We start from the raw sequence: 72,089 nt of genomic DNA on the forward strand, positions 1-72,089 counted from the left end.
CTACTGATGTTGACTGATTGCTTATATGCAAAATATACAATTTGCTTTATTGTACTGTTTGATTTCCACTTTGGGTTAAAGGTTTTTCCTTACCTCTTGGGATTTGAAGCTGATGTAGTCTATTAAAGGACTGAAATAGAAAAGTAATTGTATGTGATGCAGTTATTCTGTGACTGTATTCCACAACCCATGCATCCGTTTTCAGAGTAATAATTCGAATCTTCAGCTTAAAGAGAAACACATCATTTCTGTTTCCTGGCAGAATAACAATTTATTTAAATTTAGACAAAAAGAAATACATATTTGTGCTTTGTGTAGTTTAATGAACAGCTTTTGTTAATATACACTTTATACACTGTATATATATATATATCATCTTAATAGTATTATCACCACTTATTGAATACTAATAAATATCAAAGACCCATTCCTCCCCCCGCACCAATTTGTACCCATAAGATATTCTAAAGGTGTAAAAAATCCCTTTTTTTATCTTTTTCAAATTTTCAAAAACATTCAGAGATGCGCATTGCAAAATTCAAGTCAGTATATCTCATTCAGCCAGGATCGACATCAAGTCTCATCATCTCATACAAAGGTGATGAACCCACAGGTACCAGCAGTGTTTTGTCTCTGTTGTAATGCAGATGAATCAAACAAAGACAGAAATGTGAGGGCAATCACAAACGACACCAGTCTGAATCCACGCAGCTTAACCTTATCTTTCTGCTTAATCACTCTCCTTCTGAGATCCTGAAAACACACCTGAGCATAAAGTTTTTTTTTTAGCAATGGTTTTAAGAAGCAGGGATGCCTCTTTACACATTTCCTCATTGTAATGTAGATCTGACAGGCAGTTTTGGTTCAGAAAAAAAAAAATGTAACAACTGGGGTTTGCAGAGAGCGTTCTACAAATTTGCATGTATGTCCTCGTGTCGCAGCACTTTAAAGGTGATCCAGTAGAAGATGTTGAATATGAGGAAGCTCAAGGGAAACACGGCTCTGGATATGGTGTCAATGCGCTTGGCCCGGTCCACAAAACGCTTGTGAAGTACCTCGCCGTCGTAGCAGGTAACCGGAGGGGGAGGGGGAGGCGGTGGGGGGCTGAACACAGTCTCCACAGCATTGCCATCCTTGTTCTGCAGGCAGTGACCCAGTCCATAACCCCGGAAGTAAAAACCACGGCTGTCCCGCACCAGTTCCTCCTCCTGTGGAGTCAAGCATAGGGAAAACAGATTGGCCTCTCACTGTGAACTAAAATTAGCTTACAGCTTTTCACACTTCCTCTCAGTGACTGATGCCTAAATGTTTTTGTGATGAGCAGCACAAAAGGGCAGCAGAGTTCAACAGATTGAGAATATCCGCAACAAAAAAAACCGTAGCAAGAAAATATTCACTTCAGGGAGAAATAATCTTAAATATAGTAGATCATATTTCATTGTTGACCCCAGATTGTGACTCTCATGTGTTAGCATAAAAGTGATTTCATTGTAAGCCTTTGTTTTCTCTGAAAAAGAAAATCTTGGAAATGTTTGACACATGGTCGTCCCACAGCACAAAAAGTTATTAAACAAATCCTCCAAAACTTTTCTAACAATCTGGATAAAAATATTCCATTTTGTACATCGCACAAAAATAGAAGCACACTTGACCCATCCTAGTGTTAGGAGCAGTGGGCTGCCATTATGCATGGCGCCAGTGAAAATAGCTGGAAGTAAATTCTTTGCAAGAATAAAAACAGATAAAGACTTTAAAGTGTAAGGCTCATATATGCATTAAGCAAGTAAGTCTATGTAAATATAGGCACAATTTAAAAATTGGGTCAAACAAAAAGGTTTCTTATGCAACAAGTGGTTTGGAGAGTTGTGAAATATGTGTGTCGTTCAAGGACATAATGTTTATACGCGAGAGGCACAAACTGACACTATCTTGAATGAACTCTCTTCTCAACAGACGCTTTTCGAAGTTTATGTGACACAGAGAGGGGCATCGGAGGGCATAATCATTAGAAGGAAGAAAGAAAATTATTATTACGGGAGTTAATCAGAAAATTCACCCCCATCTCTCCTTTCAGGCTCCTTTCAAAGTTGCAGAATGATAGGCCTTTCAAAATGCCTATTAATAAAAAGTCATGACCTCAACCCCTCCAAAAAAAACTTGCACTTGGCATTAAGCTTTGATGAATGGCAGGGCATTTCTTTCTTTTTTTGAAGAGAGAATATTAATAGACATGCAGCTTAACTCTGACAGCCTTCTGACACTTTGAGAGATTCACTTTAGCAGGGGAAAGTGAAGATGTGGGATCTAAATTGGATTATTAGTAGTCAGTGTGAAGTGCCCCAAAAACTCTGATCCCTGTGTCCTCCCTTTTTGGTGTCTCTCTCACTGACCCCGGCGGTTCTCTGGTTCTCGGCTGAACTTCACATCTCGGTGCCGGACAGACTTGGCAGTGAGACACTACCAGCACCTGTCAAAAGTCCAATGCTACTTATGTATTTCACACGTGTCTCCACCTGTCTGGTTCTACACAAAGTATTCATTTTGTCCTTTAAAAACTTCCCAGACTTCTGATCCTTGCCAACTGCCCTTTGCCCCGCACCTTTACTGTTTCTCTCAAGACTAAGTTGTTTACTTCCTATCCTGTGAACTCCTCCTTCTTCTAGTTGAATGACTGAGTAATTTCAGAGTTTAAAACAATCAGTTGCCCCACTGACAAATAGCACCATACAAAAGGGGGGGAAGAGAGTTGTAGCTCTTATGGCAAAGCTTGATTATCCCTCCTACTCCTTTCTAAACGATGCAGTACATCATGTGCTAAAGTCTAATGGTGCGTTTCTCTAAAGATAATAGGTGCTCATAGTCTGTGCTCCCAGCAGCAGCTACACACTTTGTGATTTGTTGGCATAAGATCAGTTGAGACTGATTATTCTCCACAGAGCACAAAGTATTTAGTTACTGTGGATGTGGCTGTTTACAGAGAGTGATCAGGGACAAGTCAAGGTTTTTTCTATCAATTTATAAATAATGCAAACACTTAATTAAACATTACAAGTAATTGTTATAGTCTTTTAGAGAGAACCTGGCTATCTGTTACCTCTGTTTTTAGCCTTTAAGCTCAGCTAAGTAGAGTGTATTAATGTATTTTATCTTAATGCTGCCAGAAGGTGGGGAAATATATTTCCCAAATGTTATTCTTGGTGAACTTCCTTTTTTTAAGACAAGTCAATGATTTAAAAAAAAGTAATAAAAGCCAACATTCTTGGGGATTGTCCTGAACACAAGCATATTAAAAGTTTGACATGGAACAAGAGGAAGAAATGCATGATTTTATATTTGAGTGGAAAACAGGTTACACATTGGAAAGGAATTTAGGGAAAGAAGTTAGTAGGGTTTGCATTAAGGGGCAGAAGGTTAAAAATTGAGTGCTTAGAGATGAGATCAGCACAAAGTGGGTTTAGATGTGGGAGAACATTTCAGGATTTATTTAGGTCTGAGGGGGAAGTTGAATGACACAATCAATTTGGAAGACTGGGGGCATGAAATAATATTGGGTTCAAAGGTCTTGGGTTGACATGGGGTTTCATTTTTTACCCTGGCACAGGCGCTGCAGTGCTGATTCAGGTTCCTGTAGGTTGAGTCGTCACCTTGGATGTCATTCACTTTCCGCAACGACTCAAAACTCCCATGCTGACCGGCAAACATCTCCATTGGAAAGCAAGGTAGACAAATTAAAGCAAGGGTTATTGCTCCTTATTTCCCCATTAGTTTTGAAACGAGAGTTTTCTCCTGTAAGATAAATCTTTGAATTTAAAATTAGCTTTGGACATGGGCCTTCACACTTTGATGGGAACAAGAATTCCCCTTGCTTCATTTAATTGGAAAAACCTACCTGCGCCATGCCAAAAACAAAATAATTAAAGATGCAAACATTCGAATAACAAACTGAAGCAGGCATTCTCAGCTTTTAATTAAAGAGGGGCTGTGAGTGTGATAATACAGGACATTATCTGCAGCTGTTCATTTGGGGAACTGGCTTTGAAGACAAATAAAGAATCCTCAAGGAGACAGTTCAAGTTATTTCTGTAAAGACTATAAATTGAAGCTCTTTTTCAGATTTTTTATTTCAAAGGCTGGATATTTTGGCTTAGAGCGCACCAGAGATGCCAAACACAAAGCTGAAAGAGCATTGATTAAACCAGGTCAGTCTGGGATTTGTACACTCCATCAGATTCCAAAACTCCCTCTATTACAGCACATCGGCTCGTGTGTCAATACCCCTCAAATGAATAGTTTGTGACCTCAAACCCCTGGGATGAAGTAATTGTCCATCTGATGTTGACCGGGGAAGTATTTTCCCCTACAGAGAGTCCTTTTCTCTGTCCCGCATCGATGCATGAGGGCAGAGTGCCCGGTAAGTCTGCTGGACTCTTCTGCCTCGTCTACAGGGAACTTTGCCATGAGTCTGGGGAGCTGCCCAGCCAGTGAGCTGTTTAATGGGATTTTCAAGTTGTCTCTTCTATTCCTCTTGAGACAAACATGTCTGTGTCAAACAAGGTCTCTCATATCCTGCTAAGTGCTTATATTTGTCAACTTACAAGCTGTTTGCTTTGATGATTGTCAAGATATGAATCCAATCGAGGAAACATATTATGTTTGGTTGACAAATGATTCAGAGATTTAAAAAAAAAAGATGTCTAAAGGGACACAGAAATGTTTCTAGTGAGATTTCTGTTGTGGTTTATAGAACAGTGATAACCTCCCTTCAACAAGGCAACCAAAATATTATTCTTAAATTAGTTTAATTAACATATTGAGCTAACAGGGACCATAAACAACCAAAACCAATAAGCTATACAGCCTATTTGCGCCTGTGGTCCCTGGGCAGGTAGATATTAAAAAACAATACAGTACAAGGTGAAGTGCTTTAATGCATGCCTTATTAGGTTGCTTTCTTTTCATATAAACCCATGGAAACAGATAGTATTATACAAAAGCAGGGGAAGAGTGTCTGACTGAAAACAGGTCTGAAATATTTTAGTGTTGCAGGATGAGTGTTTACCACGCGGTTGATGTGATAAGCGGATGCTTTCTAAATGTAGTGACGGAGAGAAAGAGAAAGGATCACCAAGACTTTTCTCAGGTCAGTGCTCACTATGGAAACGAGCCGAACAGAAATTAGCCAATCTCCCTCATGAAATATGACAGCCAGCTGTAGCGTGTTGATGTTGTCAGTTCCTTAATATACTGCATCCCACAATAACAAGAGGCACAAGTCGATGTTTTAGAGGCTGACAGGGAGTGTTTGTCTGTGTGTGTCTGTTTGTGTGCATACGTGCTCCTCAAGCTTACTTTTATAGAATCTGCCACAGTGTGTGTTTAAGTGTGTGTGTAGGCAGAGTTGGATGTCGTAAGAAAGTAAAAGGAGTTAAACATTGTAGAAATATTGGATGTAACTGAAAGTTAAACAGTCAACATTACAAACCGAAAGTACAATACTTGGGTAAATGCACTTACTGTCCATCACTTTGTGTAAGCATGCATTCGTCTGTGTTTGTGTGTTAGTGCTCCTCATGCTGTCTTTTATAGAATCTGCCACTGCGTGTGCTTGAGCATGCTTAAGCTTGTTTGTGTGATATACACTTACTATTCTTTGCTGCCGCTGCTTTTTCCTCAGCCTGATGAACTCCTTGTGTTGCCTTGACACAAAGTTAACTGCTGCATACTCCAGCAGGGCAGCAAACACAAACAGGAGGCACACCGCCATCCAAATATCAATGGCCTTCACATAGGACACCTGGGAAACACACAAGGTCACAGAGTCATCAACAGCCAATCAATGAGTCTATAACGGATAAACCATAGGATCTTCACAATCTACCCATTCCTCAGCTTAGGCTCGTAATGACATACATCTTTGGGAGGGTCTATATCTCTAATGAGTCAGTGGGATGCGGGCAGTTGACATATAGCCATGAGACAGGTCACGATTCGAGACTTGAGGGGAGCCCCTGCCGCTCATGAGAGTTGATATGCCACAGCAAATCAGCAACGCCCACTGAGCACATATTGTGTGGAAACTTCACTCAATTGAGCAGCAGTAGTCTCTGTTACATGTGAAAGTGGAGAGGGAAAACCCCTCATGACAGATCAGTGGGGTTTAAACTCTGGAATCAATACTTCCACTGAATTTAAGTGTCATATCTGAACTCTCACAAGATATATATTATATGTTTGTTCAGTGTACAGATGTCTTCGCTTTGGGTACAACTCAAGAAAATATGACCACATTTTAACAAAATAATGGAGAATATTGTAACATGCCAATTAACTTCAATTTACAGTTTCTTATTTAACTATAATTGTGTATTTTTATATTTAAATTAATGCCTTTCTTCCATTGTTGCCCTTAAAAATCACTTTATGTTTTCATATTTTAGGCAGTTTTGGTAGACACTACTCCTCGAGCTAAAGTTTGGCATACAACTTAAATGTTCAGGACCTAATTGTCCAGTTTTAAATGTTGCTTGAAAAGTAATCAAATGGAAAACATTGCATTGATTTATGTGAAATTATTCAAATAGTTACATTTCATACATTTAAACAGGAAAGCTTTAAATCTTTAACCTATAATATGTCAAAAGAAACCTTTCTAACACTGCTGTTAATGAAGACAAGAAGGAAGTGCTACTACTCTGGATACCAGCAGTCTAACATGCCTTTTGCTCTGATGTTGAATGCAAGTTAAACTGTTGGCTGGTCCTCTATCGTCAAGGTGATCTATTGTTGAGATTCATTTTTAGCCAATCAGGAAATCAGGAAGCGTTCACCTCCCTGCTGATCTAATATAGCCTGTCTTTCACCTGACCTTCTCCCCGGGGATCTGTGAGTCCTTCACGTCTTTCACATGCCAGCGTCCTCAGCCCACCTGGCACTTGTTTATCTGCTCCCTCATAAATCTCTTGCCTTGTCCAAAATTAGCAATTGCCTCATCATGCACAGTCAGCATTTCATGACTTAACACACTCTCATTGCAGATGATCTTTCTCCAAAGCTCCCTCCAAATGCCTAATTAACCAAACTCGTGTAGCTTTACCAGTTTACCATCCGCAATCCTCAGTAATCCATTGTCTGTCTGTCACTTGTTTCATGGAGGATTTGGATTGGGCTTGTCAGGAATTATCAGATGCAAAAGACAACGTCATTTCTAAATCATCAATCTCTTTTTTGGGGGGGATATGTCAGTGCTATATTTGTGATTGAAACGCAAGCAATAACCAGTTATCTTTTTTTGGTTACTGACCTTTTTCATTGAGCTTTAAAGAATTATATAAATGCCCATTTCTTCTCAGACAAACTTACTTTTACTACGTGTTTTGCTGTGATCTAATCATTTTTTAAAGACTTGCATTGAGCAGGAAATGCCTTGAATATTAGAACATAAGCTTTCAAAACTGTCATTAATTAAGACAAAACTATTTTCACATCCTCAATGCTAATTCATACCCATCATCTCTTGGTTGTTCCTGTCCAGTTCGCTTTGTGAACTATCCAAAAGCAATGTCACCTTTTCTATAAGTAAAAACATATATCTTGATAAACCATCTTCAGACTCACCTTGGGCAGAGAGGCCCTTGAACCGGAGCTCTGCGTGGTCATGGTCAGTACGGTGGTGATTCCCAGGCCCACTCTAGCGGGCGCAGCGTCCATGTTTATCCAGAAAGACACCCATGAGAGGATGACGATGAGGAGAGAGGGGATGTACATCTGGATCAAGTAGTAGCCCATTTGACGCTCCAGGTGGAACTTCACCTCAATGCAGGTGAATTTACCTGCAGATGCGCAACATAGTCCATTCAACTGTTTAAAGACAAGTTTCTTGCAATGTGTCCCTTTTTTTTTATCTAACCCTACAGCAAGTCATGGGTTTAATCAGTTAGTTGATCAATCTCTATTGCATTCCTAACTTCTTTTATATTCCTCTGAATTAAACATAAGCTCTAGCACTTCATTTCAATTTTGTTTTCAGCTTAGGGCTCCTAGTTTCTCAACACTGTTTATGGAGTGTATTATGTACCTGTGTTGTAGTACTTAGTGCAGTAGCCCAAATCCTTCTCCTCTTTTAGCACAAACTGGGGGAGTGTAAGATCATCAGCCACCTGAACGGGGTTTTCAGACAGCCACTCAAAGATCAAGTCATTCATGGTGTAACCAACTGTGAAGAGAGAACAGAGGAGATAATGGGAAGTTATTTAAATGAAAATAGTAAGAAATGTCCTTATTCTTTCACTAAAGCTCAGACTACATTTAACATAGTAGGAATTCTCCTTTTGTTCTTATTTCCATGGATATCGCACATGATTGAAGACCCATACTGGCATAGCTTGTTGATACATTTTTCAACATTACATCGAAGAGGAGAGTATAAGATGCTCTTCATTATTTTGTCTGGACACACTCTTATATATTTATATATAGTATAGTATATTGTTTTTTTAATAATTCATATATATATTGATGATATCTCAGCAAAGGCTTTACAACACATTAAATAAAGCTGTATATTTGTTTGCTGACAATCAACAGGAAATGCAATTTGACACTGTGAATAATATTCACATTTCCTATGGATGTATTGTAAGTAGGAGAAAACAACTGATGTTTTATTGCCTGTATATGTCTATGGTATTACACAGTACCATGTGCACCACTGCATCAGCTGGTAAATATTCTTGCGCCTCATCCTATTCTTTCTATACATAATCACATTTTCCCCACACAACAACTAGCACAACCTTGCCATCCGCTAATGACACCCAGAGAGAAAGAGAGAATGAACTTTTGAAGATTGTGGTGACATAATGTCGCTTTTGCCCATCTGTCCAGCTACCAGCTATCCTCTGCCGTCACGTTTGTCACAGTAAAGGTCACCCACCACAGATCCAGTCATGTTGTTGTGGTTGCTTGAAGGTTAGAGAGTAAAGGGGACATGAGGAGCATATCTGCTTGTGACAGTGGGAGATGTATACTGAGCTGATTAGTGCACGTAAAAACGGTGATGTTCAAACAGGAAAGATAACGGTATTTATGGTTTTTATTTTTGCAAGTTGAATACACAGTTTAGTAAACCACCCAGGATAAGGCGATAATTATTTTGCTTCCACACACTGTTGCTCTTTTCGAGGGTTGCACTCCTCCTTTCTCACAGCTACCTTATTACAGTATATTAAAAATGCATGCCACAACAATGCAGCATTTCTTGTACATCTGAATAATACCGATGTCCACTGGGACCCTTAGGCCTGAAGAACCAAGACATCAATTATTCAAGATTGTATACTCCATCCTGCCAACATGCCTGGGAAACAACCACACATATCACAGGTTCGCCATCATTCACACATCCGGCACAATAAACAGAAGAAATAACAATGCTTTTCTAAGAAAATGAAAAGCTATTTTGTTGGCCTCCAACTATAGCTAAGAGGCGTCAAATTTAATTGGCATTTTAGGTTCAACACAATGAAATTCATGAGGTATAATGTCTGGAATATCTCAGCAGGGTAGACTAATGACTGTTGGTATCATGCCATTTTTCTTTTCATGTTAAAAAGCTGTTCACCTAATGAAAGCCACTTCCTTAATGCAGTCATGGTTGTGCTTCACATAGTAAGGGTTGCTTTTTACTTATGGTGTAACTTACAAAGTGGATGTATGGTTATTGGACGCTAATGGCTCAGGGCAAAGCGAAGTGGTAAAAGCTGCATATAAGCCTTTGATGTGTCGTATAAATAGACTCAACAATACCATTCTGCCTTATTCTATCTTTATAAGCCCGTGGCATCAAAGGCCAGAAAAGAAGATTGGCCTTGGCTCTCTTAAACCCCAAAGATAACTCTCCCTTTTTCTTTTTTTTCAATCACCCGTCTCTCTTTTGCTTCCTCATGTTTCCACAGCTCCAGTAATGCCAGTAAAACCTGTAATGTCGTCTTAACACTGAGCTCTAGCCAAGGTGATCACACCCTTGGGTGGTGTACTGGGGCTTGTCAACACAAGGCCAAGTGTCCTCACCAAGCCTTTAATCAGGAATGATTACGCCTCCTTTAATGGCAGTGTGATGTGATACACCAAACACATGCACACACACAGCCTCTACAGCACTCACACATGGCCGCTTCAGCACACATTTTGTCACAAGTTGTCTCCCTTACTTTCCTAAAGGGTGAAATGTATTTATATTTTTGTTTTTATGCTGGCTGACGTAAGTTGTGCGCTACCTTTATTGGATTTTTTTATCAGTTTGTCCCTGTGTTAATTTGCAGAAATAAATCATGCTGCCTGGAGCACAAAGAGGGGGTAACTAGTTCTATACAAACCAATAACTCTTGTTTCCCGTTGAATCAGATAAGGATGTAGGTAGAGATACCAGTATTCAGCTTGACTTATTTATTTGTGAGAGATGCTTCTGAAAAGGTGCAGTGACTTCACGGTACGAGTGCTCGTTCTGTTTCCTCCTTTTTGCTACAAGTTCTTTTGTCCCTATGACTGGAATTTAGGTCACCTCTAGTCACAGCGGCTGGGTCACATATAATAAAAGGGACACAAAATTGAAGTTTTATTATTTATATCCTGGAAATTGGTTTCATGAGGGCAGATGCTATCTCTGCTAAAGGCAAGGGAAGACTGAAAGCGGAGAATATTATTCTTCCCCCACATTTTATCACTGTAATGACATTGTATAAGGTTTCAAATACCTTTTTGTACATTTCTTCAACAGCGCAGTTTTAATAAATGTGCTCTAAATATGAACAAGCATGGTAAACAGTTGACTTTCTTTTTTTCATATTTTTTGGAGCGCCTGTCAAACATTGCATGCAGTTTGCAAAGTGTGTTGATGAAATATTTTGGGGTTTTCATTCCAGAGATTACCATTTAAGAGCGTTCCGGCTGCATATAGTATGTGAATTTTGTGTACGTGAAAAATGTCCAGATGTTTTTAAGGTACAGTAAACATTAAAGTTAGTGAGTTCACATATAGTGTATGTTATTAAATATATACTGTATATATTTGATTACCTAATTTGCAATAAAATGAAGGAATGAATACATTTAGTTGAAGAAGTGCTGTTGATTTACATTTCGTGTAAACAATTTCAACAGTTGCTTGGACTGCCGTGATCAATGCAGTCATGTGATGCAGAGACTCAACATCTTTGTTAATTTAGTAGGTAGTATGCAGAACATACTGATTGAGTTTGATTGTGCAGTAAGTTAACATGCAATTTCAAACACAGTCCATCTCTTGCTGCCTCAAAGTTTCAATGTGTTTGCTGTAGAATACCAACAATAACCCACACTCTGACAGATAAGCACCCATTGATTCTACATAGTGGGGTAACGCAAAACAAATGATGTGCTCATTTCACAATATAAAGTAGTATGAAATACACCTTGGCGTTAGAAGTCATGCTGTGTTATGTAGGAAATAAACTAGTTAGCCAGACATCTTTGCATCTTAGATTCCTGCAGATAAACCTGCAAAATGTAATCGATTAACTATTCATATTGAATTTTTGGTTTTGGAGAACAAATGAGATGCAATCAGATAACATAGGGAACCTTCACATGATGATACAATTCCCCTCTCTTGACATATAGCAAGATAGCCAGGCAAAGGTATAAAGCAGGAAGTAGGGGAAATACAAAAAGGTATATAAGACAAGAGGAAGAGGAAATAAAGAAGACTCACAGCTTTCAAGCTGCATTGTACAGGTCTGAATGTCCATTGGGAAATTCTTCAAGTCCATAGGGCAGGACAGGGTAAGAGTCAGTCTGAGATAGAAAAAACAGATTGGGAGAGAAAGATGAGCAATAAGGGATGTCAAAAGGCAGGAAAAGGAAATGGTGGATTAACAGTAAATCAGTGCCAGGCTGTTTTTCTTACATTTCAGGAGTAATGCGTTTGTGTATAATTCAAAAGAGTAGAATGGGAAACATATTGAGTTACTCTACCATTCGATTACAAGCAGCACCAAAGTAATGGAAAAGTAATTGGTGTAGGCATCCCTACATTTATTTGTTGTGGTGCTGATGCATTAAGCCTTCAAAAAATCCACAGAGAACAGAGAGAAAGAGCTATTTAGGAGTCTGTTCGGGGGGAAAACTGTGTAATTACCTGCTGTAATGCATCGCCCAGAGGCAAGACAAGAGCTGCGAGCAGTATACACAAAGGCACCCATTTGCTACTGTGTTATGATGACACAATATCCTTCACCAGCTCAAGAACCAACTACAAATACCCAAGTGATTGATTCTCCCAACACTGGATTCATTGTCATGGATTTAATCCACACAAAGATATTTGATCCATAATTACAAAACATAGTTAGTAACCAAATCTAGAGCAGGCAGTAAATCAACTTGTTTTTTTTAATGACTAATTAAAAAGAAATAGTAATTAAACAATGAACATTAATCATGTTAAATTACTGATCGTATCAACAAAATTACCAGTCTAGACCTAAAACAATATGTAACACTTGATTTCACTTTGAAAAGTACAAATACTAGGGAGGCTTAAATGTTTGCCCATGTTTATGTCCACCTGTTGGTTTGGTGATATTTCCACTATGAATTGGAAAGTTGCAATATTGGAATTATTGTGACACAAGCAGTGACTACAAAGGTGTCATTTCCTCCCATGGTTTTTATAAGCCAGTTGTGAAAAAAACCCTTCATTTAACAAACAGACTTCGAGGTCGCACACTTGCCACTTCACATTTACATCTCTTTTATCCATGCTTTCACCCTTTCAGTATTTTGTCGACCTGTGGAAGGTGCAGTGCGGCTTCTGTGATTGGCAATTCAATTGTTGAAATAATTCTGGTCATCAGGTCGTGTATGAGTGGGATTTACACTAGTTTCCTCACTTTATTTGACAGAAATGATCCCAAATTGAGCCCTTTTTATAATAACATATAACCGATTTTATTCCTAAATGAGTCACTAGTTTTATTTTGGTCATATGAATTAAAGTCCAGACATATTTAATGGCAATACTTTAAAACTGGTTTTCATATTTACACAAATGTTAATTGTTTGTAAATGAATTGACAATTTTCCCTGAAGACCATCTGAGTATAACCATCTGTTTTATACCAAAGCAGTTGTTTAAATGGATGAATGATTGATATGCTGTTTTTGACACTTCACACAGCAGCTACATCTTATCTTTAGTTACCTAATGCTGTACAGAACGCTGCCATCTTGGAAAATCCGTAGCAGCTTGTTATCAGTGGTGACCTCGTGGAAATTGGCTCCTTTCTCGTTTGCAAAGAATAAATCAGGTTTCCAGATAGAGTCCAACATGGATGGATCCAGATCAAGGGAGTCGTCTGGGTATTCGCTGTACGCCAGGCGAGGGTCGTTCCAATTTTGCCTTAGAAATACATTGAGCCTGTAGTCCTGTGGAAGAACGTATACCATCAGTGAGGGTTGCAGTACAAACGGACAGCTTAGAAGTGGATCTTTCTGTAACTTTAAAGAAGTGATTTCAGAAGTTCTGTGAATGTTCTGTTACTGGTCAAGATTGGAGTCCTTTCTGTCTGATAATACATTTAAGATGACTGAAGCTCTACACTCAAAGATGAAACTGTGATAGAACTTTGAAAATCCACCTTGGATTGAACAGCACTTTTAAGTCAACATATACTAAATGTATTTTTTCTCAGTTTCATGTGCAAAGATATCCCATACAGTAAAGAAATGCACTGTGGCGTTGCAGCACCATGATGTACGGTGCGTTGTTCACAACAAAAAGTTATTGTAGGAAGATTTGAAACGGCCGAAACGTTTTTTGTTTTTTGAAAACATTTATTTTATTTTCTAATACAGCAAGGGTGTATTTTAAAATGCATGTTTACATATCTCCCAATGAGGGTGACTGGTGTAAGCACTAGTGTTATGGCCGATGATTCGTCTTTAGTTTAACCCTCAGTGGTTCAGAATAAGAAAGGCAGTACTCTCTTTGAAATGCCCTTGTATGAACATATTCGTAACCCATTGAATAATGGTGTACTGTTTGTTTGAGCATTGAATCCATGTGCTGCTGGTGAGCTGGGGGTTGGAAACGCAAGCAATGCGAGGGACGACTGCAGAACACAATCAGCCCTGCCTGCAGCCAGCATACATGAGTAATTAAATTAGAATTCTAATCTCTGCAATTAATTCAGAACTCATCTTTGGGCTTTGCACATCGTTTTCTCTCTTGCTCGTTCCCTTCATTGCTCAGAATGAAAAGCATGCTTCACCAGCGCGTGAATTGACATCATTAGAGTTGTCGTTCTGTGGGTTGTCCTGGCTGGAGGTCTGACCCTCTGGGCCTCCCTCAGACGCCCTTAAACAGTTATCTGCTGTATTGTGCTGACCCAGCAGCTATAACACTGTAAACGCACACTCGAGGACAGCCTTTTCCCCCCTGAACCCCTCGTCCTCTCTCCCATACCCCTTTTCCTCCATTTTATCAATTTTTCATTTTAATTGCAGAGTGGACAGTTCATTATCTGCATGTCAGTGACCCATTGGTCTCTGAAGGTTGCACTGTTATGCTCCAGGAAACACAGGTATGAGGGAATGACTTCAGCACTGGGTGGTTAAGCAAAGAAGTTGGAAAGAAGTAGGTAGAAGTAGGAGTAGGTGCTAAATACAATTTTAAAACTATAAACCAAAATACCATCTCATGTTTAAGAAGAAAACACATTTGTCTGTCCAACATTTTTCTTACCATTGTAGTTTCTGTGATGGACCCAAAGCTGTTGATGAAAATATTACAGGTGACATTCACAGCCGGGCCTGGGGAAACAAAGAACAAGACTCAGTTTATGTTTTCCATCAGAGGGGATTCATAAGGTTATAAAATTATCTTTTTATCTCCTTTTGGCTTTTTACCATTGACATCAGTTTCATTGTTCATTTTCATCCTAAGCAGTCATAGTGGCTGAAAGTGTTGCTGCTGAAGAGTCCGTTCATTAAAGGCACTAGTAGTGTTTTCTCAAGCACTTTTTGAAGGTTAATTACCATTGAGGTTGTAAAGATCCATCTTTCCGCATTCTGGTAAAATCAACAATTTACAGCACTGGCATTACGCTATTGAAATACAATGATTATGCTACTCACTTGCAACACCACATTCTACCAACACCAGGAACTTTCACCAACTAAGATGCTTTTATTGGCAGAACACTGATTTTCTTACTGAGAGGTCCTCCTTCCCAGTAGGACACGGAAGAAGAGATGTTAGTATAATATGCTGTGTGAGGTAGAAGGGACAGGTGCATGCTGGTGCTCTGAGACAAAGGGAAGTAACATTTTCGAGTTTGGCTCATTGGTTTTGCCTGCTCATCAACACAGTCAGCAGTTAGAGCAGCAGCAGCTGTGACAGCTCATGGAGGCAATGAAGATACTTTGTTATCCTTGGCGCACAATTGCTTTTCACACTTTAAATTGTCAAAAATCATACTGCTCCTGAGTCGTAACTCGGCCAAATCTAAACTCAAAGCAAAGACCTGATACTAATCAATAGAGATTCAGTAAACTTCAGAGGATATTGTTATCCATCAGGCTTCTTTTCAACTGTCAATTTGTATTTTTAATCATTGTTTGCATCCTGTTTAATGTGGACAGCTACAGCTAATTAGCAATCTAAGCTCATTAATGATTCTACAAAGCAAAAGTCACCATCACAAATCTGAAATGTTTAATATAAAAATGTCTCCCTTTTGGTTTTTTAATCTTTGAAGGAAGGCACCCTGCAGTTGTGTTGATTTTATCTCAGTGTCAGCCTTTTAAATCCCCTAACATTTGAGCTTCTACAAAAAAGTAGCAATTCCTTTACTGGTATAAAAAACACTACCAGTAAACATGCTCCAAACAGCAATTATATTTCCTTCAGAACATAATTGGGGAGACAGGGTTGCAGTGTGCTTGTGCTGCATAGTATAATATAATATGTCTCTTAATTAAGCCAACTTCAAAACAACAAAGTATGTAATTAACAGTTTGTGGTGACGGCCAGCCGTTAGGTTGAAAACTTCTCCAAACATGTTGAAAATGTGGACAAGCTGATGCAATATTTCTCTCCTGGAAATCTCGAAATCTTAGAAAAATATAAACCTTTCTTGCAAAAAAGTATACAGCACATACACTGGAGAATGGTCAGATGTTGAGATTTTGCAGCCCAGATCCACTGGTGTTTTTTTTTCTAGTGCTTGTGCTGCTTTGGATTGGATTTTCTTCAGAGCTGCTGTGAGGGCATATTCTCTACCTTTGAAGTTGGGTCTGATGCGGGCATCATATCCTGATGTTCTCCCCATGAGCTTGTCCAGGAAGTCAGAAGGCGACAGCTGTGGTCCTGCCCTGCTGGGGGGCTTTATCTCCTCCTTACAGGAGCTCAGTCTAACCCAGGGAGGGAGAGAGAGTGGGAAAAGTGGGAAGACAAAGAAAAGGGAGAAGACTTGAGAAACAGTGGAGGTTTGTGCATATATATGAGAGGTACCAGTGGGGGTGGTGGTAAAAAAATAATGAGAATCCAACAGAGTGAGGAGCCAACAGCTATAACCAAGTCAGTCATCAGCAAAAAACACCCAGCGGTGGGTGAGGAAATGAGTGTGAAAAATGACGATGGATGGCTTGCCTCGGCTGGCAACTAAAATATTACCTATTTCACATCATGTCTGACACTTATTGGTTGTTAAGCCATAACTACAGAGAAGCAAAATAGAAACAGAGGTAAACTTGTCCGTCTCCTGTGCTTCCCACGGCTCGTGGCTTAGCTGGAGTAAGGCCTGACAGATTGATGACTCAATTGTAATGCTATGAATGTCACGCCGGGGAGCGGAAGGAGCTGATACAAGCTCCAGTGAGGCTCAGGCAGCCACTGCAAGGAATAATCAACAGGCCACAGTGAAGAGCAGGTGAGACAGAAAAATCTTGAAAAAAAGACAGGGGAAACGAGAAAAATGCTGGATAAGGTTTATAATGAATGTGATTTCTCACTGGCCCCTGCTGTAGCACAGCTGATTGCACCCCATGCTTTTGATACAATTGTTAACAGTTCACGATCTATCATGATCTGAAACACAGCAGTACAGATGGCTGGTTCAGTCCCCTCCGAGGCACAGCTTTGCTGGTGCCCTGTGTTCTTATGAGTGTGTAGCCACTGATCCACCACATTTTACGGCCTCTTAGATGTATTTAAAGTCATATAAACCACATTGTCAGGGGCTACAGGATCAAGGACTCTATGGAGGTTTTTTGGGACGTGAAGCAGCTTTTATTTAACTCTTTAGAGAAACATTTTACTGATTCGTAACTACTTCTTATTCAGTATCTGGTGTTTACACATTTCTTATTTTTTACAATTTCAACATGTATAGGGATGTTGAGCCTGCTGCACAGCTGACATCAACCATCTTACTATGACAAGCATTTACATACTATACAAATCACATTCCATTGCCATACATACCAATAGTTACCATCCCTGAAGGCATACCTACTGTATGGCCAAAAAACAACAAAAGCACTTTGTTGATTTTCCCAGAGGGGCAGAGCACATAGCTGGTCCTTTCTAACATTATAAAGCTCAACTCTCATCGGTCCCCTGACTCCACTGCACTGCTCACAGCCAAAGTCCACTCTGTAGTTTTACAGGATATTGGCACTCCTTTAATGCCCTTCTCTCTCTTCCACTCACACAGTAACAAACTCAAACAGGTACACAGGGAGGTGGATTGATGCTCAGGCTCTTATGCTTTCAGTAAGCCATTGATAACAAACTGGCTGTCTTGAGGTTAGGTTTTTTTTACGTATCAACAGAAAACAAAAAAACATCTTGTTTGGTCTCAAGTGTGATTTCCTCTGACGTGCAGTCACAAGCTATCAGGGAAAAATGATTGTGACCATAAAGTCTGTAGTTTTGAAGATATATTAATAGAAAAAGAACGCGTCTGTAGCACAGATGAATGTCCAAGCTAAGATTTGTGAATGCATCAGCACAGCCTGCTGATGACTGAGCTGCATTATGACATTTATGGTGTCAAAACCATAAAGGGAGTTCACTTTAGTCAAATCATCATTCTTATAAATGCAGAGCAAGTCCAGCCCATAAGGCAAGGTTCATATCTATTATGTACTACATTCATGAGTCAGTGCTTGAAGTCAAAACTATTAATCAAAGCATACACTGCCAGTGAAATGGAGTCTGTGGAGCCGTCTGTATGAGTAATTCCTTGTTGATGCAAATTCACAGTGATGAAACAACAGAATGATATTCCACAGCTGTGAAAACACAAACCTATGACAGCTCTTGATACTGATACAACACAAGCATATCGTTGCATTTATATAATCAGATATGTTCCTAACATGTAATACATAACATTTCCATTGAGGCTTTTTTCATTTATTGTTTCTAGGTCTATCTCTTCTTGGGTCCAATGACAACATTCTTTACCTTCGCAGCGTTCTGATTTGTTAAATGATAAACAAAACGTTAACTTTTTTAATGTGGGATAAAATACACATATTCAGGAACATTTTGCAATACTATCCCATATATCTTGGGGAAGATTCCAGAGGTGTCACACATATTTTTTCTCATTTTCTGAACTTTAAGAACAACAGAAATATCATGCAGATGCTATTCAGAGTGTGATCATAGTTTGAGTGAACTCATTGTGGAGAGGGCTACAGATGAACTATTCACCCTGCATTATGGGAGGGGCTGTTGATTTCTGCTTTCCCTCAGGTCTTACATCACCTCTTGATCAGCCGTCATGCATTTTTAATTGGACTCCTCGCTATTGTGTAAGGTGTCATCAATGCTTCAACGTCAGCGATCTTGTATCCCTGATTAGGTGGAAGAAGAAACAGCCTCAATCAAAATACTTTTTATCTTCAAGATTTCTGTACCAACCCAATGGTTTGTAATGAAACTAAACATATGACTTCCACTTCTTTGGTCAACAAAATACTTTGGATCTTATCCCCCAAAAATGTTGGGTCTTTTGAGGTTAATATTCTGTATAACCGTCATTTTCAAAATCATATCTTGAGTTTCCAGTGACTTTAAAACTCAAGTGTAACTGCAAGTTGTTCCTCAACCCTTCAGAGCTAAAGTATGTGGTTCTTTGTCTGAGTGATTCAATTATTAAGATGCTCTTTGCTGACATTTAATGAGCCTGACCTTTTACATCCCCCTACTTCCCTTTCATTTTAGCATTTGTGCCAGAATGCTGTCGAGAATACGTAACAACCCTTCCTTTGTTTTGTTCCACTATGGAACACGTTTTGGCTGCTACTCTTGTTCATAAGTAACTTTATTTGGCTTTGAAAGCAGAGATGAGTCGATCCTGAAATACGATGCACACTTTCAAATGCTAAAAAAAAACCGGTTATTTAAATGTTGAATTCAAACAGCTGCTCTGAAATGATTTGTTCTTTCAAATTTCAGGTTGCCGGCCAAAACTGCTGTACTCTGTGGATGGGCCTAAATAGACATTGAAAAACTTGGCACCCTTTCCAGGTGTAGACATACAAGGCAATCAACCACACTTCTACTCTGGATGCAGTTTGGGTGGCAGTTCTTCATCATCCTATGCTTACATACACTGAAACCTGTGCACCCTACAGCTATGAGAGTGAAACACTGTTATGACACACCTGTCAGGACTCTGCTGTCAGCAAATCAACTATGGGAAGCCACTGTACGAGCAACTCATCTGAAAAGCTACCCTGCATTTGATTACTGTTCCACCCCACCTGGCTTTAGGCAAACATTTCAGTCAGCCATTTATTTTAATCAAAGTATGTGTGCACATGAGCAATGGATCAGGCAAACAACATGTTGGCAATTTCTGCAAACATGGATGCATGACCATGGTTGCTTCATTTTCAAATATCTCCTCACAGAAAAAAAAATCTCCCCCCCATCAAAGCCAGTTTTGTCCTTGGCCATTGTGAGAAATATTGTTTATAATTATAAGGTGTTAATTAGGGATGAGCGATTTGGAAAATGACTCTAATTATAAATATTGTGACTGAATTGCAATTGTGAAATGATTCACGATATTGGAAGGAATAATTATTTCTGGGTCATTTATACTTTAATTGAAATATGCAGCACCTTAGTACTTAATTCAAAGAGGTATTTTGACACTTATTTAGCCTTTTAGAAGTTTTAAAGCTCCTTGGATTGAAATCATACACCAATCCATATTTGGCCATTTTGACAATATAACTTTTTATAATACAGGTGAACTGTTAATCCATAACGATTATGTAAAGAGAACAAATCAAGGTCCGTTCACACACACTAAACACTAAACTTGTGTCAGACACGAAACAAAAATGTAAAGAAATACATAAAGACATACATTGTTTAATGAAATAAATATGCTTCCTGCAGTTATTGGGCTGTTGCAGGTTGTTTGAGGTGCACGTTCAATCCCAGTTATGACATAAAGATGCAAAGAGGATAAATGGATCCTGTAAGTCAATTTTACCCACTTATCATTGATGATCCTCCATTTTAAGGTGTGGAAAGTGAAACATCCTGCCAATAAGCTCAGGCAATGAATGTGAAGCAGCATAACTGCTACCCATTTCCTGCGTACTGCATCATTTAGTTACAGGGAATATATAACCATACACAGTTAATGAAAGGAAGCTGAAGCTGTCACTATGTATACATTACACACGGATCAAATGTATGACGACATACATGCGTTGGGGAGAGGGGGAGGCGAGGTCAGTGAGACACCATCATTTCTTTTCATCTAAAATTACCTGATTTCTTTTTAATCGTCTCACAAAGCCTTGGTATGATTCACAAATACGGACGGACATGAATACTAAATGCTTGCCTTTTTAGATAAGGATTCAAGACTTGTTTTTTTTTGTTCGAAACAACAATAAGCATTTTATCTGTAAGTTATCATCTTATTCTGTTTAACCTCATCGAGCCTTTTATTGTGATGAAACCGATGAAAATTAGATGGGATGGGATTCTGCTCATGGAGCTCAGAAATATTCCTTTTAATTGCTTTTTTCATTAAAAAGCTGCTGATCAGAAAAGCACATATCACAGTATGGCTGTTCTGTGGTTTCCAACAAGGAAGCACTCGGGGATATGAGGCCCATTAGACATCCATGCATGAACCTAAAACATTTTAATTTCCATTATCATAATGGGAAACAGAACAAAACTGCTCTTGCCGCCTGTTGAAACGCCTTGCTCTAATTTCCTACTTGTCCAATTGCCCTTGACATCCATTTGAGCCTTAGGTACAGTATCACTCTCCAAAGGCTCTTACTTCGAGGTTGAGTGCAGGGCTTTTGTGTTATGAACACAAGTTTTTATCACGACCCACCAAACCATACGACTGATGTCAGTGACAGGCCTTTTACTAAAATACATTCAACCACGCTTCATGGTAATACATTGACATGTCCATTTCTCTGTCTTCAAATGATCCATGCTATCCTTTACTTCACACTACTGTATCTGATTGCCTATGGCTACTTTTTTCTCCTTTTGATCAATAGGCTCATGTGGAATGGGATTTGAAGCACATTGCAATTTACTCTTGCACATCTATCTTCAATGACATGACCACTGCCACTCCTGCACAGTGACACCTCCAGGTATGGAAGTATGGAGCTTCCTACAGTAGAATCCTTCTCAAAGAGCTTGAATAGCATCTAGAAATCACACATGGTTGTTGATAGAGTAATGAATCACATGTTGACGCTGACAGGGAATGAGGATGAAAACATACCAGGACCCAAAGGGATTCAGTGAGAATGTGAATCTTGAGAGGACCTACATAATGATGCACTGCACTATACTTAATGTATGTCAACAGAAAGTCAGAGTTCAGTGGGACCGAGGTGAAATGATGTTCGGATTAATTATTCAGTACATCCAAAGCAGATTACTCGAAAGGTTTCATGGTTTTATGATGTCATAGGAGAAACCTACAGGGCATGCATGCATATTAAATCTACGTTAGATAAAATATAAGATGGATGCATTAGAAATGACTCTTGAATTTCAGACATTTTTGCATATGACCTCTATCTGTAGTGCGATATCTGTGATTATGCAGGAGGAGATTGAGCAAATGACAGTTAATGCACTGATCACAGTTACCATTTTGTTCTAATGCTCAAAGGGTAGGGCTAAAAATGCATGAAACAGCTGCAGTAATTTCGCTAACGTAACTCAATAAAAACAATTCCCAGATGCAGAGTCAGTGCTGTTTCATATGGCACCAGTACGGTATGTGGAATCGATAGAAAATAAATGACTGCACCACCATGTTCAATGTAATGAGGCAGCATGTCGGCCAGTGTAACGATGTGGCTCATTAATGTGTTTTTAATAGTTCCTGGACAACAATGGAGGTCTATGACACAGAGGAATACTACTTCATTTTGCTACACTGCAACACTGACATGTAGGATCAATGTTTCATTACTTTGGTCTTTTCATGAGCTCTGTTATATTTTCATGGAAGTGAAAATAATACATGCAAAATATTGTGTAGTAAATTGTTTCAGGAACCTTGTCACTATTTTACATACACCTCAGTATATGTGTGGATCAAAGGGTTAGCATCTAAAAGCAGAGAAGAACAAAGATAATTGGTGGTTTGAGCTATCTCAAATAGTAGTAGAGGACTTATTCCCATTAGATATTGTGTTGTTTACTGGGCTTGATTTAGATACCATGCCTGTCTTTGAACTATTTCCATTCTCTTCTCGGTTATCTTTGATCTTTTGTTTTGTAGTAAAGCATAATTAGTTCAGCCATGAGCCAATGCTTATGGTAGACTGTACTGCTTTACTCTCTATATGAAAACACCAGGGTTTAATGATTAAGATTAAACTATGCTTACGCAGAGAAAATCGCAACTCTGTGTCATTGCTCATGCATTCTAATTTGTAATGCAATCTTTAATCTTGTGGGAGTGATGCTTGACATCTCTGGAGTACGCAGCAGAAATGATGTTTTAGGCTTGTGCCACAGTAATGACGAGGGAAAAACGAGCTGCGGCTTCATGACAGATTTATGCTCATGATGGCTCATTTCTACAATGCTGAACTCCAACTACCACCTTGGGCTTTTCCCATGCAACCTAAACTAATCTCCGGCACTACAATACATCCTAGTCTAGTGACTTAAAATGTCTATTTGTGTTAAATATAATATCCTTTTCTTTGTGAATTATTTCTACTATCTCCTGAGTTTCTGTCTGATTTAAAACTAAAGAACACAGTACTACACTTTCTCCAGTCTCTAATTGCTTAATCTGCTGTCAAAACCTCACAGGAGAATACCTTGTTCAACCCACACATCTAGCAATACTCTGAAAGAAAATATGCTTCATTTGAAGAAGAGAAAATATCTGATCCATGATATGTTACTGTATGTTGTATACTTATTTAGTTACAGGGATTGTGGTGATCTGACATATTGTCAATAACACTGCTGGCCGTTTGTATGCTTTTTCCTGCCTATTAGTTTGATTGTACATCAATACTTAAAACTCACATTAGTCAAGCCTTTAGTGGATAAATGTGGTTCTTATTATGCCCTATACGCAACATCTATACATGCACTAGGGAAGAAAAAGGATTTCTTAATATTTATTTTAACTCAAACACTCCCAGAAGAGCAATACACGGAGAAACATTTCGTTTTTCTAGAATCACTCAGCCTTTTTCTTTTACTCGACTCAACTGTGTAAAATGAGAATGGAGGAAGGCTGATTATAGTAGTCAGCTTTCACCATTATAACTTTTTTAATAAGCAATCATAATCACCTTTAAATAACTGCCCCTCTCCTACTGGTCATACAAATGAAACTTTGAGATGGGATGTGTATTTATAGGGATATTAAGAGTTCAGCCTTTACCTCCAGTTAGCTCTCCCCCAAAGCCAAATAAAAAATACAAAGGGTTTCCGACAGACTCAGTTTAAATGGCAATTTCTGTGACAAACCTGAGGAACTGACCTTTCCCCTTAAGGGAGATGAATATATCCCTCTCAGACCTACCCATCTTCCAGAAGTCTCTCCAAGCATCTCTATATTCAGGCCACCTTCTCCCCGTCAAAGATCTGATATCAGCACGAATTGCCTCCTGTCACTCTGAAACAGAGCTAGCAGGAAATCTGATAGAGACTATACTGACTGAAAAGATTGCTTTGATGTCTCTGCTTAGGGGCTCGAGATGGACGGCAGCTTTATCCTGACAGAGTAGTCAGCTCCTCACCGCATAAGATTCTTTTAGTCATGTTGCATGGGCACTATAAAGCCCTACAATATTTGTCCATTTTGTTCTGCTGGATCAAACACAAAGTACAGCACATCTATATTCATGCTAATTCAACCGAACCTATACATGTCTAGATCTCATTTCTTATCATCTTCACGTCCAACACAAATTTTGCTTTCTTTAAGGTATCATTGATTAATGCTGCCATTATGTGCCTTGCAGTGAATTGGGATGTTCACGCAGGGGGAATAAACACCATGATCAAAGCAGGATATTTGTCTCTCTCTTCCTCTCCATGTAGTCAAGTCAGAGTAATGAAATGCAGTGATTACACTTTGCAGAGTGTTTCAATTTTAGTTTATGAAAAAAAGGGTGTCATCAGCTGTGTGCCTCCACATGTTGGAGCTCTGCCTCCCCCGCCCTCCTTCAGATTTAAATGCCACTGGGAAATCTCTCCAGCTGGATTTTTACAGAAGTAGTCAACAGCCTGTGTACAGTGAACATATAATTAGAGGCTGTAGACTGCCTTACTGTGATGATTAATGTCTTCCATTTGCTAAATGCACCTATATGAATATGAATATGGATAGAGGTGTCAGCTCCCATCAGTCGTGGTATAAATCACATACCCTGATAGCATATGTTTGTTTTCCTGTTAACTACAGGTCATTCACAGCTGCCATAATCTATTTTTTCTATCAGTCATTAACTAACTGCCTCAAGTGGTTTATGCAATTGTGTTAACGGTTTTAGCCCTTGTTAGTCTTCCATAGTTTTGAATTTTGTCTAGCTATTCTCTGCTAATGGTTGCTGGTTTTGGAGAAAATAGCGTAGTGACTTTGTAATTTCACAATGGGGACCTTGCCACTATAGCATTTACTGCAATAAAAGAGAAACCTGAAAAGCCAAAGGCCAGTAGGTGAGTCAGTGTGCGCTTGGCCCCAGTAATGGTCCACCTGTGCATTTTTTGAACCAGAGAATAAAAGCTACTGGGGTTTTGCTGTCAATCTGTATAGAGAGGTTTCAGCCCAGCAGAGGTAAAGCTGATTGTCATACAGAAATTGGTCCTCCCACACACACATGCACAAGTACACACACACACACACACACACACACACACACACACACACACACACACACACACACACACACACACACACACACACACACACAGACCCTGCACTCTACATGACCCATATTTTGGACATGACAGTGGGGACAGAGGAAGTTGTAGGCATAGCCGCAAGCCTGTTTCGCTTGATCAAGCTGCTGGCTGGATCCAAAAGCGCCGTGACAAAGACACCATGGAGCTCGATCCACCAGGGACTTTCTGAATCATACCCTTAAGGTATGCAGCCTAACAATGCTTTGTGAAAGGCTCGGTTCTCTTTTCACTCATGCTGCAAATGTAGAATTTGTATATGTCTAAAGGTAGAAGAGGCCTTTTCTTTATAGCTACTAATAGATGTGTAAAAATATTTTCAGTTTTGAGGGCTGATTCAGCTCAGCATATCTGAATCACTAAGGACTGAACACAGAATAAAACAAATCCTATTGAAGACAAAGTATGCAACACTTCAACGTATAGTTACAATGTTAGCTATGAAAAAAAAGAATCCTAAAATAAATTCTGTTATTTTCTGCTGCTGGTATAATTTGGGAAGAATACAATTACTAGTAATATTTGCAGGGTATAACATAAATGTGTTATGGAAATAAGGGACCAAGAGGCAATATTTTCTGTTTTCTAACGTGAGGATCCCTTGCAGGTTTTGGTATTGATCCTGCCTTGGGAAAAAAAACAATAACTGGTAACTGTCCGCTCTTATAAGAGAAAAAAGCATCTTGGTTAAATGATTAAGATGTACCGGTAAATATTTCGAGCTACTTTGATGTTAACAGGTTAGGATGTGTTTGTGTTGTTGCATCGTGGTTACATTCACTACTTGGGCCAAGTTTACACTGTTGTTTTAAAACTACTACTAAGAGGATGGATTTCACAGATGAAAAGGATTGAATTACAACTTTTGTATAAGAATTTTTTTTTTCTTAAGAGACAGATATATTGTGAATTGTATGTAAGCAAATGTCTTCCTTATTTTTAAAGCACAGTGGTAAAATGCAATACATTTGGCCTCGGAAAAAGTCTGTGAATGGTGTTCAGGTTCAGCTGATTTACATTTAAAGATCCTTGTGCACATTATCAAATCTGAAAATGCATTTACAGATTTCTGTCAACATTCACAGATTCTTGTACACATTCACAAATCTTGGTCGCATACAGATTGAGATTCGGTTTCATATCTCCCCTCACACATTTGCAATAATACCCCTGTACTCCATTGTAGAAAAGATAAGCAAACCAAAGTAACAAAGGGATTTGAATATCGTTCTTTCTTGGTGTTATACGCCTTACACTGAAGACACATTTTATTGAGATCAAACATTTTTCAGGAATAGCTGGAGGAATTTAAGCATGACCCTCTCATCAACACTGCCATGACACATTTGTTCAACTTACCACCCATTTATTGAAAAGCAAATATCCCTCGTCCCAAGAGAATGACAGGATTTGTACACACTATTTTCTGGAAACAATGTGGGCGTCTTGTGGGGAAACACAGACAAATGGAGGGAGTCTCGGTGGTCAAGCACCAAAGTGAGAGAAAGAACACATTCAGGACAGGGTCTGTTCACCATGATAAAGAGATGCGACTCCAGCCCTGGTATGGATTGGTAGGAAGCCCTGAGTCTGTGTGTGGCTAGAGATAACCTATTATATTGCCATGCATGACTAATAGTGTGGACGTCACCAGCTACAATAACACGATAAAATCACGTCTTTTGAGAATCATAGCGGATGTCCAAGTTGTGTCCTCCAAAGAGCCGTAATGAAATGTCACTTTGGATATTTCTCAACTGGGATATGAAACTTTTACTCAATGTCAATGTGACTTTGAAATGTTACGTCACTGAGATGAATTATCACCATTACCTTGAAATGACCATTTTAACTTAAGGATTTATTTCACTGCGAAAGCAACACACAGCAATTATTCTGTTGTTTAGCTTTCATTTATCTTGTATTAATGTATGAATATACTATACTGCCCGTTTTACTTTGGAGTTGCTAATCAACTACAGTTAAGCGGAACATGATAAACGTCAATGGATAAGGAATTTTATAGAAGGTGTGAAAAGGGTATCCAAATATTGATTCAACCTTAAGATTAACCTGAGAGGTTACGTCAAAAAGACTCCCCAATTATTTACCCTTGAAAGAAAATGTGAATCTAAAAACTACAGCATGAGCAGGCAGGATTGCCCCAAGAACTCTATACTATGCAGAAGTCATTAGCAATTGTATGTATATTGTTACTATGTTTCCATATATTTGGATAAAATATTAAGATTTCTATTAAACATTACTGTTAATTAACAGCCTGTCCTCAATGACATGATTTCAACACCTAGCAACCACCTTTCAGTGGAAGACAAATGCCTGGCAGGTGGCTGATTGAATCAAGTAAAGGAGATGGAGTTCATTAACAGCTCAGGATAAGATCTAATGGAGTCAGATAAATATGGCTCAGTTTACTTTCTGAAACATTTCCCACAAAGCCTCACTACTGGTAATGTGTAAGGTATCCCATTGCCATTCATGTATGACAAAAAGGTGTTAAGAGTTCTGCAAACAACAAAGTCAGTGATTTATTTTGTCCTGTGAGGATATTATGTAAAATATTTTCCAACTAAATAAGGTTGATTTTTAAAAACCTGGCTTTTGGTTGTACACTTAAGACACCAATTATTATGAGAAAACATCCTTGACTGATTTATAGTCCAACCTGTATCCTTTCAAACTAAATTCTCTGTATGAAACTGAGAACCAATGCAGCCCAAAAATATCACTGGACTTTTTATCCAATAACTTTCAAAGCTCAAACTGTTGAGTCCGTCCCTAGGGAGAAGAGAAACTTGGTTTGACTACTCAAAGATTTTTATGTTATTTTTTACTTGAGCACCCTATGATATCATTAATACAGCTTTTGACCTGTCAAGGACAGCTAGTCATCTCGCTAATGGGGACAAAAGTTTTCCAGGGAACCAAAGGTTAGAGCGTAAGGGATTTGTTCATGGAAGTACATTATCTGTGGTGTTTTACCCTTGAATCAGCTTTGCACTTTGTATAAAATACAGTCACCTGCAGGCCACTTATGGCAAACAGCCCACTTATATCACAAAGTGTCAGATAATGGATTCCTGCAGAAAGTCAAAGCATCAATACGGAGTTATTTTTTATGGAAACTGATGATTGCAGCCCATATTGGATCTCTTGCTCTTACAGTTGAGACAGCTTCATTTCAATAATGAAAACATTCAATAGCATTTAGTCCCACAACGCAAACCCATTGACATAAATGCATCCTTTTCCTTACTGACGTTGAAAGTGTGATTACGCCTTTGATGCATGTAATTCAGATTTTCCCTTAGTGGGTGAGAGTTGTGTGCCCTAACATCAGACACTAATTCATTCAGTGCGTAGAGGAATTACATCGGCTCTTGCATTGTATCCAACATAGACCACTCTCATTTCATGCTCCTGGAGAGGAGAGACCCCCTTAATGCCGTTGTGTTATCTTACGAACACAGCTGTAATCCCCCTCAACGACCCTCTGGACCCCCTTTACCGCCCGACAATATCTGCTTCACTGGTCATGTGTGACCTCGGCTACAATAAAACGGAGGAAGAGAGACGATTTGTTTGTAGTTTTGGCGTTTATTTCCACTGCAGCTATGCCTCAGTGTTCTTATGAGTGACCTGGGTGTTACTTTGAGCGATATTTGAAAGGTTTACAGAGTGAACATGAGCCACACAAAAGCTTTTAAATCGGTGAGATTTTACCTAGAATTGTCGGATTTGCTCCTCAGCATATTAAATAATGTGCCATTCAAGAATGCAAATATGTTTTTTATTATTATTTTTATTTACCCCCCCATCTCCATTGTACACAGTTATTTATTAAAGCCTTTTCATACAGCTGGTACTTAAAAGTTCACATTTATTCTGCAACATGCAACACATTTATTGAAAGACTGGACTCCAGCGTTATAGCTGATTTCAGTCATTTAAAAAGAGGAAGTTCTACTGTACCTTAATGCAATTACAATTCCTTAAGTATATTAATGAATGAAACGCAACAGTCTAACAATAAAAAGCAACTTAGGGCACATTTAAATCTCTGACAAAACAGCCAAAAAGCCAGTGGATTTGGGTGTAGTGTACATTTTAAAGTACAGTTCGCTCCACTACGGATAGCTTAAGCCTGCAGTATTTTGCTTATAAATGACAGGCCTCTGTAATTACTGACAAATAGCAGCATGGTCATTCTTAATTGTTCAGTTAATGGTTCAGTTTTGATTCAATTACAAAGCAGAGCTTCAGTTTGACTTTACTGCCCACTGTTTCTTTTTGTCCAACCATATATTATGAGGCCTGGGTTTTGTAGGACATACTTTTCCTTTCCACCAAAAGTGAAGTTTAATCATTATGGACTGTATGATCAGACATAATGACATGATGAAGGGTTTCATAATGGGTCTCCACTTCATGTTTCTGATTGCAGAGCACATTATGACCTACAGTAGTGAAGTTCAGAGTCAAAGTGCTGCTTTAGTCAATAAGTGGACATTTCAATCTGTAGAGGAGGGGTCCACTTATTTTGCATTACTTCACATATGTCACATATCTTCCTGCCTACATATTTATGACCTAGATATCAAACATTATGCTGGGTTGGTTTGATGTTGAGTGAAAGGTGTTGAAACAAAGAAAAACATGTTTTTAGGCACAACTTTGGTTTTATAATTCTAATGAAGCTACCTGAAGCCTTCTCATCTACAGTGCTGGTCTTCCTCTTGTAGCCAGAGCAAGGCAATTATTTTTTTGACTAAACAGTACCTGCTGTGACTAAAGGAAGTGCTGAAAAGTATTTTTGCAAACAGTCAGTCTGACTTTAGAGTCTGTCCATTGTCTGAAGTGATAACCGACAAGCTTGTGGTGCTCATTTAAAAACTTTGGGATTTCCCTCAGAGGTACACATATGTGTCCAAAGCTTGTCAAAACCAACGCCTATTCATACCGGACTGATCCAAGGTTTCTGTTGTGTTTGATTAATTAACAAAGCAATGTGAGGTACAGACATTTAAATTAGAACAGTTGAATGGTCTGAGTGGAATCCAAATATTACCCCAAAACACACCAGGCAACAGCATAGTGCCCTCACTGCAGTAATTACATGTACAACCTTTTGCATCCTACATTCATGTTGATATATTTTAACTGGGAATACATTATTTGTAACAGGTGAACATGCAAGTTTACAGAAACATACAGAAACTACTCTCTAGCTAAAATGAATAATCCATCCTTAACTTTTAGTTTAGCCCAGTGACCGTAACAGTTTCAAATATTAAGAACCAAATAAGAGAAAAAAGGATCATAACTCGGCAATAAAGTCTCTTATTTTCTTTCAAGTAGAAGTCCTTCTTATACCGTAACCTAGATTAACTATGTATTTTGTATTGTTCAACTCCAAAGATGGCACTCGTACTGTATGATTGGTTTATTTTGATAATTCCAGTACTTCCTGAAGATGTGATGAATGAATGAATAAATATATATATAGATATATCCATTTGAAGACTGTCTGTCTGCTTTTGTGATCTCTCTATACTGTGGAGGTCAGCATGTGTAATCATTTTGAGATAAATAACATGTACCATAATACAATGAACAAAAGTCTCTCATTGAATAGTTTTAAGGACAGTCTACCAGAAACACAGTTGAACTCGCACAAATCCCAACTGCGGTTTAAGCATTCACTGTGAACCAATGCTAGTAGCACAACTTGAGTTCTGCTTGTTAATGACGCAGGTCAACATGCAAGTTTACAGAAACTACTCTCTAGCTAAAATGAATAATTTATCCTTAACTTTTAGTTTGGTCTCACCTTGCTGCAAAATCAAAATGGTTTAAATTATTCAGCACAGAGCAGTTGCTTTCCATTCACACTGCATACAAGCTCATCACAGGCAGCACTTCGAGTTGGATCTGTTGTGTTTTCCACTTTTAAGCTCTATTTGGTCTAATTGGCTCTTTAGCTGCTAAATATTCCTCTTTATGTCTGACTGCTGTTCATTGCAGTCCAAATAATATACAATGAAAACCCGTTTTTATTGAAAACTAAGCTCTGCTGGCAAGAGTGAAGGGAGTAAACCGTAACGGGCTATAAAAACAAAACAAGTGCCTGAATGATGCAAAAAATGTATAGCATGAGCTAGCTTAGGCAGGTTATGATTCCCCCTACACATTATACCACGTAATATAATTAATCTTTAATTTGATTAAATCTTTTCGGAAAACTTGCAGTTTGCAGGTAAAAGCAGTTTCTGGCTACGAGCTGATACATTTCACTCATCCAGTGGCGGCTGGCCAATAGAGGGCGCTAGGGCGCCGCCCCACCACTCACCTCTCACCACATTTCCTTGAATAAGACATTAAAAAAATGAAATAAAAATGAAATAATAAAATAAAAATATTTCAAAATATATGTATATATTTTTTAGATGTGCAAGATAAATATTTCATAGTTAATGATGAGTAAAGTTGTTTCGTTCGTTGACATTGTCTGATTGGTGACGTATTTCCGCCCTGGGGCGCAGGAATCTTTGCCCATAGACTCTTGTTAAAAGTTGTACATGCGCAGTAGCTCCTCTTCAATACAAGAGATAGGACGATGTTGGGGCGCACCTCTCCTGCGCCCCGAGCTGAATGCAGCTGGATTTGGCGGCGGGGCTGACGTCACAGCCTTCTGTCATAAAGTATGTGTATTGTCCATGTTATATGATATATATTATTTAAATATATAGATATAGAGATAGATAGAGAGATAGATATAGAGATAGATATAGAGATAGATAGATAGATATTTATTATATATGTATATTGGCCATCTGTATAGTAGTATAGCACATCTGCATATTTGTTCATACTACATCTGTTTATACTATGCCAATTATTCCCACCTCTTTATACTGCCCTTATCTTTACATAATCACTCTTAACTGCATACTGTACATACTCTATATATCGCACTTGTTTCTCTTTGCACTTCTATCTATCTATCTATAATGTTGTTTTTGTTGTTTTCATTTATGTAAATACACTCGTTTGATACCTTAGTACATGTATGCATGCTTTTTTAAAAAAATACATTTTGGAGTTATAGCCCCCCCTGGAGAAAACTCCACCAGCCGCCACTGTACTCATCGCTTTCTTTTTCCACTTGCACGTGTGAAGCAAGTGATTTTCAGGAAGCACAAAAACACATTGGAACTGATCCTCTATAAAAAAAATACCTGAAGGGTTTTGGTGGTTCCCTGCATGATCAATGGACAGTGTTGCATTTTAATGGTCTTCCAGCTGAACATCAGCTGGCTTCGTATCTGTTGGGATTAAAAGTTTACCCTGAGTAGATGCCCGTCGGTTACACTTCATGATGCATTTATTATTCAGTGACTCGGGGTATTGATTTAGGCTGGCAGCTGAGGCATGGCAGCAACTCGTGGTTCAGTTAAGTAAAAAAAATAGGCAAAGAGGGACACTCATTTCTTTCCATGTTGAAAATAACATCTCAATAATCGATGATAACAGATCTTTTGAAAATGTGGCCGAAGAGGTTGTTATGTGCATTTGAGACAAGAGAAAAATGGAAATGTCTTTTTGTCTGATTAAAATGGGCAGAGGACCATCAGTCACATCGATCAGCCTGAGGTGTCACCCTAACGCTGAAGGACCTGGCTGACTGCTAAGACCATCAGTAGGCTGTCACCTCTGCCCAAATATCCAAACACAAATCTAACGTCCACTGAAGCAATGGGCAGGTCTGTGTTAGACATTGCTTTCTTGACAGGTTTTGAAATGTAACTCCATGGCCAAATGGGCTCTCAAAAAATCCCAGTTTTATATTTAAAGTTTTTTATGACAAACACTTTGCCTCGAGCGTTTCAGTGACTTTCCCTGTGAAAATTAGACAAACCAATCCAGACATTCCTCTGACAATAATCAGGAAAACAGACATGTTTGAATTTTCTTTGACAGGATACAATTAATTCTTCAGCATATCCTCAATGGAATTTAAAGCTTACCAGCGCAAAAATATTTGTTTATCTTTTGATGAATTTTCTTTGTATCTAATTCCCTAGTCTCCATATTTTAATACTAAGTATAACTGTTTGTGGTGGCTCTGGAAGCTGAGAACTAACCGTCTGTTTGACTCTTGTCACCAGCTTGGATCTCATTTTTTAGTCATTAACTCACGTAAACATCCCATCTGTCCTTCGTGCACGCTTCCTTTTTGTCAGCACTCCTCGCTGTTCAAATCTGTGTATCAGCCGAGTGCCCTGGGATTTCCTGTGTTTTTTTGGAAAGGATAAAAGAGCCCTAAAAGTGTTTGTGACAGTCGTACTCAAGGTGAAATCTGGGTGAGGTTTGGTTTAAACTTTTTTGACACCGCTGTGCACAAAAAACAACACAAATCAACCTCTGAATGTGAAGTCAAGCTTCAGTTTATTGTATTTTATTGTGTATATATACACACAATAACAAAAATTCTGTTCCTCCCAGCCTGTATCAGTCCAACAAAAAAGGATTAAAAATATATATAGCTTATCTAAAACAATTCCCTTAAAAAATAGAATTTGATTTGTTTTGCTTGTTATTTTTACATGGCCTTTTCTATTTTATTTATCTGCAGCTACCGGGACACTTATTGCTACCAATGCAACCATTTTATATTCAAACCGGTGTGCAAAAGCTCTCTTTGTTTACCAAATTCAAAGTTGGAAACTGGCTTTTTCTCACCCAAGTTTTCCACATTAATTATTTTGGAACAAGCCTCATTTGTTGGTTGTCGGCTGTGAACATTTTAACTGAAGGCTCAAAATCTTTGCTTTCCTCTCTTCTTTAATGTTTGCTAGCCTCAAGATACAACTTTGCTGTTGTTGATACTCCCATAGCAGCTGGGACTGCCATCAGAATTTAATTAAAGTTATCACAGAAAGCTTGTGTCCTCGTCCAACAACTGAGCTTTTGAAGTTTGGGCTGGCTAAATTGTGTTTACTTATATGGAGTGTTTCCTGCAGACGTTGCGTAACAGGTTTGGATCAACGCAAGTCAACTTTTTAATCTATCGCCTCACATCCCTCCTTTCAGAGGCTCTTATTCACTTTAAGAGGTAGCAACTTTGCTAAATGTTGTTCAGCTCCATCTCCAGGGATATTCTGTGAACGGCCCTGCAACACAACAAACTCAACTACAATGGCTTCCTGTGTTTTTGGATACGAGCACTATGGAGTGAATTTACCTTGTATCAATGTCTTTGTATCAATGAGTTTACTTGGTCCTGCAGGTGGAATACATTTATTACACTGAAATTGCTGCCATTCTAAATGCTGCTTCTTTGAGACTCAAACAACTGATCATATAGTTGCAACAGCTACACATTTTTAGTACCAAGTCCACTTATCCCACTTAAACTGCTCCCATTGGCCTGGGAAGTTGATGTTCAGCAAAAAGTTAACTTTGTTCAAAGAGGGTTTTCCTAAGGGATGTCATTTGGTACCAAATGTAACATCCATTCCTCGTCATACTGAGACTCTGTCCAACACCTTCTATCTCATCCTGCACCTCAAACTCTCTGACCTGCAATATTTAAACTGAGCAGTAACTGGGAAAAAGCTCAAACTGAGAGCAAAACGACTGCCATGTTATAGTTGGCTGCTGTTATAATGCCTGACAAACAGTTGAAATGGGTTGGAAAGACAATTAGTTTTGTGAAACTTAATCACAAGCTCTCAGGCTTTAACATAGATTTGGGTACATTGGTGCAAACTGAAAATGCTTAGTTCTTTTATTTAGAAATTTGACATCTAAAGATGCTGAATCTTTTTCTGTTCTTAAAATAAAACGCAATAACACTATATGTATCTCAGTGGCATAAACATCATCCTAATTGAGCATGCATGAGGATACTCTGAATCAAAAATCCCAATTAGTTTTCAGTATTCAACTTTTAGGTTTTCCTGCAAGCCCAGTGACGGTAACAGTTCCAAATATTAAGAGAAAAAAGGATCATAACTCGGCAATAAAGTCTCTTCTTTTTTTTCAAGTAGAAGTCCTTCTTATACCGTCACCTAGATTAACTATGTATTTCGTATTGTTCAACTCCAAAGATGGCACTCGTACTGTATGATTGGTTTATTTTGATAATTCCAGTACTTCATGAAGATGTGATGAATGAATGAATAAATATATATATAGATATATCCATTTGAAAAATGTCTGTCTGCTTTTGTGATCTCTCTATACTGTGGAGGTCAGCATGTGTAATCATTTTGAGATAAATAACATGTACCATAATACAATGAACAAAAGTCTCTCATTGAATAGTTTTAAGGACAGCAGTCTACCAGAAACACATTTGAACTTGCACAAATCCCAACTGCTGTTTAAGACTTCACTGTGAACCAATGCTAGTAGCACAACTTGAGTTGTGCTTGTTAATGAAGCACCACACCAGAAAGAGGAGCTTGCATATCAGAGTTAACCCTACGATACCTCAAGTGTCTTGGGTCCCAAATCACAAAACTTTAAATCTTAAGCTACCATGTACTTAGCAAAAGCTAGCAATAAATGTTCGGTCCGATTTGCTGACTCGTTGATCAGGTATTTTCCAGTTTATAAATATTAGTTCTGGACGTTTAAGAGCTTAATTTGATCAAAGTTGTCTGGCTGATGTCACAACGCCCTTTGCAGCAAAATGGGTAGTTGTTGGGCTAAACAGTTTGACTTCTAAGTATATAAAAGTGTGGCTGTCATGGGGTCATGAAAGTACGCATGACATACAGCACAGTCCCCAACTTTTGAAAGTGATTGTAGTCACAGTGGCACGGTACCTTTTTGTTCGTGAATCACACCAAGAATTTGGCTTAAAATAGGCAAAACCTTTAAAAATGAACATTCATTAACAAAATCACACTATTAAAGGGTTAAAGTTGTAGGATAAACAACAAAGAGCGGCCAGGCTCCACAACAGTGAGGAAGCCACCTGTGAATCAACATGTGGACACACCCTTGAGCATACCCTGCTTCATTTTCTGTTTGAATCTAATTGGGACCAGTATTTCCAAAATGAATAGGCTGTATTAAAAAAAGTTTTGGGAAAGGTAAACATATTGGCTCCAACAGAGTTATGAGAAATCAACATTTTTTAGCTGTTTTTGTAAGAATAAAATATGGTTTGTGGTCAAGCATAATCAATGTTTTAACCATACTCTTGCAAAAACTTGTAGCAGCTCAACAACACACATGAACAATGCAAAAAAAAAAGGATTTCAAGCAATTGTGAACTGGGGCAGGGTTAACAAAAAGGAACATTTCACTTTGTTGGACTAACAAACCAATGCAAACTGCATTGATTGAAATGTCTCAATTTTGCTATAAAACGAACACTTTCCTTGTGCAAATGCTGAAATGTAAATGTTTTTGTAAAGACATTTTTGCGTAGCAGATTTGTGTCATGCAAAACACACGCATGCACGCATAAGCACACACAAAGGTCTCCTAACTCTCAGCCCCCAACCTTCTCAGACAATGACATGAACTTTATTTATCACACCCTTTATTCCTGTTTTTCATTTCCTCAGGTCGACTCCCATACAGCGGGAAAAATATCATACCAGCTTGTGCACTACTTCACATTACAATCCTTTTCCCAAATATCTCACTTCACTTCCAGTCTCTTACAACCAACGTCCCCCCTTTCTCAATCTCATCTCCTCCACCCTATTTGAACCATTTCTCTCCATCTCCCGTCCCTGTGTTCCTCCTTACTAATCTCCCCGCCACCTCTAGCTGGATGAATCCTCTCAATTTCTTGTTCACATTTCTCTACATCCCTGTTTGCTCGATTCCCTCTTCGCCCCCTACCTCCTCCTCCATAATGTATCTCCACACCTTCGTCAAATGCTGCCTGTCTTTTACACCTGACCTCCTAGATCCCTTTCCTCTTTTGCTGCCTACATGGCGAGCAGAGAGGATGGTAGGAGAGCATGTCATTTCTGAGAGGAGGTGCTGTCAGGAGACTGCTCTCCAGGCTAAGAGCAGCTCTTCCTGCTCCTAGGTTCACGAAGTCACGGCTCTGTTCCGCTTCGGGATTATGCAGATCTTAATTCCCTTTCGCTCACACCTGAAGTTGGCAGGCCATGAAATAAGGAAAGTGTCACTGCAAATAAAGTTTTTTTGCCACCAGAATGTATAGAGAGGAGGAGGTAGGAATGGACAAAAAGGGAGCTTGGTTGCTGGTCAGAGTGAGTTTATGAGGGAGGAAATGGAGACATGAGGTGTGTGTTAGGACAATCTGAGAGAATAACGGAAAGACAGAGGGAAAGAGGGAGGGCGGGTGTTTTTTTTTGTATCTCTCCAGACACACTGAAAACACACTGATTGGAGCCTGCCCGCTTTCCCTTATTATAATGAATCAACTCTGCAAACCCTTTTGCTTGCTGTTACTGGAAAAAAAAAAACACATTATATTTGTGCATGCAGTACATCAATCAGGTTTCATTAAGGAAGCAATGAATGGTTTCCCGCTGATCACTTTGCCCTTATGTTATAAGTGAACTGTTAATCATTCCATAAATATTATATCATTCATTATAGTCTTTATGTCTTACTTTAATCCACACCAAAAGCCACAAATTAGTCATGCAGTACAAGCAAGAATTCCACAGGTAGTTTGCGCGACCCGGGCTTTTTTTTAATCTGGGCACCAAGACAACATTGGCACCTGATGCTGTTTATGTTTATAGTAAATTGTTTGCTTATTACTAAATGTGCATGCAATGCCAGTTTACAGACCGCGACCATTAGATGATTATTATTTTTTTGAGTTAGTGGCGAAAGATTCCAGTTTGTTCTGTGCGTAAAATGCTGAATTATTCTTTGTGAAGTCATGCCCACGTCTGCTCGCATGAAGACTACCGCTTTATAACACGATTGTTTCCTACGTTCAATTTGATTATATTAAATGGCACTAACAAATTGATCAATTGAAGGTAGGTTTAACCCTTTTCTTCGCGTCCAAACAAAAAAACAAAACAACAAACAAACAACGGGTAATTATCTTAAAAGCTTCAACCAAAAAGTGTAGGAAATTACACATGATATAGCTAAAGCGTCGAGTCGAAAAGTTAATTTCGAGCAAAAAACAACAGAATTGAAAAGTCGCGCAACACAGACGGAATTAAACATATCAGTGCGCCTCACCTGATAAAGCCTCCTTGGAAAAAGCAGAAAGACAAGACATACAGAATCCGAATGACCTGTGGGAGCATCCTCTGCTTTAAAATCTCTCCTCAGTCCCGTTGAATAACTTGCAGATAATTAATTTCGAAAATCAGCAAATCCACTGAGCAGCTGGTGAGAATGGGCTGAAGGAGGAAGGCATCGTCTCTCTCACCGATCTAAGCTTGTCTTTGGGGAAACTTCTCCCCCTCCCACCAAGTCCAGGGGGCTACACACATCCACACAGCAGGCTTTCTGCTTCAGGCAGCTGGACAGCACTGGACAGTCAGTCAGTGTGTTAGTGCATGTGTTGAAGGGGAGTGTCGGTTTGCTTGTCAGTGCGTGTTTTGACAGTGTGGTTTCGCCCGCTTATTTTTTTTAATTTTTTTGTCTGGTTCATTTTCCCTCCTCGCTCCAAAAAAATTAAAAAAGGGGGTGAACATTTAAAGGAACGGCAGCTTTTGTTGTGATGGCTGCCTCGTATGTAATTAGGATGGAGGGAGTGAAGGCTATGATGATGAGCTTAATTGCAGTGTTGAATACATTGTGGTGATGACCAATCTGCAGTGAAATGCATCCAGATAAACATTTTAATTAGGAGGTCACATTGGGGGAGAAGGTCTTCAGGAAGTGAGTTAATGTGTGTGTAGGAGTATGTTTTTGTAATGGTCTGAAAATGAAGCTGAGAGGTGTTGTTGTTGATTGAGTCACTATCTCTAAATGAATCAAACTTTTCTTTCTTTGTGGTTTTTCCTTTTTGTGTGCTTCTTAGACCAGAGTACAAAGCATGTTGAAATATTTTTTTAAAGTATGCAATAGACTTTAAAGTTACTCCCTCTCAAAGGACAAGGTGTTATTTTAAATAATTATCACCTTATACATTCCCCTCAACTCTACAGTTTAGCGTCTTTTAGCTTGTTTTGGATTTTTCCAACTGTATTCTTTTCAGGCCCAGCAGGCAGCTGATTTGAAGGAAAAAGCTCTGATGAACCCATGGTGCACAATTTTCCCAGACCCAAATAGCAGATGGACAAAGTTAACGCCTGGCTGCTGATCAATCTGTCGCTTTTGCTAGTGACAAATTTAGAAATCAATGAACAGTGATGATTGGTTCATTCTTCATAAAAAGGACTTCAAATAAATGCTAATGTTGCTTCGTGTCTGATGCATGAGATATAGTCAAAAAATAGGAAGTTGGTTGCTAATATGGGTGCCATGACTATTTTAGTGTAATTGTAATGTGGTTTCTGAGACATGATTTATTTTTCAAAGTGTATTTTGTATTCCTACCACTAGTCGGCACCAAAATGAGAAATGTTAAAATCATATGCAGTGTTTTTTTTTGCACCAAATTATGTATTGAAAAAACTGTTGATAGTCACTTTAATTTGACCAGAAACTACAAAAGTGATCAGTGTTTTATGAAGACATTGTTATTCAAGGATTTTGGCAGTAAGCTCAAGTGCTCAAAGAACTCAAATACAGTATTCCAGTCATCGCTCTTGTAGGCTTTGGTTGTATCCCCCCCTGATAAAATAAATCTCTCTGGCGATCAGATACCTTCCAGGTGTCATTCAAACGCGCAGTGCAATGGCTTTAGAACAATGTATCTGCACTTTCAGAATCCATAAAGTCTCTTGTATTAGAGATCACAGGGCAGTTGCACAATGTGACACATCACTCACAGGGTCTGACCATCAAATTGCTTCTGTTGCAGTCATTTGTCTCCCGGGTGGATTACAGCCATCAGTTCCAGTATTTCCTTAGCAGGCAGAGGTGTCACTCATTTATGTTGGGAAAACACAGCAGATTAACCTTTGCTTCATACAATTACTCAATCACCTTGTGGCTCCTTCACTGAAGCATGTGTGTAAAAGATACACTGGATTTCTCTCTTCCTATGAACTACAGGAAATCATAAGCCTCTTTGGCGTTTGATTGATAATTAAGTTCCACCAGTTTGTGCCAGAGCCGACGAAGGCAATATAATTCCATTATTACTTTGGTTGAAACAATTATTTTTCGAACATTACATTCAATGTTTAATTGAAAGTTTCCTTTAAAATGTCTTTCTGTTAGCGCTCAACCCAAACGACCGATCAAGTTTAGCTCATAACTAATCACAGCGACTCTGAAAAGGTTTTACTTGTCTAAAAATTCAACCTGTTAAGTTCATAGCTATGGAAAGTGGTATCAATGTTCTCATCTAGCTAGAACATGAATAAACAATGTTTCCCAAACCATGCTTTTAAACACATTTTACACATGTAACACGGATATGATTTCACTTTTTAAAGATGGTGTAACTTCATTAAAAGCTGTAGAATTGGTGCATTTATGGTGCACAGATTCTTACTAATTTTAGTCTGCTTGGAGTATTTAGCAAACTTCGCATGATGTTGAGTCTGTGGTTAAATTTAAAAATAAATGACAGTGCCATAATCCTGGTAGAAGTACATTTGTCAGTCAGTGTTGGAGCTTAATTGTTTGAGTTATATCTTAATGATGTTTGCAGCTACGGTTAGAAATATCGTTCTTTTTATGATGCAACTTGAAAACAAACACCTCTGCTAAAATATTTTAAGCCGCTGATATGTGATTCCTTTACCTAACAGTAAGTAACCTCTCACCCTTCACCCCTGATCTAATTTTAAAGGATTAATGGATGGTTTTGAAATGTGAGGTCAGATCGCAGCTGTGGTGATCACTCCAGCCTTTTTCTCCATTCACACAAGGAAGCGAAAGTAAATAATCCTTTGACCAACCTATTTTAATATAACCATTAACCATGCTTTGGTTTTATTCATCGTCACATACCAAACATGACCTGTAACCTGAAGAGATGGTGTTTGAGATGGGCCTCAATCATTTTCAACATTGCCTCATAGGCTTGTTTCTTTCTTGGTTGTGAATTTGTATAGAAAGAAAGATCCTGAGACCTTGATTTAGACAAGAAGCAAACCCATAGAGAGGACGTTTCCAACCTTTCTGTGTAATTGTCCCAACTATAGGCTATCCATTATGTTTTCATCGTGTCTAGCATTCTTACATTTGCTGTGAAAGTGTTTCCTAGCTGCTTAAATTGTTCCTCAGAGGGTTTTTAGCCCCTTAGTCCCCGAGAAATGGTTGCTCAGCCTAGCACAAAATCCCAATCTCGAGTCCCCTCCCTGTGGGATTGACCTGTGGTTGGAGTTGCCTGTTTGTGTCCTAACCTCTTTCTTATCCTCTGCTGCAGAGTAAATAACATTCTGCATGGCTGTTGGTCTGGGTGAATACAAAAAGCTTTGTGCAGTGGTCCATGCTGTCTATAGCCTAAAGATGTGATTATCCTCAAAATGTTTTCTGAAACTTACATGGAGACAAGGTCAAGGTGCCATCCTCTCTGCTTGTATCTTAGCTGTCTGGATTTAATAGGACTTTGGTAACAACTGTCCTCCATTACGTATCTTCAAATTGTCTGTAAACCTCTATTTGCTTTCCGTTTTTCTTTGTAGCACTCCTTTTTAATTTGACTCATTGACTGAGGATTTACTTTTGGTTTGATGCTAATTCTGATGTCTGCAATCTCATTTCACCCACAGAAGTTTCAGTTGAGCTGTTTTGTGTGGATATAAATGTAAAACTAAGCAGTTTTAACAACAACAAAAGTTATTTAAGAATTACCATTCAAGGAAAAGTGTGACTGGCCATATTTAAACACCTCATATATAAATGAGACCTATTTCAATTCAACCCTGTTGTTTAACAAATCAGCTCCAAAACACACTGTTCTGGTTTCTTCACACCAACTTTATCAAGAGAAAACACTGTTACAAATATTTTATTTAAAGTCCCTTTATTAGATGTATGCAGTATAAGGCATACAGGATTGGATTCTCTGCCTGTTCACATACATCTTTACTTCCCAGGTTCTCACAGTAAACAAATAATCCACCAAACACATTCTGTCAGTCTGCATGCATAAAGCATTCACTACATTTCACAGCAAGCTAAAGTAGACAGCCAATCAAAAAAAAAAGCTGATATGCTTTGACAGACGGACATGGTCGTCTCACAGAATATGACGAGGCAATACCGAATCAGTCAGAGTCAGTCAGCCAAATTATTGGAAGATTACAATGTCAAAGTAAGTTCAACACAATATGGGCTCCACATATTATTCATATTGGGGACAGTCAAAGACTCTTTTAGGATTCACAAGCACGTAGCTCACTGCAGCGACGTCACCCTCGATCCAGAGGCAATCTCATTCAGAAAGGAAAACGAATGTATTAAAGGAACTTCCACCTGTACTACTTGAGGGGTTGGCTTTGCATTGGTTGATTCAATTTTTTGGGTTGGTTTGTGAATCAAGACACAAGTCAGTCCGCTACAGTGCAGACATATTTTATGTGTATAACACAACATAACTCTGCAAACTTACTTTGTACTTTTATGTACTTCTTTTTATTTTTAGAGCTACAGGAAGATCCCATTCATTTACTTACAGATTTTGAGGTAAAGGGAAAGTCAATACTGTTATTCCACATATTGTTTACTGTAATTCATTGCTGTGCAGGGCCGCCACATGCTTTAACTTTGACCTACTTAAGTTTCACAGTCAAATCCTTCAAGTGGAAATACAGTGTACACTGCTGTTAAAGCTATGTCTAGCTTTGTTCAGCAGTATCTCCATTACTGCTTGAATAAAGTAAAGTCAAGCCAAATATTTGAAATTAAGACCACACTCCAAACAAGCCTTTACGCATTGGAAGAAAAACCTAATTAACTTAGTGTATTTCATCTCAGTAGCTCGGACTCAAGCTTCCCTTCTATGCAGACGGCCTATATCATTTGATTGACATATAATTATAAATGAAATGTGCAAAACACAGCATTCTCTACCAAAGAAGCATTTACCCAGATAGAATAAAAATACATGATGTCCTGTAATTTCCTTGCTCTTCTGTATACCAGTCTATGACCCCTGTCAGGAGAGCAGGGCATATCCTGTTCATGCCAAACAACTGCACAGAGGTTTGTCAAAGCTTGACTGGGTGTCTGTAATGTTTAAATGTTGTATAAATAGCTCGACTGACTAAAATGGAAATAAAAGGTCAAACTTTATGACAGACATAGATATGGAGACACAGGTTATGCAGGCCACTAAAGGAAAGGTCACTAGTGAATGTCTTGGGGGCCTGAACACAGATCGTTTGTATCTCCTTGCACTGACTTGCTACTGTGTGTCTATAGAAGGCATTGCACAAGCTATGATTTGCATTTTCTTTGCTGTTTGTGTGTTCAACATAGCCTGCAGTTTGGAACAGGTTTCTCAAACGACAACAAATAGCAAGAGCTTTGTGTTATTTTCCTCCAAGTTGACGGAGGCTGGTGCTTTCGTCTTGCATACAATTGTGAAGTGAACACTATTGCTCTATTCCAGATAAGAGCAACTCTGGTCCCTCTCTCAATCAACAAAAGTCAAAGCCTGCACCTTTTTTCCGAAAACAGATCTTTATTTCCAGCTTCAGCAGAAGACTGTGTCTGCCTCTGATAATGCTTTTTAATTTGATAGTGCATTTCCCAGCCACATATGGGGTAGGACTAAATGACAAACCTGACGCTGTGTAACCCCTCTCACCAGCATTTGCATTCCTTCCAACTTACAGCTTTGACAGGAGCAATGGGCAGTGTGGCCCACAAAGATAGCCTTGCGCATCCGTCCCCATTACATCGCTACTGTTGAATTAAACAAGATGGCCCACACATGAATACACATGCAGCATGTGCAATTTAAAAGCACTATCTATCATACAAATGAAATGAAAAACCATGTAATGCTCTAGAGGGCAACATATTTTGTTTAATTTGAGAGACATGTAGTTTACATAAACAATGCTTAACATATAAGTAAAAGGCGCCAAGTTGAATTATGATTCGTTAAACCAAAAAAGTGCAGATTTTTTATTCATAAAAGGATTAAAAAAGGATTCTGCTTTTAAAAGCGAAGACATGAGCATCATATTTTTCATTGTTTGCATGAACCAAGAATATAAGTCTTCATATGGAACATAAAAACTCTTGTGTTTATTCCACACACACAACTCAACCACCTCTACGAAGCAATTGTTAAGATTTATACACTGAGAAGAGTGGAAGTGTAATGCTTTGTGTCGTTTTCCAACTATGATGCAATGGGTTTCAATTGCCACATAAGCCTCAGTATCTAAGAGCTGTAACTATGAAATACAATTGTACCTGTGTTGACATGAATGTGCAGCTAGGTTCAGCTTTATGGGGCAGAAACCTGCAGCTGCCATAAATAAGGTGCCCTTGCTGTCTCTCCTGTTCTTTCAACTTACTGAGGCAAAATGTATACAATTGGCTGTGCTATCAATTCTTGGGAGAAATATTCAGATCTCCTTATATTTCAATATGAGGCAGCTTGTAAAATATGTTTTTGAAGATTGCAGTTTTTGAAAAGCAGCCGTCTGACTCATTTCTGTTGGAGTGGATGTTGAATGTTCAATGGCTGTCCTATTTTCCACGTTATGCCTGTGACACTCGCAGGCCTAGAAACAGTGTCTTGAAACAATACTGTGCCCTGTGGCGTCTTTTATGTTGCTGTTGTGACTATGTGATGGAAATGAATAGAATGCAAAGCAATGTGGTAATGGATGAAATGTTAATTAGCTAACAGAAACAGTGAAGAATTGAGAAAGATGCCTTGTGGTTTTCCTTCACACCAGTCTTATGGGAACTATATTGTATTCTGTGTATATATATTTAACAGGTGTATTAAACCTGTATCCTTGTATCGTTTTAAATTAATCATGGGTTTATTATCAATTATGGATGATCTGATGTTGGCGTAGCCTTCAAAGCATGCTTCATAACTACAGAAAACAGAGAAAGTATCTATTTTTATTCTCAACCTTTCTTGGAAAATTACCTATGCTGCAAACAGTTTTCAATGGTAATACTACTCTTTACAGCAAACAATTCATGACTATTGTTAGGGGGAGGTTATTCGGCACAAAACAACTTCAGTTTATTGAAAGATCACTGTCTAAGTATAAGAAAGCAACACTGATAAGAACAGCAATCTATATGTTAAATGGGCCCTATTAGGCTTTTTGGTGTTCACTTGCCTGTAGTGTGTTATTTAGGTTTTTGCACATGTAAATGGTCTGCAAAGTGACATTATGGCAGCATCACACTGTCCCTACTTTCCCCCAGACGGACAAGAGTTATAATTTTGCTAGAGGGCTTTGTCATATATAGTTGTTATTGAGAATTTCCTTCATGTTCACTCTCCAAATATCCTTTAATGCACTAAGTTTTTATGTGGTTATATATCAAGAGAATAGTCTGCCACATTCTGATTGAGCAGCCGTCTTGGCTGGGAAGAGGGCTGTGATGTCTGCACATGAATTATAGTCCTTCTTGTCCAAATAAACCTGCATGGATACAGTAAGCACCATCTGACATTTGAGTAAATGCACCTGAAATTGGTTTGGTTCCATATACTCTGTGTCTAAGAGTGCTGCTCAGGGGACCTATTTTTCCCTCACATTGACCGGAGCACAACAGCAGACTAACAGGTGCATTTGTAATTGTCTGTATTAAATGTACAGTAAATGATTTATTTGAATTCACAATGGATAGGCTGCTCTTATTCATTTCCCATCGCGGTCTAAGGTGCATTGGAGCGGAAGGATTTTGAAAACGTTTGCATAATTGTTCAGTGACTCCAAGCTGCAAAACAAATTAGGAGAAAATTAGTCAGAGTGAAAACAGAACCAATTAGCATACAGTTGATTGACCCCTTTATGGTCAGGAGTCTTGAATCCTAACAGGTTAATTTGTCTGCTCTCAGTTCTTATTGATCCAATGGGATCTGGAGATCTTTCTCTGAGTTAATGGGTCGAAGAGGGATTTGAGTTATGTTACATAAAAAAAAAACAAGACTGAAGCTCTTCTTAGCTGCCAGAGGTGTCCAGACGAACCTGCAGAGTTTAGCAAGAAGTGTGTCTTACATAAGAGATGATGAAATCAGGAGCAACTGCATGTTATCTTTTTATAAATTGAAAAGTTTGGCATTGTAGTCTTTCACTTAAGAAGTTAACACACCTGGGAGTTTAGCATTTCCAGAAAATCGTTCGCTTTGCAGATTTTATACCGGCTGCTCAAGGGTAAAGCCATTTTTCAGGGGTAAGAAAAACTGTTTACTAAGGTTACTTATTTCAGAATAGCCAACAGAAAGAGGGGATAACTTACAACTGTTGCCAACAAGAGAACAATAAACTAACTGCAGCAAACGAGATGAGGAGGATTCATGTTGCACTATCAAAAATGTGCTTACGTGAGGTGGCACAGGATGTACCAGGCCAACACTGAAGGTGGTAGAATTATTGAAGATTTATAGTATAGCTTTCAGATGATTCATTGTGTTTTGTATGACTGTCTGTGGGGTCCTTTCCAGTATACTATTGCAGATGATTAAAACAATTATTTTTTAAACTTTTTGCACCAAAACGTCATTGGAATATTCTGGAGGTCAAATAACTCATCACCATTTGTTCATGAGTGTATATATACCACCTTTCCTACAGTATTTATTGCTACATTTAACAGCCATTCATCTAAGATCATTATCTTTACCAAAACACAATGAAGTCTGTACCTACTGAAGGCTTAAAAGATGAAAAGCCGGAGTAAAAACAAAACACCATGGCTTATTCTTTAAAGTACCTTGGGGTATAAGGATCATTTAAAAGCAATAACAAATAGTTCTTTGTGATAAAGTATCAAGTTCCTCTGAAGGAAGAGCAAAACACTGTTCAATTGGCTACATTTGAAAATGTGAATCAGTTGGGTTTTACTTACTTTGTCATTCCTTATAACTCAGAAATATACAGTAATATCTTTACTTCTGTGTTGTCCCAAAAAAACCTTTTGCAGTACAACCCATCAAACTTTTTTTAATTGGCCAAACTTTGGTGTTTTCCTGATAAATATTTTACTTGGACAGATGTACTTCCAGCCAGAACCCAAGGGTCAAAGCCGTGTTAATGTGAATCCAACAGCTTTTCACGGCAAGACTGTATAGCATTCATACTGTATATGGATTGGGCAATCAATGCTCTATACTGTAAGATCACATACATTTCTGTTAAGATACTACAAGGAACTTTTAACATTCATCCGTTGGTAGTACAACTTTGTACCATTTTAACCTGAGCTGGCGGGTTTTTGTAGCCCAATTGCTGGTTTACATTTTTCTGTGAGTGTGTGTGTGTGTGATTCCCTCGTCAGTTTCAGCCATCTCCCTGGTTATGAATCTTTTAGAGAGCAGAGTGAGAGATTCTGTTGATAAGATGCGGGGTCGATGCCATATTCTCTACCCAACGGTGGGCAGCAGCAGACAGATACAATGGTCTTGAAAATAAACCAAACTGGTACAAAAGGTCAGCCAACATACTGCATTGTCTCTCCTCACAACTGACTGCTTCGAACAATGCGGTTGTTGGTTTGTATTTCACAATGGGTCTCATCGTTATCATTCGATATCTAACAGCAATATTAATAAAGGAGAAATTAAGAACAAGGCTAATAGTGGAGTGGAGGAATGGCACTGATCACATTTTTGTATTTCAGGTTTTCTCTTTTTTAACAAATCAAAACCTAGCTATACGTAACCTAGATGTATACCGACAAAGAAAAAAAGAAACCTCTTGTATTCTGTGAGAACAAGATCTGAAAGCTGAAATAGCTCTTAAATAACATGTTATTTCTACCTGTTATCATATAAATACATTATTGTTATTATAATTGACATTAGAGGGACAACAGTAAATATGGAAATAGACAGACTGATTGAAAAAGACAGGCATCGGTTCTTGACCACACTAAAATAAGGAACTATGTGATTCATGGTTATCTCCATAAACCTCAAGGCGGCAAGGGAGCCGGGGGTGGGGGTGGGGGGTTGCATCTCTAGTCAGTCGGTTGACCGTGACATCAACTCGACTTGGTGGAGCACAGGCACCAGAACACAATGACCCTGCTTGCAAAAAAATACCTAAATGACTCCAAACGCTAAATCAGTGATCACGTTATGGCACAGTGCAGTGTGGCAGCGTGTGTTATGTGTATAAAGCTCGAACACACTTAACAATATGGAAATAGAAAAGCCCCATGAGCAGCCACAATTTTCTTAATCTTAATCTCAAAGATTTGAACTCATAAACTGATATGTTGCAATCCCCTAAAACACTGCACACACAGCTCACTGATGGGACAAAACAAGAACACTATTCTTTGTATTAAAGCCAGAATCATTTTCCATGAATCAGTTTTTTGTCTATCTACAAACAGCTGGAACAGCTGGAAGTCACTTTGTGCTACACTGTAAATTGATTGTTTCCATCACCTCCATCTTTTCTGTGCAGCAGTATTGACTGCAGCAATCCTGGAATAATGTAAGCAGTTTCTTCCATTTCTTCTCCTCGCATAAGGCTCCAGAGCTGGAGGGGTGTGGATGGTAATTGGTTTGACTGGTGGTTAAGTCGGGCGGGAGGAGGGGTTTTCTACCAGCGCTAACCCCATCCTTCCATTGCAACTCTGTCTTCATACATCAGAGTCAAATTTGAATAATTCATCAGCATGTTGTGGGTTTATTTTGTCAAAGCATCCCCAGACATGATGGAAGGCAGGGTTTGGGTGTGGGAGGAAATGCAAGAAGCCAACTCTCAGGGAACGATCAACACAGTTATTAGTTCTCGTCAGAAACTTGTCTAACATCCATCATTGGTAATTAGGTTTATGACATGCAAAGGCACAACATCTTATTTTGAAACTAATGGGGAGGCAAGCCAAATGCAGAGCAGCGTCTGGAAATGAGAACTGGTTGCGGACTCAAAAACCATCTTGTCTACATAACTTAGTTGCTGTCTCTAGGATGTTTAATTCACACTGTTATGTAATATGCATTATACTGGAGGAAAATAACTTTTTCATTGGTACCCACAAGCAGACAAAAGAAGATGCTTACTCTTATGAATGAATTCCTTTTAATCACCAAGTCTGTACATGAACATTTAGGTCACCCTTCTATGGTTAAGATGGCTTTGGTGCCCTGCAGCTTTTCTATTGTCATATACACCACCCACTCAGCAGGGACCACAAAAAAGCTGGAGAGTTTGCCTTCACCATTTTATTGTGTGTATTTTTTCAAGGTCTATTAAAATTTAGGCATGCTCACAAATGTACCTTTGTCTTCTGACCCAAATGTCTAATTTCTCCTGTGTTCCTGTAGGTTTGTCATTTAGTCTGCATCTTCATCATTCCGGCAATTATCATCCCTCTGCTTTAAAATCCCTGAACAGTGGTTTTCATGTCTTAAAAGGAACCTTTGTGTTTTTTATATCACGTAACTGACAGCCACCCTCTGGGACATTCTTTTTAAATTTGAAAAACACTTCCACTCTAAGAAGTTGCATCTTTAAATATGTGTCTGCTTGCGATACCAATAGAGAGACAACTGCTGATTTGTTGTAAAAATACCGTACTATTTTTAATTTCACTTCAATTCACATCTTAAGTCAACCTCAATATCATATTTTACAGAGACTCTTCTACAACATTGCTTCAGACCCCAAACAAGCATGATGCTCTTCCTAGATACAACTCTCAGGCAGGGCTTTTGCTGATTAGTGCTTAACTGTCCTGGAGGCCTTCTTTAAACAGAATCCTGCTGAGACACCTGCGGGATCTTCTTTCAGAGAAACTGACATTCAGTAGCGTCTCTCAGGCTTATGGTTAGCTCCCTAGGGAAGCTGTTGCAAACAAAGCTTTAACGTCGCATGGATCAGGAGAAAACAGATGCTGCAGATTGGCTCCGACTTCCCTGCTGAGATACCCTGATAAGGCCATAGAGCTAACTGACAGTTTCCTCTTTCTTATACCAGAACTCCCTCTTTGCTTCTTGATCTTAAAAGTCTCAAAATAGTAGATAATTGTATACCGTACTCGGATCGGAGGGTAAAATGACATATGCTTGTAATCCTTTGACACAAAGTGATTATGCCGCAGGTGCAGATTTGTAGACATTTCAGGTTACAGGTGAGCTTAAGGTTTTGAGCTTTTTAACAGGCGCTTGTTATCTCGTTTCTTTAACCCTCAGTATATTCAAAATCCTTTATTGAGGGTAGAAATTGATCATTGTTTGGGTTCAAGTTGGGAGACTTTGGTCATCCTAACTACAGTATGTTTGTTTTGTTGACCCACACATCTATCATTTTTTCTTCCTCTGTGGACTCTGGGCAACTTTTTATTATGCAGTTCTGTTATAGAAAACTTGCTTCTGATTGGTATTTTTGTCTTATTTTACTTGCAAAGAACGCTGTGATCATAGAGTCGGAAGGACCAGGTTGTTGTAATGTCAGCTGGAACAACACTGCATAAACAACACTTTGGATTCATAGTGAATGAAAAAAAAAGAGAACTTCAACAAGAAAAAAGCACAAAATGTTAAAAGACAAAGATGTGAACGAGAGAACATTTTGAATGAAGTAAACACTAAATTTAACTCAGTATATGGAAATGTCTAAATTGATCTGTTCAAAAGGTAAAACTTACTGTCGCCAGTCACATAGCATTTATGGCTGGGATTTGTCGACACTCTCAAAGTTTGACACAATGAATGTGAATTATAGCTAACGCTAAGTAGGCTTATCACAAGGCTACAGCGTGTTGGTAGCCGTGTAGTAAGCGGGATAATATGCAACGAGCCGGTCACTATTACAAAATGAACCTCGATATGGTGGGCTGGACTTGATTAACGTCAGACTTGCTGTACATTTTCCCCCACATAACAAATCAAATCCTCGTCCAGATGGATAAGATTTGTAATTACTTTGGCAATTTTGGTCTTTGCCAGTGAACATAAACAGATCATTTGCTGAACGGCTGATTGGTGTTCAGGTTATTTTAACATGCTTACACATGCTGGCACAGACAAATTGTAATTCCTCATAGGTATGTATTCGAAGCACAGTATCTTTAGATTGTAGTATTTTGATTTACAAGCTTTCTAATCCCTTTTGACCATGCAGCCACAGCTGTTTGCAAAAACAAAAGACCAGGAATGTTTTTTACAAGCCAGGGTTGGATGCCTGCCATGGCTCCTTTGATGGAGCAAGAGTCAAGAACGTTAAGATGGTAATGCACGCAGATACTTTACGATCGATGCTCAGGCCGAGATACTTAAACTCTGCTTGGCATTGTGTTGGCTGCAAACTAACTCTCTCTGTTGCCCCTGTAATGAATACAAACTGCAGTGTAAAATTGAATAAAACAGAAACAACACAAACGAAAATTCAATAAGAAGAAATAAATGGGGCTTTTCTACAAGACCAGGGAAGTGGATCTAATCCTTTAATTAGACAAAATGTCCACATAGTGTCTTTTATTCTTTTTTGTGGTGCCATATAGATGTAGGGAAGATACAAGGGAGGGGAATAGAGTGAAGGGAACAACTAAAATAAAGGACAAAAAGGTGGGACTGAAATGCGCTAGATTTGACTTTCAGCAGAGGCCCTTTAAAGGGGCCCTACTATGCTTTTTGGGGTTTTACCTAAAATTCCAAAGTTCTGAACATCAGAATGGCCTGATATTCCAAATAATCCTCTGAGTGACTATTTGGGGTGGCTTGCTACCACCCTGAAGTGAAATTGATTATGGACATGTTTTTCTTGGCTCAATGTGTGTCTTAGCTGTTTTCCATGTGATCGCAATGAACCAGCCTAAGTTCACCTTGTTTTCCCTTGTTTATAATTTTATATTTTATATGATTATAGTTCCTTCAACCGTTACTGTAGTGCTTCAATTGAAGTGTATTTGTTTTCAAATAACTTCGGAGAGTGTTGCCCAGCCCCTCGCTCCAATGACCATTTGACCATTTAGAAAAAGCAAGTAAAAAGCAAAAATGAAAAAAGCCTCTCAGACGCTTTTCCTTTTACTGGTTCCAGAAAGAAAACAAATGGTCCGTAGATACATGGATTGATAATGAGCATAATGGGGCTGTTTTAAACCATAAAACTGAAATTACAGATAATGTTTTGAATGTCCTGTTGTTTTCCTTCACCAATTATCAAAAGCAGGTATATAGTGTTTTGTTGATGTCGTCTGCTTTTGCCTTGTTATTGCCGACATCAGAGAAGCCCTGTTTATTGTTTTACTTCCCGTCTGTCTCTTAATAGTAGTAAATACTAAATAAATAAAAAATAGTAAATAAAAAACAGACTTTCTTTTTTTTTTGCATCACCCAGAGCCAGATCTTACTCACAAATTAAACCCGCTTCAACAAACTCTCACTGCATCACAGAATATTTAATGTTAAACCACATTTTCCTCAACACTGTAAGAAAAGAGTTTTGGCGTGGGGGAGGGTCACCTAATGGGTTTCATGTTTGCTGGCTGCCATTACAATGCAATGAAACCATTAATGGAACGACAGCATATCACACAGGGGAACGCAGTATTGCTCAACATGTCTTTAGATTGAGAAATTACACCAATAAATATGATTAACAGGAACACCGGTCAGGGGGTATGCAGGGGTTACACGTCAACAGAATACTAAACTAGAATACTAAACTACCTGTGAAACTGTGTAAGAAGAGATCTATCAGAGGAGTTCGGACAGTGGTGGAGAAACATGAAGGCCATTCTGATGCCAAGGATGTTCGAGTAGTAGGACAATAAAGGAAGGAAGGAGAAATGTTGTAACAATAACTACACAAACACCGGTGATGTCTCCCTTAGCCCCTTTCCACCCTTTATTCTCTATGCTCGTCTCTATGGCAACCATTGGCTTTTGAAGCCCACCTTAGCACAGACACAAGCAGATGCTGTACATGATGCTGAAGACGGAGAAGAGGGTGTGTTTTAAAGGGTTTGAATTTGTGTACAAGTAAAGATATGTCAAGAAAGGCCTGTCTATTTATTCTATTGTTATTTATTTATTTAATCTAATGACACCCCCAGGTGATCAATCATGATAAATCATCTATAATTCATATAATCTCTGTGGAATATTTGTATCTGTTGTGTTGAATTATAAACATAGCAGGGATCTAACAGATCACTTAAACTGCATGGTTACAATACATTTGTTTTATCTGGCCAAAAATATCACATTATAGTTAACCTTCTTGTCATTCACCACTTCTGTATCACTTCCAATTTTACACAAGCCTGTTCTGGCTTGCACACAGCTGTATTGTTAAATTGGATTGTACATGTTGTAAAATCCCAAATGGCAGCTTGTCTTTGGATTTATATGCAAGGGAATGCGAGCGGCATGTAGCACAGCAGTTCAGAATATCATCAGCAGCCTCTTGGGGGGAGTGAGAAGAGCAGGAGCGAGATGTTATCGTGTGATCATTCAATTCTTCATACGTGTGCCACTTCTGCAATCATGATGAAAACACCCTGAAGAGGGAAACCCAATAAACTCTTGTCCTCAAAAGCAATAAAGAGGAGACCTGCAGATACCTAGTGCGGATAGAAAATAAAGTGACGTGACATCTTCACCCTAGAGGTGATGTAGATCATGGAGGACGTGTGTTGAGGTTGGCTTATTGTTATTTACATTCTCATCCCTTCTTACAGTCTTGCACATTAAAATGTAATAAATTGCAATAATTATCGTCCAGTAAGAAAAAGGTATTTATGTTATGCTAAGTGCATTTTTATAAGAGGAAAATTAGGACAAAGAGGAAGTTCTCTCATGTTTTATAATGCCTTTGGGATATGGATTCAGTAATAATCATCCTGCTGACAGCTTCACTGCATTATCATTTCACTGTGAATGCCATTATTGCAAATCGGTGCTCCTGCCATTGCTGTATAAAATAATTTAAAGATCCTCAAGAAGCTGCCAAGTAGTAAAGATCAAAGCTAAGCACTCAGGTATTGTTGTTCATTCAGCCTTGACTACTGTGTACTCTAGGTCAAATTGATCTACGATAGCACCTTTAGTTTTGCCTCGTAAACCGGTAGTGCTTTCTTCATTCACCCTGAAATACTTTAATATCTGATATACAGCAGTTTCCCTGCTCTATACAATCAAAGGTTTAAACTGTCAAGTTTTAGTGAGACATTGAAGCCTTGTAGTTATTTTGGAGCTCTTCACAATTTCTCGTAAATCATGACAGGTACACATAAAATAAAATATGTATTGTATGTGTTTGAAGGAGGGGAAGAATAGTGCTCTGGAAGGAGACACTCAAGGTTGTTTGGGGTGTCGTGTGAAGGCTTCTCTTTAGATACAACCTTGCTGTGCAAGTGTGTGGGCCTTGTGTTTACTGTATATTTTTTGTGCATTTGAAAAACATCTATAATCCTGCCTATATGGAGGAATCTGGAAAAACAACATGAGAGCCCCATGCAGTGATATGTTTCTTAAAGTTTAAGGTATCCAGTAAGTAAACACACAATCTCACAGCATCACACCATAACAGCAAACATTGCATCCTGTATAGTTCTTGTTTTTGTTCTTTATTAGGATCCCCATTAGCACGAGCATGAGCATTGGCTATCCTTCCTGGAGTCCCCACACACAGTCAAACATACATAAAACTAAAACAAAACCGCTCATAATTTCATGCAGTGAAAACTAAAATAGTCATACAATTTTAGCCAGTATACTGTAAGGCCAAGCTAAAAAAACAAAACAAATAATCGTACATAATAATACATACATAGCCACAGGCACAGTTCAATTATACTTCATAATACTGAGATGATTTTTTAACAACCTTTTGAATTATTCTTGAGAATTGTCATGAATGATATGGACGGGTAAAGCCTTCCAGCGGACCATAGCTCTGTACATGACTGTTTTCTGTCCCATATTTGATTTAGATATGGATAATACGAACCTTCTTTTGCATGTCGTGTTTGATGGTTAGGTTGAGCATAATGCACTTTGTGATAATATATATGGAATGTGAGTCACTGTAATATTGAAAAATGTAAGAAAGTATAAGTTCCCCTCTGTCTGACACTTAACGATTTCAGTGTCTCCAACATTTCAGTTACTCTGTCTTGTAGGAGCACTGCAGTGCACATCGTGCTGCCTTATTTTGTGCTACTAGTTACAGCCCAACGGCATGTCTCCAAACAGAGACTCAAACAGTGTTCGAAGCCTCCAAATGAACCGGTACCTACAGCGAATGTGCCAAGGCTGGTGCACACAATTAAAACACAACGCTGTGGAAAAATAAAGTTTTCCATTTCCTGCTGCCCATTACCTTGGTACTTACTTGCATAGATGAGCGAGCAGCGAGCTATCCACTTTATGTAACCTTCATTATTACCTGGAACAACACTCAGACTTGCACACCCCAGGCAGAGTCTTGAGCGCTGCCATCCACAGTGTGCCTGTGCCAAATGAAGAGTGGATCCAGACAATGCTATACATAGAACCATCAAAAAGAGAGGAGTATGTTTGTCTAGTGGCCATTAAATGGTTAAACACAAAAAGTAAAGCTGTTTTAAATGGATTAAAAGTATGAATAGTGAAAATGCTAAAACTCTGAACTCCATTTGAACTGCATAAATTATTCCACAACTCAAAATGTTGTTTTACCCTTTGGGCTTCAGAATTAAGCTTCACTTTCCTTAAAATGCAAGACGTTCCACAGCATAATTAATATTTCCTTTGGATGATTCTCCAAACTTAAATTAAAACGGCAACTCTCTTACTTTTTCCTATTTCAAAATGGTATGCAATATGTTTCATGATATCATTTTCAACTTAACTTATCAGGAATATAAAATGTTATGCTTCTATTTATGCTTTTTTAAAAAAAATGATACAATGTGTTTTTACCAAAATGCAAAGTAGAAATGTATGAGCAAGGGCCTCACCTTTTTTGATTACAGTCCCCTCAGTGGATTTTTGGCCAACACTGACTGTATTAAAGCCGCCTTGTGAAATGTTGTATATTTTCTGGGATTTATTATTACTTCAAATGCTATAAGGAAGCTACAAACATTATGTGGAACACATTCGCAATGTATGTTTACCACTCATACTCTTGTTTGTTCATAATCGTATTGCTCTACAGTGTCGACAGTAAGACTTTACTGTGTATTGTTTGCTGTCTGTCAAGTACTCAGCTTAATGCAGCATTCAGAGGTGGGCGGTTGACTTTGTATGACTGATCCTGAAAGCTTATCGCAACAATTTAATATGTTTGATTTAGATGAGAGGATTCAGAGGATGGAGAAAGCGAGAAGCAAGATGTTACTGTAAATATATGTTGGAGTTCATCTAAGAAGTTTCAGCAGTTTCTTAGTTACCTAAATTACATGACATTGCATTTTAATAATTGCATTTATTATAATATATATAATAAGACATTCAGGACTGTGCTCAACTTGGGCAATTCAGAATCTTATTAGTTAAGTAGATTTTCTTTCAACAGACAATTGAGTTCCTCAAGAACCATGACCCAGCAGTGGCTCAGTCAGTTCCCAGTTCCCAATTCCCAGTCTAAATGCTTAGACTGGGAATCGTAGGGTTGCCGGTTCAAGTCCCCGAACAGTCTTGAAATATGGAAAGTGGACTGCTACTTGGAGAGGTCCCAGTTCACCTCCTAGGCCCTGCTGGGGTGCCCTTGAGCAAGGCACCGGACACCTACAATCCCCCCTCCCCATTGCTCCCCGGGCGCTGCACAATAGCTCCCCACTGCTCCTAGAACTAGGATGGGTTAAATACAGAGGTCAAATTTCACTGTGTGTGCTCTGCTGTGTGCATGTATGTGGCTAATAAAGAGGGTTTCATCCTCCGATTCTATCTTCTATCAGACAACCAAATCAACAGTCCTAAATGTATTTGAATTCCCATGTATTTATATTGTTTTATTGATTCAAAATGGTTGTGAAAGCCTAACCAAAGCTTTATTGGAAACTGATCTTTGGTCAACATGTAGCCTAGGAGTAGGGCTTTTTAGTAGAATCAGCCACTTATCACCATCATAACAAATCCTCCTGTTCTGTTTGTTGAAATGCATGCATCATTTGACCTCGTCTTTCAGTTCTCGCACATAGTTAGATGTTTCAAGTACCCTGACTCATACTCTGGAATTAAACAAGTTAATTGCCTCCCTGGGCAGAGTACAGCTGTGAATACATATCCACTAATTGAGTCGTTTTCTTAATTCAGGCTCATTTGGAATCACATTGGGTCTAGCTGGCTCCTGCTGAAGTCCTGCAGTGTTGATGAGCAAATTATATTTGACCAGAGGAGTCACACCCACTGAGTAAGAATGACACTGGCTTCCAATTAAAATGGATCACAATCTCGTACGCTTACACTCTCACCGCTATACATACATTACTGAGATTGGAATGCCTTAATTCTCCCATACATTCACAAAGAGAATAGAAATTTGCCTTATCTCAGAGTGAGCTGTAACCTTGAACGATTTATAAGTAGTTTTATTTCACCCTCATGGAAATACATCAGATTGCCCCTTTACCTTAATGCACTAACAGTGTCCTAATTTTGATTGCGCAATTGTCCCTAGAGCTTTTGAGAATCTGGAACGTTAGAAACAAAATGAGGGATGTTTTATATTTTATGACCAGACACCTGGAGTAGTATCATCAAAAAGCAGGTTTCTTACATCTTCAGATGAAAGGGTTTTATTGAATCAGGCCTACACAATAATAAACACAAATGAAGTGCACCTCAAACAGGCTAGAATAACTTATTATCACCCTAAACTATTGCATAATCATAATTCTGCACTTCGGTACACCCTTAGGCATCAGGTGCTCATGCCTCAGGCAACAGCAATTTTTTTGCTCATTGAAGATTTGAGTTGTTTTATCTACCTGAAATCACCTGTTTGGAAGAACAAGAATATTCCCATCATCTTTTGCATTTACCAGAAATCCTGTAAATGGCAATCCTCTAAATGGCAGCCTTTTAGAGAAGTATTCAGTAATTCTCCTTTATGTAAGTATGGCCTGGAGGGCCTGCAGTGGGGGAATGGCAGGTAAAAAGAGGTTGCTCAGGGCAGACAGTGATGGATGGGGAGTGTCTGGAGCCATCGGCTTAGTGTTAAGCATACTCTGCATCTCTCTCTCGTCCCGCTGCCCTTTAAGGAGCAGGCAGTCCATAACTCAGCTGCATATTGGAAGGGAGGAAGGTGGGATGCCCAGCGCTGGTCAACACTGATAAAGGTCTTCGTCCTTGAGAGGTGAATAAAGAGTAAACAGCATGAGATGATCTTCACCTTCGTAATGTGGACATTTGCACGTGTGTGCATGCTGGTGAGTAATGTGTTTGATTTGTGTGACAGAAAGAGAAGTGCCAGCCCAGGCTAATCGGTCTGTCAGTCAAGGTAGTTCATATAGATCTGATCAGGATTGGCTGGACTTTGGATATTGAAACAGTGTGATACAATTGATTGGTCACTTCTAATTTATTTTTGGGGATATTTTCTGTGTTTTATAAAAAAAAAAAGTGACATTGTTTATATTTGGTACAGCAACAACGTGTGAAATAACTTCCCCGTAAAGCAAACTGAGAATTGTCTGAATGGCCAATGTGCAAAGACTGAACCTGGGGGTAATCGTCCAAGAAATGTTTCATCAACTTGTGGGCACTCCTCAGCAGATTTGCGTCCCCTCCTGTTCGCTTCGTCTTTCCAACTTTCACTCTCACTCCATCACTTGATGAATGACCCTGAACAGCTGTCAGCGTAGCGTCATTTAATGGTTTCTGCAATCACTGTGACATGTCTGCAGTAAACAGAGACCCCTTCATATTGTATGGTGGAGAAGAAGCACAAACACAAACAGTCTCATTCAATTACTCAGTCACTTTAAGTCCTGGGTACACAAACAATGGATAAGATGTCTTTGAAGTTGAAACGGATGCATGTCACCCTGTGATGCGACCATCTGGAAATATTTCAGGATGAATTTTCTTAAATAATGTCTCAGATATGTCAATGTTGCCTACAGCAAAATCAGTTAAGACAGTAAACAACAAAAAAGAACAAAATGAAAAAAATCAAGAAAATGAAATGTGACGGAATGAAATGTATTGATCACATTTGAAAACATGACCTACCCTTTTATTTAAAACCGTGTTTTAGCTTTACTATATAACAATTAATAACTAATAGGTGAGATATACTGTATGTGCTCCTCTCTCGAGTTCCACAGTAATGATGTAGTTAGCCTAGGTCTTTTACCGTCCACCCAAAACTTCATACCAATGAGAAAATCAGGGACATAATGAAGGAAAAAATATGACATTTTGCACCGATTATAATGATGAAGGGCTGAAAAATGATTCTTTGCCTGCTGCTCTGCAATAAATAAGTGTTCATTTCAGAGGGCATATGTTCATCTTTGATTCTGCTTTCAATCTAAACTTGAGAGAAAAACTCAAGCTGAACCACACGAGAGATTTCAAGCAATAGGAGTGTTTTCCTCCTTGGTGTTCACATGGTATACATCCTTAATGAGGATTCTTGTTACATACAAATGGGGGAAAAAATGCCCCTAAAAGAAGATGTGTGCTCTAATTAAGGGAATATTTTTGTTTTGCAAGAAGTAAAAACAGCTGAAGTGTGATGTTTTCATGCCAGAGAGAGAAAAAAATCAATGCACACCTGACAGAGTATGATGAAATGATGACGGCATGCATAGATCTGTTCAATGCCTCAGGGCTTCCTTCAAAGCTCATAATATTCTTTTCATTTTGGCACTGTTTTATTACCATGTGCTGTATTTCTCTTCAGGAGAGTCTTCTTAGTGAGCTTTGACTCTGAAAAAGAGCACACAATATTAAATGAAACCAGTCATGTCGATAAGTTGTTTTACTGCGTTTGCATCTAAGGATGTCTAATTATGCTCTATTTTCTGTACACGACTGGTCTCTATTGCGTGTTTGAATGACATCTTCCATTTATTGAGAATCCAAAGACGCAAAACCAACCCTGAAAACATTTGAGTAAAAATGTATTATATACAATGAGCAACATTGATCACATTATCATTACTTTTAACGTTATCATTAGACATGCACAGTAGTATTTGGCCCACATTTAAGCTACATAGATTTTCTGACTCTGTTCAATTCATCCTGTCATACTTTTGATAGCAAATCGACTTTCAATAGTCCACGTTGTGTGACACTATAGTTCCCCAAATATTAAGCCATATTTACTTTGAAGCTTCATTTTGACGCATTAAATGTTGGATTAGGGTTGGGGTTTAAAAACCAGTCAGGTTGGGGTTACAGGTGGAGCAGTAAAGCAAGTGATACCTTGCACTTTTTTCACCCTATCAGCACTGAATTCACTAAATAAAGGGTATTTGGTCATAAGTAATGATACGGAACAGCTTCAGTTTATGATGTCCCGGAGTTGTACAGATATAGATAACTGTGTCAGCTGGTCAATGAGCCACAGGTCTACCGGTGTGCATCTGCTCAGTGTGATGAATTGAGCAGTGACATCTGTCTTGGAATGCATCCGTGCCACTTTGTCCCACAGCGAGCGGCTCATTGCTCAGTGGAGATGTGGAGTCAGGACGGGCAGCAGGAATGGCACCATCTGAGGCTAACAGGCTTCAGGGACAGAGGGGGCATTTGGGACTCTGTTTAGGGTACATCTGGGCAGCCGGCTGTCCTCTATCTGCTGGTGTAAGAGCCAGACTCAGCAGAAAGTCCAGCTGTCACTTCTGCTGCAACAAATGCTAATCCCAATTATTTGCCTTCTTAACTTTCATGTGAAATAAATTCTATGTACGTATTAAGCCTTTAGTATTTTAAAAGTTTAAACAAAACTAAAAACTAAATACATTTCGTAATACTTGAGGGAGAAATTCACTTTCCCTCCATGGGAGTTGTGCTCAATTAAAACAGGCTTTTTATTGGATAATTCCCTAATTTTTGTTAAGATCCAGCGTGTTAAAGAACTGCAATGTAAGATAAATCCAGTACCCTATTTCCTCTTTATCCTATGCATCGCTTTATGCTGCTTAATCCCCCTTTTTGTGGTATTTACAGTAGCTACTTGGGGCGTCTTTGCCACCTTAATGAATCTTATAGTGGGTTTCAGTCAAGGTTTAAGTGCAAAGAGAACAACTGACTTTCCCATTGAAAGTTTGCCATTAACTTTCCCTTTCAAAGCCATTACCCACGCACAGCACCTCAGGCCAATAATACCAACTAATGAATCCACACTTCCTGCTGTTCCCCTCATTAGGAAGTGTTGAGAGGGGAGGTGTGCATCCCGAGGAAAGAGATGAATACTTTTGAGCCCTCAGATGTAAAGACGGATGAAAAAGGACCAGATGATATTGTTAATTTCATCTTTTCTCTGGTGCTAAAACTATGTTTGTTTTAAAGATGGGTTGAATATTAATGACAAAATGCCAAAAGACTAAACCTAAAATACATATGAACTATTATTCCAATTCTGGTCTGAAGAAACTGCAATATATTTGGAGTCTTTTCCAAGTGTTTCTTTATACTAGCTCCAATTCCTACAATTTATCAAAAAAGTGCATTTGCTTTTGAATTTTCCACAAAAACCTTCCTTTTACAAAGTGTCTGTAAAATGATTGTAGCTTCTTCATTGATTGATGAAAACAGTTAAAACTTTTTCCTGTGGTGACAAGATTTCTTGGTAGGAAAATAGATGAAACCTTCAAATGTCTGCTGCAGTATAGTTCACTTGTGTGATATTTATTTGAATGTTTAGCCTGTTCTATGGCTTCCTAGTTTATTCAGATCTTCATTTTTTATATGCTGCTTACATGACAACCTATGGAACTTTTTAATGAAGAATGATTATACCCGCATAGCTCTACATCATGACCACTAATGGGGGAAAATGATGGCTTACAATTGTGCAGGTTACTAACAGAAATAACAACTTTTAAATTGGAAGGTTAAGTCAGTGTGATGTACACGTCACTTTGCACTGATTCATTGGGGCAAAAGCAAAAAAACAACCTAAGAAGAACAATGTTAGGCTAGATACTTCTAGAAAATATCATTGTAAGAAAACACAAGAAGAAGCAGCAAAGAATACCGTGAACAGGACAAGCCATCAGCTTCTCAAACAAAACAAAAAAAGTAACATAATTAATTTCAAACACTTCTGTCAGACTAAAACAAAATACAGAAAGTAGATCCAATATTTGAATAAAATATATTCATGAATAGGACAAAGAAGAGCAAACTGGAAGGAAATATTTGAATGACAGCCAGGTTGCCAAATGACAGATTTAGCCTTAAACACAAAAGGGTAGAAGGTTAAAATGTACTGATATTGTAAGGCTTATGAAGTGATATTTATTTTGTCTCCAGTCATCCATCACATGTTATTGAATATCCACATACTGTATTGTGATCAAAAGGTCAGTGGTCAAATACAGAGAGCAACTTCATCAGTCGGTATTGAAACAAACAGCTGATTGAGCGTGCAGATGCAGGAACAACATCAAAGAACCATGCTGTCCAAATACTGCATCAAACTGATCTCATTATTTATTCATTATCAGCCTCTCTTGCCATTTAACTACACAGACATAAACCATTGTTTGGGGAACAGTGTCAAGTTTCCCATTTTGCATACAAAAGAGTTGCATGCTTATCCAGGGGCATGCTTCACATATAAAGCGCAGCAGTGCAATCAAATATAAAGTACCCCAGTTTGTATGTAAATGAGTTGATTAATTAGAAAGACTGCATTGTGCTCAGTTTCTTCTCCATGGTCATAGGGTATGTGACTGAGAGATGGGGGTTGCACTTGGGGAAGAGACAAAATCAATATGTCAACGTTTCAGGTCTCCCTGGGCTTTTTATAGTAACTCGATGCACAGGTGTTAATCACTGAGTCAATTGTTTCATTAATCAAGTGAAGAGTCCCGAAGGTGGAGACAGGTATTACAGCTCTCTCTCTCTCCGGCCTGTCCTCCTTCTGACAGGTAGATAACTATCCCTAAAAGAGAGAGGAGATAGAGGTGACTGTGCTGCAGCGGAGCCAAATCTCACTGGGAGGCTGTCAGGATGAGTTCCAACACGGAAAAAGTGTCCTGTCCCGATCATCTTGTTTCCGCGGCTGGCTGTTTGGGGTTGACGGGACCAGTTGTGTTTTGACAGTAGCTGTCTCTTCCTCCTCCGAGTGCTGAAATCTTACCTTGCAGAACAGATGAGCAGACATGGGTTTCACATGATACTGACTTAGATTTTTAGGTTGTTTTTTTTTGTTGCTCAGGGTATATTCAAACCACAAAAGTCTGATTGGTTTTTGCCTTTCTTCTGTATCAGTCAGTCATGGTGTTGAAAAAACTAAAATGCTTTCCTCATTGTGTAGATCCAGAAACGTTCCCAACAGGTTCACTAACCTGCAATTAGTTTGTTAATTTGAAGCTGCTTGTTCAATGATTCATTTCATTATAATTATGAACAAATTATAGGTAGATAGTTTAAAGTATTGATTAAATCTCTCTTTCTCTATGGAAGAAGAATAACTGTTGACATTATGATTAAACATATACATTTCCTGTTATAATTTAGAGCCTTTTTCAATAACAATTTCTCTACAAACATACATTTCTGACTACTGGCCAAAAAAAGCACATTTTCAGTGGATGTGGGCTGGAGGCTTAAGGCTTAGTTTACAATTAATTGTTGTGTAAGTGACATATTGGACTTTAAGTTAAGCCTAAAATGTGTAGTTATATAACAACAACAACAGCTTGCACGTACACATAGTATATACAGTAGTGTATAGTACACATCGATTAAACATTGTAGGCAATTAACTTTTAAAGTTTAATTAATTTAGTCTTGAATGTTATTTTGAGCAGGAAAATCCATATAGCACAAACACACTGGCACAACATAAGGAATAAGGTACCTTTTCTAGGCAGGTTTATAAAATGTCTCTTGAGAACGGTCTGAATTTCAAAGTAGTCTGCAAATTATACCTGTGAAAAATACTGTGCACTTATACCTCAGTGAATCCTCTTGGATACTACACTAAAAGTGCATTTGCTCTTATTTATATACAGCGTACAGTAAGCAAGATGCATTCATCCCCATCCAACTTATTTATACATGAAGACGTGTTACAACGGCATATGCAGAAGGATCATACTTTGCACTTCAAAGCTCATTGTTTCTCGGGAGCCTTGGAATATAAAAACACGAGGCAAGGGCCATGCTTTCTTAATAGATGCTGGCATGTAAAGGAGCAACACCATATGGCCAGAAGAAGCACACAGAAGTCCTCTAAACACAAAGACACAGTGATAAAGTGTGTTTCGTAATAGATTTTCTAATTAATAATGCTGGCATTCATTGTGTTTCTCTTAATGGAGCTTTCTATACTTGACAGAGCTTTTCTCCCTGTTAGAAAAATATGTATTGGTGTAACTTAGACAAATGATTGTCTCATCTGCAGACCTTCTTTGTTTCATTGAAGTCTCCTTTAGGGAACAAACTTCTTCAGGCTTGAAAAGCACTGACCCTCCTTTCTGACCCCTCATCTAATATTTATACATTCAGTATATATGTGCCAGTCTTAAAGCGAAAAAAAACTATCTTGACAAAGCTGTGAGATGATAATGGATCCCCATATTCCTAGAGGATGATTCGAGTTAAAAGCAATGAGAGACTTGATACTGTAACTTATCCCCTCTGGCTCATACTGTACTGAGAAAGCCTGAGAGGGGATGATTTTGATCAGCTGTAAGGAAAGACTCCACACAGCCTCTGATGGCTGAGAAAATTCCTGCAGCAAAGGCGTATGATTATTAACATCCTCACTGGGACCCAGATAAGAGATGATAAAAATATAGTGCGTATGAGAGACATAAAAAGGTGAGATGCGAGATTTTTCCACACTGAGATAATCATGTGAACAGATGAGCCCAGCTCGGACGCATCTCTGAGGCTCACCAGTAAAATCAGAGCTGACAAATAAGGCGACTGGGAGATGAGGGGAGTGATCATGAGTACAGCAGAGGGAAAGCCTTGGTGTGGTGAAATCTCCTAATGTTCTTGGAGGACGAGGGCCAGTCACGCTCTGTGTGTGTGTGTGTGTGTGTGTGTGTGTGTGTGTGTGTGTGTGTGTGTGTGTGTGTGTGTGTGTGTGTGTGTGTGTGTGTGTGTGTGTGTGTGTGTGTGTGTGTGTGTGTGTGTGTGTGTGTGTGTGTGTGTGTGTGTGTGTGTGTGTGTGTGTGTGTGTGTGTGTGTGTGTGTGTGTGTGTGTGTGTGTGTGTGTGTGTGTGTGTGTGTGTGTGTGTGTGTGTGTGTAAAGCCTAGCAGACTGTCACCTCTGCCTTATCGCTCTGCCACTCATCCTCGTGTTGTGTGTGAGCATGCATACATGTTTTAGCATTTATGTGCATGTGTGAGCATAGTTACTTATGTGTGACAGACCTCCATTCTGAAACTGATTCCACTTAAAAGGTGTTTAAGAAAGATGAGGCGTGAGCTTCCTTTGAAGTAAACAGGGATGACAGGCTCTTGTTAGCATTGTAGTTGTTTGCCTTCCAATTCAATTTAGGATAAGAGACCTTGTACTGTACTGTAGGTTTGACAGGCTGAATTCCTTAGGGTCTAATGCTTGGAAGAGGAGGGTGACGCTGACGGGAAAACACTTTGACAAGGTTCTTTAGGTGTGAACAGAACAAAGGTGAGCTTGGTTTCAGTTTCATAACGGGTGACTTTGTGGTGAATTAAAGTTTCGCTCTAATGATTACGGAGACTCAAACCCGCCAGGATTGTCAAAAAGGATTCCATTGGTCCTTGTGTGGAAGTTTGTTAAAAAAGGAGGAGACACAGAGGTGAACGAGGACAAAAGAGGGAAAGGATTCTTAAGCCGGAGTAATACCTGTCACATGTGGGGAAGAAATACATTTCTGTAACAAGGCTTTTCCCTCATCTTCAAAGTCAGATCACATTTAGTTTCATTCTCCATGGTTCAGAGGTGATTTAAAAACCTTAAATTACAATGCTAATTTGAAAGTGACTGAGTGGAGTGTGTCCAAAAACCAGATTACCTGTGTGGCATATCAATGACAGTTTGAAGTAAAGCACCATTCTTGTGACATTTATGGCCACAAGCCCCCAGGTTCCTCACTTGATTTAAAAGCTTACTCTGTAAAAAAAACACGGCGAATACTTGAATGTACAATAAGCGCACTGACCCAGATACATCCCGAAATTCTGAAAAAGAGCAAAGCAAAACTTTAGTAAATTTTTCTTCAGTTATGTTATCAGTTGGTAGTATTTGGTTCGCACAGTTTTAAATTCCCTTTTTAGTCTTCTCAAACACCTTTTATAGCTTTCACCCTCCTCACTAGTTTGAGATGGATTAATAAAATGATATGTACAGCTGCTGCTGCGCTATGCCATCTTTCTGCAGATTTTGCAGAATGTAAAAGCTCCCCTTCCATTAAGTGTGCAAATGGTTTTTCTTTGACAGCCAGTGTCAAAAACAGGCACATGGTCTATTAATAAGCTATTGGAGAAGCACACCTCAGCGAGGATTTAGCCTTAACGGTCATCTCTCTCATGGAAGTCCTCATTAAGGTTGTAGCCATTAAAACTGCATTTGTTTCAACTATACACTGTCAAACAAATGATAAATATCTGAATGAAATGAAACTGCAACATATCCATGCATCACATTTGCATAGAGAGCTACAAGCAAATGAATAAGATGATAAAAGAGCCTCAGGCGAAACTAGAAATGATTTTTTTGTTGCCTGGAGCCATAGAAATGGATACTGGAGAGAAGAAATAACTTCATACTCAGTGAAAACCACTAGTGTTAGGAAACCAGTGGGGAGAACGAAGGCTCATTTTTATTTTATCATCTACTGTAAAGTAGCAATTGATTGAAGTGTAAGCACTGGAAATGTTGTCAATATGTTATTTTTAACATTGTGCTTTGCCAAAATTCTCACAGCAAGCGGAAAAAGAAACACAACCTTCCAATAAGATGACCTTATTTTTCCTCTTCACTTGTGTCCCAGCCTAAATGCTGTCTCTTCTGCAAACCGGGTATTGTGATGTAAATAAGATGCATATTTGGCTCATCCCGCTCTGCTGAAGTGGAAAGGTAAATATTTGCATTATGCTTGCAGGCGAGAGTGAGTGCCACATTGCATTATTCCATTAACCCCCGTCTTCATGCATAACAACACTGTATCTGTGCTAATCGGCCTATAGCTTCATGCAGCTTGGACTACTTACAAGTCATATAACTGTGCTGGTCAAAGTGTGCATGTTTTTCTTATCTGACTCATAAGAAGTTCACTTCGTTTGTACGCTTCCCTCCCTGTGTTGCAGCATATATTTGGTCAATAGGTTTATTTTCCTCTGATGTAGAAAACCAAGGAAAATGCTTTGGGTCAATCAGATGTAATGAATGAACACATTGTCCCCGTTTGAGCTCCAATTGATTTTATTCATTGAACAGCGAAGTGTAATTCCCCTCTGCTATTTTTTTCCGCCCCATTGTGTCAATGACATTGCATTGTTTCAGTTTTAAGAGGAATAATTAACCTCTTTCACGATCCATGTTTCAGTCAAATGTTTTCAGGTCACAAACACTTGCTTATTGACTCAGCCTTTTAAAGCATCCTCGGCTGGAGCACTGGACTGAATAGAACATCCTATGTGTTAAATAAGGCGTGTATCTCCAATAACAGCAGACATCCTGATGCTGAAATGAACACATCAAGAGCAGGACATAGATCAAATAAAGATCTTATTGACTTTAACATGTCATCCAATGTAATATATAGTGCCAAGCTGTGTTATTATTGCATAAAGACTAACAGAATGTAATAATGAAACAGCTACCCAGCTAGCTGCTAATTCATATAACCCAGGTAACTTTTTTTATTTTAAATTGTACATCTTTTAACCTGAGTGTCATCAGGCTGGAAAGCACTTAGATTCACACTCGGTTAAGTGTGAATTGCTGTTTTCATGCTTGAGGAGAGTTTTCTTATTAGGTGCACATGTTGGTATAAATTATCTGAGGTTAAATGTAGTTACACATCAAGAATAGCATGTTGTGAAAGCAGATTTATTCTCAACCCTCAGTATTACACAGACATTATATTGCCGTCTTGTTTCATAAAACATCATATTTTCAAATTCTTGGATTATGTCTTGGCATGAATATCAATTTAATAAGGGCAATGTTAAGATGTAGATGAACTTCACTAGCCATCATGTGTGCTGTTTATTGGACTGTGTTAATGTCAACATTACGGTACAAAATGGCCTTGTTCTCTATGTCAAGCTTAAAACAATTTAAATTCAAATGTCATTTTCCTTTTTGAAACGATACACTGTCACTGTCTTCCCTGTCACTGTTCCTATATATCTTCATTTATGTTTTGTTTTTTTCCAAATATTCTTTCTGAATAAAGACATAGTAGTAATAATACAAATCCCACATTAGTACCCATTACAACTGTATAAATCCCCCATCAAGTTACTTTTGTAGCTTTTAAAATCTGACGAGCATTGTAGAAGGTCAAAGATTCACAGGACACTTTGTGTGTCTACTCATATTCACAAAATATGAGGGACAATCATATTCACCCTGTGTTGGAGGACTCAATGGCTACTTGATATGTGGACAGACTACTGAACACCAAGGACACACTTTTGATCTTTTAAGCATCCCCTCCCTGTGGTTTCTCGAAGTGACTGGCTCCCTATTTGTAAAACAGAGATGAAAGAAACCTAGTGTGACCAACAAAATAATAAATCTACTTCCTTTGTTGGCTCATGATCAAGCCAAACCAGCAAGATAAGTCATAACTGTATTCCACACTCTTTTACCTGAATCACTTAGGCACCCAATTTAAATAAATAAATATTCCAAAGGATGTCACTACTTTGGTGAATATGTGTCTGGAACCAGGGATGTGATACAGGGAGAAACTGCAGTGAAAATTGAATTTGACTTGGGCCAAACGTGGTTGCTGAAGTGGCTGGTTTGCCTTTACTTACCGCCTCAGTGAGAGTCTGCTCTCTGGCACTGCCGTCTTCTGAATGCAAGCCAAGGCCTCCTGCCTGCCACCGAGGTACAACAAGGTTGAAGCTGCGCAGCACTTTAAAGAGAATATTTAAATGCCTGCTGATAAATTGGGCCCTGTGGTGTGCTGTGTCTGTTTGTTCATTTCATATGTTTTGGTGTCCTTGTCAAATGATCTTGCGGTCTGCACAGTCAGCGAGTTAGCCACGTTCGCTCTGATCTCCCTTCGTTGAGACTTCTACTTCAACTTCCCTTGCTAAAGTTATCATTGTTAAATTTATGCAACACATATTATGTCTCCAAATTGGATTGACCTGAAGCTACAATCAACCAACAGAGAGAGCGGTAACGGTCATATTGATAGGGTAATTATAAGCACAGCTTTAGAGGCCAAATAAAGTCTTTAAACAGGGATTTTGGAGTCAAAGCTTTGTCATTTTCACACCATATATAGCGCTGAACACAGATTACAGTATCACCTGAAACCAGAGGTGAGTGGAACAAGTGAAGCTGAAGGAAAGCTCTTACTTTCCATAACGGGCACAAATGAGGTCGTAGTAGCATGTAGGATGAATAACATAAAATCCCTAAGGATCAATTTCTGTCGAAGGAGGCTGCGCCCACCTATGCATTTCCAACTCTGTGAGACCAGGGTTCTTTGAAGATGTTATTATTATTCAAAGCGGCTTGGCGGAAGTACTCTATATCCTGTCCTTATTGCAGGTCTCTGTTAAGTTGACATAGGTGAAGTCAGTGAATAATATGAGAGACTGTAGATGATTTCCGACTCAAGTTGTGGAAGATTTTTTTCAGTCTTTTCTGTCTTACTTCTATCTCATATCTTTCACGGTTTTATTGGCTTTTTTATATTTTCATACACGTTTCACATTTAAAAACAGTGCTATAAAATTAGGAAATTCCACCATCACCCTTAACTTAATTCAAAAACTGTGTCTTAATACAACTCACAGCTGTCGATGACACTGAATAATTAATAGAGAACATATTACTTGGACTGTAGCCTGGCCTCATTACATCCCTTTGTGGGCTCTTTTCATTTACTGTATGCAGTGAACTTATTCGTGAGGGAGCAGTTAAAGCGTTTCTTCATCCCCTCTAGCTCAGTATCCCATAGCAAACGCTTCTCTCTCTGCTGTAATCAAAGGAAAATGTGCAGCATGAGCACATTCACTTAGGGCTTGCTAATCTTCAGCTCCGACTGTTTTCTGAGCTGCAAACCACTGGAGGGGCGTGAGGGAGTTGGCGCATGTGACACTGCTGTTTCCTTGTTAAGGAGAAATAAGGTGAAGTAGAAGGCAAAATGACAGACATGATCGAGTGAATATTCTTGGCAGATGTCTGAGCTATCTGCTGGCGTTTTATTTCCACCCCCGATTTCATGGCAACCCAATTATGTATGAAAAAGCAGTAGGCTACTGGATATAGCGTGAAGCAGCACAAACGCTGTTTGATTCTTAATTGAAATGACGCCATAGGCAAGAGGTAAAGTTTAAAGAGATTGTGATGTTACTGAAGTATTCCCTCAGCTGTGAGGGGGGAGGACCCCCATTTGCTTTTACCATCTGAGAGGACAAACCCGTTAACTAGGACTGGTTACAGTATTCCTTATAGAAAAGGTAAAAAAGGAGGAAACAGTAACATTCAGCAGCACTCAAAATCCTACAAACAATTTATAAAAACCCCAAAGTTTGAACTCGGTAGAGCAGGGACTCCACCAGAGAACTTTGTAAAGGAACTTCTTTCTCGACACTGATAGATATCAGAGTTATCAAAGACCCAGAGGATTGAAACAGAAACCATGTCGTCTGTTCAACCAGCACAATCTGAAAGACTGGATGAGAATTCCCCTCAGCTCACAGATTTGGGGTATGTGATACACTGCTGATCATCACGGCATGATAGCTTTCCAGTAGAGGCAGCAGTTTTCTATGATCTCTCAGGGAGTGTGTGAGAGTTGTGACCAAATATTGTAACAGAGTGGGTCGATGGTTTTGACAGTAAGTGTTCATCTTGTTATAAATCTGTTTTCAGACTCTGCCAAGTCGTAGCCAAGTATACATGATTATTCACTAATATAAGTATACTTTTTAGTATATTTTAGTATTGTGGGCAGCAAAATAAGGTATGAACACATCTCTGATATACTTTTGAAAGGATATGGTTGAAATCACCAGCATCCTTGTATTTTATGTGCATTTAAACTTTCATTTTGGTGGCTTATA

General features: G+C 38.7%; 1 protein-coding gene across 1 annotated transcript; it reads right to left on the reverse strand.

Moving 5' to 3' along the window:
* Positions 1–261: 261 nt before the first annotated feature.
* glra4a (glycine receptor, alpha 4a) lies at positions 262–38,989 on the reverse strand. Its single transcript, XM_063875765.1, has 10 exons — positions 38,726–38,989; positions 16,319–16,449; positions 14,780–14,847; positions 13,238–13,461; positions 11,747–11,829; positions 8,075–8,212; positions 7,615–7,829; positions 5,645–5,794; positions 3,592–3,702; positions 262–1,208 (listed from the first exon to the last, which is right to left on the reverse strand). Exons 1-10 carry the CDS (start codon positions 38,791–38,793, stop codon positions 909–911), a joined length of 1,488 nt encoding a protein of 495 aa, XP_063731835.1. The 5' UTR covers positions 38,794–38,989; the 3' UTR covers positions 262–908.
* Between the last annotated feature and the right edge of the window lie 33,100 nt (positions 38,990–72,089).

This window comes from Eleginops maclovinus, chromosome 23 (assembly GCF_036324505.1).
Source record: "Eleginops maclovinus isolate JMC-PN-2008 ecotype Puerto Natales chromosome 23, JC_Emac_rtc_rv5, whole genome shotgun sequence".
Taxonomy (NCBI): Eukaryota; Metazoa; Chordata; class Actinopteri; order Perciformes; family Eleginopidae; genus Eleginops; species Eleginops maclovinus.

Bases quoted from the DNA above. Each gene is read 5' to 3' on its own strand.
- glra4a (XM_063875765.1), bottom strand. From the start codon at position 38,793: ATGCTCCCACAGGTCATTCGGATTCTGTATGTCTTGTCTTTCTGCTTT. The intron at 13,462-14,779 runs GTAAGAAAAATG...GTTCTTCCACAG, and splicing joins CCATCACAGAAACTACAATG to GACTACAGGCTCAATGTATT. The intron at 1,209-3,591 runs GTAAAAAATGAA...TTGACTCCACAG, and splicing joins ACTGCAGCGCCTGTGCCAGG to GAGGAGGAACTGGTGCGGGA.